We start from the raw sequence: 72,089 nt of genomic DNA on the forward strand, positions 1-72,089 counted from the left end.
AAAAGCCAAAGTGAATTACACTTATACATATGATGATGTGGTAAATGTTATCATTGTTAAAGATAATCCATCTTCAGATCCAATCAATGTTATTGTGAGAAGCAAAGCAAAGGTTACCTTTCTAGGTATAACAAAAGACCCAACATCCACTTCACAACAATACAATTTAGTAGAGCAATTACAAAGAATACCCGCTCAAATATCAATTCTGGAACTTCTCAAGGTTTCACCTATGCATAAGGAAATTTCAGAGAAAGCTTTAGTGGAAACAACAGTTTCAAAAGATTTGGATATAGATCAATTCCAAAACATGGTAGGACACCTTATAGCTCCTCATTGCTTATCATTTTCTGAAAATGATGACGCATCCTTACAACATCCTCACAATGCTCTCTTACATGTTGAAGTCACCATTAATAAAACTTGTGTCAAACACGTACTCATAGATGGTGGAGTCGGCTTAAACATTTGTGCATTAAGTTTGATAAAAGCTTTGGGATATCTAGAAAATGCAGTGGAACCAAAGAAGAGAATAACCATTAAGGCTTATGATGAAGCAGAATGTTCTTCTAAAGGAACTGTTGTGTTAATAATCAAAATAGGACCTGTGGAAAGGAATACATTGTGTCAGGTTTTAGATTTGAACCTCTCTTACAACATTCTTCTAGTAAGACCATGGATTCACAAAATGCAAGAAGTTCCTTCTACATATCATCAATATGTAAAATTTCCTCATGAAGGACAAGAGATCACTATAATTACATATTCTAGTCAATATTGCAATAATTTGAAGCCAACACAAGATACAAAAGTTCCACATAACAGAGAATCAATATATCCTACCAAATAAATTCAAGAAAAGTTATGGGAAACCTTTGAGGAAAAGCTCAAATTAAATGATGAAGGAATGGGAAAATATTCTTTGCATAATTTTCCACTTTCCCCTAAGTCATATGGAAAGCCTATAGATATTCAATCAAAGACATCAAAAAGATCAAAAGATATGTTTAAAGGAACATTTGTTAGAGCTGGAACTCTTGAAGAAGAAAATGAAGACAAAGACATTCTTGGTTGGTTGTACAAGGATGAAGATAAAACTATAGCAATAGCAACAAAAGTCAATATTCCCATAAAACAATATGGCAAAGGTTATGAAATCATGCAAAAAATGGGATATGAAGGAAAAGGACCAATTGGTAAGTGACATCAAGGTATTTCAGAACCTATTTGTCCCCACTCACAATCCAAAGAAGGTAAATCAAGGCTTGGATATCTAAAATCCAATCAAAAGAAACATAATCATCAACAACAAAAGTGGAGAAAGAAATCAGTCTCTAAAGAAGAACAATGGCAAGAAAAGCTACATCAAGCAGCAGAAATAGTAACCAATAAACAAAAGAAGAAAGAATAACATGAAAAGCCAGAAGAGGAGATTACCATCAAAGGTAAAGAAGAATCTTGTCAACAAGTTCTGGAAATACAAACAAATGCAAAATCTGAACAAGATATTCTAGAAGCAGTGAAAAATAGAGATGGTAGAAATCAGGGAACTTTCGGCACCATGCAACATTCTTGTATGGTATAGTGGAGGAGTCCTAGATCATGGTTCAGAGACATATTCAAATGAGTATGAATGGGGTCCAGATCTCTTATCTAGAATGTCAAGTAAGGAAAACAATGAAGACCAAACAACTATTACAGAGGAAGACTTATTTAATACAAAACAAAAGATGGAGTTAGAAAGAAGATGAGAAGAACTCAGAATTACGAGAAAAGAGGCGTATGCAAAACAACAAAGGAAAGGGAATGACAAAGACAAAGAAGTAACACCACAAGAAGTACAAATAGGGATAGATCAAGCATCTGGAAATGTAAGATTTTCATCAAAAGAGGAACAAGATGTATCAAGATGTGGCAGAACCATAGAAAAATTAAGAGATAGTCAAGTAGGATTGACTATTAGTCAAGAAGAAGATGAGTTTGAAAGGAGACAAAATATAGCAAAAGAATCCTCTTTATCATGTACACAAGTATGTCAACTCCAAAATTCAAATGAGGTCATTGAAAATAATCAAGAAGGGATTTGCAGTATTAAAGACGTATGTGTTGATATAATCCATTCGTTTAAGGGACAAATGTCAGTTGAAGAACCACTTGAGTGTGAACCACAACATACTAATACTGATTTTGTTAGAAATAATTGGGAGACGCTTGGGAGAGACAATTCTCAAAAACATTTAATCTATGACATTACCTACTCTATGCCAAATTATGATTATTATGTCATGAACTTTGAAGAACCTAATGATGACAGTGATTATGATTTACCCCTTCTTCATCCTGAACTCATTGATTGGGATAATTTAGAAAACCCTGAACTAAATGTCTTTTCCAATGATCATGACTTAGTCATGTACCTTAATACTATCAAACCCATCACACCTAAGATATCTTCCATTGCTGAATCAAGTAACATTTCTCGTAGTCAGGAGAATGTCAAACTTTCCAGTCACAAAATTGAAATAAAACAAGGAAAGAGACCTACTATTGAAAACCATTTCATGGTAACAATAGATCAATCAAAAGGGAAAATAAAGGACATATATGATGGTGAAAACCTCTTTGAGGTGCCAAAAGATGGAAAGTTTGACATTCTTCCTGCATATTTTCAGGAGAGATCTGCTATGCTGATAGAGCCAATAGAAGCAGTAAACATTGGTACATCAAAATATCCTAAAATACTTCATTATGTTGCCTCATTATCAGATGAAGAGAGGAAAGAATACATGGAATTATTTAAGCAAAGACAAATAAATTTTTCTTGGTCCTATGCAGACATGCTAGGACTTAATCTAGATCTTATCATGCATCATCTTAATGTGGATTTAAAAGCAAAACCAGTTAAGCAAAAGATAAGAAAGATGCATCCACACATTGCTCTTCTTGTAAAAACCAAGCTGAAGAAACTATTAGATGTGGGTTTTATAAGACCTATTGCTTATCCAGAATGGGTTTCAAGCATTGTACTAGTGTCAAAGCCCGATAAAAGCATAAGAGTTTGTATGAATTTCAGAGATCTGAATAAAGAATGTCCAAAAGATGATTTCTCGCTACCAAACATTGATATAATTATGGACTTATCAGCAGGGCATGAGATGTTTTCATTAATGGATGGCTTTTCGAAATATAATCAAATAAGAATTGCACCTGAAGATCAAGAAAAAATAGCTTTCACTATGCATGGGGAACTTATTGCTGGAATGTTATGCCATTTGGGCTTAAGAATGCAGGAGCAACTTATCAAAGGGCTATGACAATAATTTTCCATGATATGATGCATACATTTATGGAAGATTATGTAGATGATATACTTGCAAAATATCATACAAGACAAGAACATTTGAACATCTTAAGCAAGATTTTTGATAGGCTAGAAAGATATCAATTGAGATTAAATCCAAAGAAATGTGCATTTGGGGTAACCTCTAGAAAACTTCTTGGGTACATTATATCAGCTCGTGGAATTGAAGTAGATCCTAAAAAGGTCAAAGCCATCATGGAGATGGAGTCACCTAGGAACATAAGTCAATTGCGATCTTTACAAGAAAGATTGCAATCAATCAAGAGGTTTGTCTCTTAGTTAGCAGATAGATGTCTTCCACTCGCCCATCTTCTACATAAGAATATTCCATTCAAATGGGATCTAAAATGTGAAGAGGTTTTTTTGCAAATAAAAGAATTTCTTATGAGTCCTCCAATACTGGTATCACCAACCAAAGTGATAGGGAGGTAGGACAAGGGTGTTGCCGAATAGGCTTGTATGTTTGCTAAGTGATAGGTCCTTGCTGGTTTCAAGGTGTAGTCACCAAAATCAGAGTGCAAGAGGTTTATAAACAACCTAGCAACTCTCCTTGAACCACCTCCCTAAATCCAACTCTTCTTGTTTGCTCAAGGGCTTCAACACCATAGCTTTAGGCTTTGTGGTCTGACACCTTACTCACTCATTTGGGATTCATTTCCTCTATCCCTGACCTTTTCTCTGACTGCACAAGGTTTCCTTTTGTTGGTTTACAAGTTTGTGTCAAGTTTTGCTCCCAATGGGTGACTTTAGTCTTCTACGTTTTGGGGTGTAGAAGTCCTTCACAGGTGCTACAACCTAATTTTTGGAGTCTACCACACCAAAAGTGTTAAATGCATGTAAGGCCAACTTGTCTCAACTGGATTTGATGGGTTTTAGGCTTTAAATCCTCCATTTATGTACCCGATTTGACAAAAAACTAATTTTGAGGCCTAAAACGGGCTACAAAGAAATTAGCCCTCCTTTTGGGGTTTTGTGCTTACCCTGCTCCAACGATGGACTTCCAGACTGAAATAATCTCATATAAGGATACCCTTTTGGGATTTCTTGAATATTTTTCGAGTTTTAAGGTCCATTAAGCCTTCTCCATGACTGTCCCAAAAATGGGTGCAAAAAGGAGGGTTTGTAAGGGTTTTGGTGGCAAATATTGACTAACAAATTGGAGACCTTCAATATGAACCATAAAGACTTGGTTCTACCCTATTACATGCTAATTAGGCCATGAAAAGATAGTTTTTACACCTTCCAAGGGTTAGGAAACAAGATTTACAAAAGCTGCTCATAAGGAGCATGCAACATTGACAACTTTTCCATTATTGTTGTCTACAAACACTTCTTTAGTATGAAAACCAATTACATTCTAAAACATTGGAAAATTTCTATCATTAGAGACATAAAAGTATCACACTAGCGCTGCACAAAAGGCATTAGGCAATTACAAACAAAGAGTTGTTCACTGTCAAGGAGAATATGACTGCATTTTTGCCTTCTCACTGTTTTTCACTTTAGACCTACACTTTACACTGTCAAGATTCTTATTGAAGGTTTGATTAGTGCTTTTTAGCAATACTCTATCTTTGGATGCTTGATGTCCTTTATACCTGCCACTTGGAAGAGGAAGATTACAAAAACCAATCAACCAAGAATACAAAAATCAATCATAAATGACTGTGACAGCCAGCTGGGCATTACAACCTTGCCTAAAGGATCATTAATTGATCTTTGGAAACCTCAAGACCCATGAGAAGGGTCAAAAACCATTCCCTGATCTTGTTTGCAAACAAATAGAGAGAGGTGCAATGCTTTACAAACTCCAATGCATGGTGGAGAGTAAGCAAGTGAAAGGAAATTAACTCCAAAACAGTGACTCACTGTCTTTTACATTATTTTCACAAACTAAAAATGAAATCATCCTCATTATGGCTTAGAAAGCCTCTTTGCCTTGACATACAACCTTAAACATCAAAGAAATTCTATCCATCTGATAAATGCATTTGCTATAGAAGAGCAAAACATCAAATTCCTTCAAAGACCCTAGCCAAATGGCACACCTGCCTAGGGCTCCATGGCCACAAAACTCCTTACACCTGCACTTTTGAAACCAAAACAAGTATGTACATATCTTACAAGTTGACCAACTATTTCTTGGGAAGCCATGAACATTTAGGGCTTCAAGAAGCCAAGTTGGTCGAGCATCCTTGCCAATTTCCTAGACAAGGCAGTGAAACTGTCAAAACTAAATAATTTTGCACAAAACTCAAAAATTAATGAAATTAAATGCCACCAAAGGGAAAAGCTTCAGGAAACATAAGAGAACTGGAAAATACAAAAATAGTACGACCACTTATAGCAGGTGTATGGACTGCTGCTCACATGGAGTCAAAACATAGGGAAAACAAGGTAAAAAGTAGTGCAAACTTGCAAAATGTTTGATAAATCCGAATGATCAACCCTTACAATGGTTCAAACAAGAGAATAAATACCTCTCCAAGTCATTTATCCTCCTGTATGGACAGGTACATGTCCAAGAGCACACAAATTTGACATTTTCATGTCTAAAATGACAACTATTGATGCCTAGATGATGTAAGGTTGATCTCAAAAACCACCAATCATCTTAGAACATTAATCACACCTAAAAACCAAACACAAAACATGCCTAAACACTTTTCAAAACAAAAACACATTAAAAACTCACTTTTGACAACAATTTGCCAGGCAACTCCCAAACTGGCAACTTTGAGCAAAAAGAAGAAAACAGGAAACCAAGACCACACAATGAGTTCAAAACTCATCCAAACAACCTACAACAACTTAAAAAACATCTGAGACCACTTTCCAACTTAAAACTAATAAAAACCAAAACTACTATCAAACCTGTGATGAAAATGAGGCTAGGTGCTCCTGCACCACAAAGGGAAACCATTGTTGCTCTATATCTCAACAACAAATGTATCATTAGGAGCTCTCCTAGCTCAACATGATGAAGAAGGAAAAGAAATAGAATTGTATTATATTAGTAGAATTCTTGTTGGATATGAATTAATTTATTCCTTAATAGAGAAGACATGTCTAGTAGTCGTATTTGCAACTCAAAAGGTGTGACATTATATGTTGATTCATTCTGTGAAACTAATAGCAAAGATAGATCCACTCAAATATTTGTTGAGAAAGTCAACCTTGATAGGAAGACTAGCCAAATGGGTTATGATATTGAGTGAATTTGATATAGAGTATGTTGACCGAAAAGCTATCAAGGGACAGGTCATCGCTGATCAATTAGTTGAAGCACCTTTACAACACGACATGCCTTTGCATTGAATTTCCTGATGCAGATATTTTGATAGTAAGTACAAACTTTTGGGAATTGTACTTTGATGGTTCCTATACACAATATGGATTAGGCGCAAGAATATTTTTCATCACACCTCAGGGATGCACAATTCCAAAATCATATAGACTATGGTTTCCATGCACCAACAATACTGTAAAATATGAAGCATTGGCTATTGGGCTCAAAATGGCCATTGAATGGAATATCAAAGAACTACATGTCTATGGTGATTCACAGCTTATCATCAAACAAATAAATGATGATAAGCTCATGCCATATAAATAGCTAGTAGAGGAGTTTAAAGAACACTTTAAAGAAATATCATTCACCCATATTCCAAGAAATGAGAATAAAGCGGCATATGCAATGGCTACAATAGCATCTCTCTTGCAAAATAAGGAGAATCAACATCATTACAAATTTCTTGTGGAAGATATCTTAACCCCTACCATTCAATCCCAGCATATCTACCAAATTGCCATATATCAGGAACCGATCAATCCTTATACAATCAAACTTATCAATAAGAGAATATCCTTCCTCTTGACCTATCTCGCAATCAGAGAAGGAATTTTATCCGTCAGTCCTCTCACTATACTATTATTGTAGATATCCTATATAGGCATGGTCTAGATGGTACTTTGTTGAGATTTCTTGAACAAGAAGAATCTGAGAAAGTTCTTAACGAAGTTCATGTAGGTATTTGTGACACACACTCAAGTGGTTTAACATTGGCTAATAAACTTCTTCGTATGGGTTACTATTGGCCTACTATGGAGAGAGATTCATTCACATATGCTAGGAAATGCAAACAATGTCAAATCCATGGGAATCTCATTCATGCACCAGCACAAGAGTTATATCCTATTGCAGGATCATGGCCATTTTCTCAATGGGGCCTTGATTTGGTAGGAAAGATAAATCCCTCATCTTCTAATGGACATAAGTTTATTCTGACTGCTATTGAATCTTTCCCTAAATGGATTGAAGTAGTGCCTTTAACAACAGTGATAGGAAAACAAATATCATCATTCATTTTAAATTATATAATCTGTCGCTATGGAGTTCCTATGACCATTATCACTGATAATGGAAGACCATTCAAAAGAGTTCCTATGACCATTATCATTGATAATGGAAGACCATTCAAAAATCAAGATGTGAAGGATCTATGTGAACAATTTCATATCCAACATAGGTTTTCTACTCCATATTATCCACAGGGAAATGGTCAAGCTGAGGCATCAAACAAAACTATCTTGAAAATTTTAAAGAAAACAATCAATGAAGCTGAAAAAGATTGGCACATTCAGCTAAATCCTGCTGTTTGGGAATACCGAACCAGCATCCACACTCCAACAGGGGAAACTCCATATTGTTTGGTCTATGGATCAGAAACCATATTACCTATAGAAGTAGAGATACCTTCTCTACGAGTATCCTTGAAAGGTCTTATACCAGAAGAAGAACAATGAGTCTCTCGACTCCAAGAACTTGAACTGGTTCAAGAACGTCGCTAAAATGCAACAGATCATTTGAAAGTATATCAACAAAGAATGGCAAGAAGTTATGACCATAGAGTCAAGCCGCACATTTTTTAGATTGGAGATATAGTTCTAAGGGAGAATCCAAGAAATCAGCAAGACCGAGAAAAGAAGGGAAAATTTGAACCAAATTGACTAGGACCTTTTGTCATAGTAGCAACATATGGATCAGGAGCATACAAGTTATCTACCCCTGAAGGTGATTGGTTTGATGAACCTGTCAATTCTATTCATCTCAAGAAATTATATGCTTGAGATATAAAGTCCTGGAAAAAATCATTAAAAAGCATATAAAGTCTTAAAGAAATCAGTAAAAATCAGAAAAGCAAAAAATCCCTTAAAAAAAGAGCATAAAACAGTTAAAAGAAATTAAAAAAGAAAAAGAGAGAGAAAAATGCAATAAATTTAGATGGTGAAAACTTGGTAAACAGGTGCTATCTAAAAAGTAAGTTCCTCCATCTATGAGATTGCTTTGCGCGCCTATTCATTCCATCCTATCTGCTTCTACCACATCTATACACTCCATCATATCTTAGCTTATCCATTCCATCTTTTGCATCCATTGCTTTGAACCATTTAGCAGAAAATATGCAGCTTACTAACAATTATCAATCTTTGACATACTTGTCATAGTCACTATCTTAGATTTTATCATAATCGATCAATCTACATTTGTATCCCACCATGGTTTGGATCTTGATCAATTCATATATCCATAATAAAGTTTTGTTTCCGTTGGGGGCAAAATCCTAATTCCTTTTGCTAAGGTGATCTTTTGAATCTTTGAAAATCCAAAACATTCGGAAAACTTGGAAAAACCAAAAACACCCAGGATTTTGAAACAGATAACACACAACAAAGCGACGAAGATCAAGACGTCTTATGACAACTGAATCATTGAAACTCAGAAAATGAAGAATCGACTAGCAAGTAATAAAGGATTATCAAAGATCATTCATCAAAATGATTATATCAATTAATGACCATAAGAACATGTGAATGACATACAAGATTTAGTATTTATATCTTGATTTTATTGCTAATCATGTACTCTATGCGACTCAAGGATGTTCATGACTAGAGAAGCTATGATGGGGCATGATTATTTTCTTTGATTGCTATCTGTGGTTTATCTCTTACTTAAGTATGTACTTGTCTCGGGATATGATCGATAAAAGATCAAGGAGGACATTCCAAGTCATGCATGAAAGGAGATAATCCTTGTATGTTCTACAAACAATACTTAGGTCAACTTGATTCATTATATTGAGTTGCTTGTATTAACTTGCTATATCAAAATCCATGTAAGAAATACTCAGGTCATCATGAATCTTTATGTCAAGTTTCTTGTATTCTTTTACAACATTTTAAAGCTCAATGATGAAATCAAGCACTGTTACAAGATAACATATGAACAATGGCAGTATCGTTTTTAGTTAGATCATTTTAGATTAGCTCATTATTCATCTGCATTATAAGCATTCAATGTCAATTGCATTATAAGCATATCATTTCATTCACAGATCAACACTCATAAATAAAGATTGAGTAATGCTTGGACAAACAAAAACAATTTGCATTTGATCATTGTAGGTGCATTCATCTTTGGAATCATTTCACATCATTTAGTTGCATTTCAAAAATTGCATTCCTTTACATCAAATTAAGTGCATTTCATTAAACATGTAGTGTATCATCATTATTATTTTGCATTATCATTAAACATCCATTAAAGATCATTTAGTTGCATTTTTTGCACTTAGATTCATAATCATTATAAGAATTGCATATAAACCATCAAAAACATTTGAATAACATATTACATAATCATTCATTCCCATAATAGATCATTGCATTTATATCATTTAAGTTAGTAATCATTTTCATTTGCATCCAAGGTCATCAAAATAAAAAATCACAAGCATTTATCATTGCATCATCATATAGATCATCATCCATATAATCAATGCATATAGATCATCATCATATAGAATAACATGCATAATAAAAATCATCATCATATAGAATAATCCATGTCTGCATATAAAACAATAAAAGTCCAAGCATACAATGATATCAGATAAATAATACAAGTGCCTCAAAATCAAGTCACGATTGTCCTGTACCACTACCACCCAACTCTGTCCATCTCTATGGCTGTGGACAAGAATATCCTTCAGATGCATGTCTCCCATGATCACTACTCCTCTAAGGAGGTCCCATGATTCCACCACTGCTAGTATCCATCAACACAGTGGTATGATAGCTACCTGCTCTCTGGCTTTCTGCGACTACCTCCTCATATAGTCATTGCTAATGGGAAGTCTCCTTCCTAGCCTGAACTAGTCCTCTAATAGTGTCAGCTGAGAGAGTGCCTGATCCAACTTGTTGAATATGATCAAGGAGACCCTGAGTATCTTGTTGTCTCCTGACAGCTCTATACCTCTCAGCCATGAAAGTCTGTACCTATGCTCAAAGCTACTCAATCTATGCTCTAAGACTATCAATGGTATCCTACTCTGGCACATCATGCTCTGGTGCCCCAATCCCCTCCTCACTACCTCCATGTCCACATGTTGGAATCTCAGCCCGAGTAGCTCTCAGAACCCGTCGTCTAATAAGTGGAACATGATCCTTAGGATCCTCATCATCTCCACCATGAGCTGCAATAACCTTAGGGTCTAGCTAAATTTGACCAAAATCAATGCCTCTCCCGCAACCCCCATCCAGTCCACTCATCCTACCTCCTCCTGTCAATGGAAACCCTCTCGGTGATCTCATCTCTGCCAACTGGTCCAAATGGTCCTCCACGAACTCTCAATCAACCTCCTCTCTATCTCGGTCTCCTACCACCCCCACCTCCATCCCCATCTTCATCTCCATCTCCCCTAGCCTCCTAAGCAACTCTAAGCTCTCATCTCTGTCTCTATCTCCTGACACCTGGATCATTTGAATCATCATCCTCATCTCCTGAGCTGGGAGGAGGATCTGTTGGATCAGTAATACAAGGACATGGATGTGCTAGTATATACTGAGCATACTCTACAGTAACATTAGGATCAAGAATGTGCAATCTCATATCATAAGCCACTCTCAAAGTAGCAAGAAAATCTGCACGAGCAATCTTAAATGACAAAGAAGGTCCCCAATCTCACCTATCTCTGTACCGCCTAGCATATATCGTGACACCAATAGGCATAGGCTGAATGATATCGAAGTATCTAAGAATGCGACTAATCAATTGTCGCTCAATAATGTAAGGAGTCCGACCAATGAGATATCTACTCTACATAATAAATGGTAATGTTCGTGCATCATCCATCCATGGTTCATAATCAATATATGGTCTCCAAGTAATACTATCCAATGAATCAAGCACCCAAAGCCAATACTCCATCTTACCCAGCTTATGCTGAGTAAGGATACCTGCATATAGATACACATATGGCTGCCTCTCTCCATGAACTCTGTGATGGATAGGCCGAGTAATAGCAATGTGCTCCCAGCACCAGATCTGCAAAAGTGTGCATCCTGTAGACAAACTAGCACTCTCATCATACACCACCTGATGAAGATAATGATATAAATGTGCAAGCATACAAACACCCCAAGCATATCGAGTCAAATGCTGCATCATACTCCGAAGAATCTCACCCCATCCAACAACAAAACCTCGTGATCGCCTATCAGGACAAATGAATCCTCCAATCAAACCAACAAGAATCACAGGGAGAGTCTCGTAATACATAACCATATCCTCCCATCGGATCTCTCCTCTATAGATGCTCTCATCAGCAAAAATGGCTCTGCAAGCCTTTGTCCCAACATGATCATGAACATCATACTGCACTAACTCGCCGATCACTGGGATGTGTAGAATCCTATAGACATCCTCAAGCGTCACACTAATCTCACCCATGGGCTGGTGGAAAGTTTTATGCTCACTGTGCCATCTCTCGGCTAACGTCGTCAACAATCCTCTATTATGGTTAATCTCAGGCATATATAACAGATGGCGTAAACCACATCCATCTATATGTCTCACCTCTGCATGTGTCAGCTCTGGCACTAAATGTCGTACCATCGGGAATTTCTCCCGACACTAGAGAACATCAAGTTTCTCCAATTTACCAAGAGAATTAGATCAATCATCACTTATCTAATCTATCAAATCAAAGCGATCGCTAATCTATCAAATCAAACTGAAGCAACTTAAGCTATCAAATCATTTTAAAACCTATCAATCATGGGTTTCTATCAATCACTGAGTTAAATCAAAACTTTGCTAAGCTCTTACATCAAAAACTAAATCGGTTTCTTAGAGCTAATCTATCAAAACAAATCAAATCGATCTATCAAATGACATCAATCAATCAATCAATCAAGTTCCTATTCATCATACATACGCATCAAACACGTCAAATTCAATCAACACAATGATTTTTTTGGCTTTTGCATATATCAAAAACATTCATTTAAAGCATATGCGCTATCCTATTGAACATAAGCACTAAACAAAGCATATGCGCTAACCTTTTCAACAAATGCACGAAACTTGCAAAAATGCTAACACACAATGCGTATGTGCTAACAAACGAAACATAAGCGCTAACCAATGCATATGCGCTAGCATCCTTAGCATATGCGCTAAAAAAATGAGCATAAGCACTATCATGAGCAAAAGAGCTAAACCTAATTGCATATGCACTAAATCTAAATGCAAAAGCGCTAACTTAATACCAAAAATCGCAAAAAAAATCAAAAATCAAAAAATGTGCCAAAAAAACATGAAAAGTTGTACGACAAGTTGAAAACAAAGCTCGGGATAAGATACATACCGGATCCCCATACTCAGGAGGTCGCTGATATTGTTGAACATGCTCAAATCGATGGTTCTCCACAGGAATCACCATTTCGCCACCTCACCAAGACAATTTTCTTCACAAGCTGACAAGGATAACAATGAAATTAAAATTAACCTTGGTTAATTTTATATATATATTTTTTTGATAGGTAATTGGTCAAAACCTGAATAGCTTTTTACTGGAGCTATGAACCGGTGGGGACACACTTAGGGGGGCCATCCCATTACATATCTTTGAATTATTATTATTATTATTATGTTTGATTAGATTGACCCCAAGACCTTCCCCATCCTATGGAAGGCCAAGAGTCACAGCTTAGAATTCCACTTTAGATGTCCCTATTGGGAATTGAACTTGGATCTCCACAATGAGAACCTGGCGTTTTAACCAGTTAAGCTCAACCCCTTGGACTTGGTTAATTTTATATTTACTATTTGAAAGAGTAATTAATGTTTTTCAATGGGGCAATTTAATTTGTTTTTTACAAATGAATTTAATTGGCGAAACTTTTTCATGAGATCAATCGTTCAAACCAATTCAACAATTTCACGATCAATCTCCCGAGGGGGCACACAATTAGGATTTTTATCTCCATCAGGTGCACTATCGAGACTTGATTTAATCTTTGAAACAATGTTGTCTCGACATCATTTCAAAGAGGGGCAAAATGTATACACATAAAAATGGCTATGAGTGATTAAATAAATATTTTATATTTATTTAATAATTATTCTTCTATTAGATAGTTAGTTTGAAAAGATTAATTTATTTAATTCATTTCGTGTCTTTCTATTAATTAATGAAATATTTTATTAATTAATTCATTTATCCTATTCCTCTAAATAATTAAATATCTAATATTTAATTATCCTTCTAATCAAGTTAATTAAATATCTAATATTTAATTCTCTTTCAATCAATTAAATGTCTAAATATTTAATGGTTATTCTCCTATCCTATAGTCTCAAATATTAAATGATTTCCTAAATTATTTAATTTCATTTCCAACTCACCTTCTATCTCCACTTCATCTTCCCTTTGCCAACTCATCTATCGTGTGGCTAAGGAATTTAATATTTCTTAAATATTAATTCATCATTTATCTCCAACCTCCAAACTTAATGAAATATTGTGTGCGTAGACATATTTCATAACCTCCTTCTATATTCTCTCCAACACCCCCTACATCTTAGGAAGGACTTGAGTCTACTTGTCCTCTCATGCCTAAATTTTCTCCAACCATCCCTAGATTGCCTCAGTTAGCAACCCAGTCAAGGTGAGATGAGTGACACTTGTCTTCTCCTTCCCCCTTTCTCTCAACCTTCACCTTTGCTCAAAGCCATCCAAATCTGCAGATCTGATCATGATTGTTGATCTAAGCCACATCATCTTATCCTCTCAAGGTCTATAAAATCAAGAGCTTCAGTTGAGAGAGAAAAAAACTTCAAGTGAATTTGAAAGCTAATCATTTGTGAAAACTTATGCATCCGTGAGTTTTAATCTTGAAGCACTTTAGCATAATCATTTAGCATAGTCATTTTAGCATTGCATATCATAGCATTTGTGAACTATCAGTTATCAGTGCTTGTCTAAGAGCACACCATCTGCAACTAGGAACTGTGGAGTTAGGACACAATGAGACATAAATCATGAAGGTAATAATAGTGTTTTTATTTTATATCAATTTCATGTAGTTTCATTGGTTGAATTTGGATTTCCTGTAGCATTTCCTTTGTATTTTGTGAAACTAACTTGTTGCAGGTAGCATTTTGAGGATGAAATTCAAGTCGACACAATGATAATAACACGTGTAAGTGTTAAAATTATTTCCCAAATGATAATTTGTAAGTTAAAACATGTATTATAGGGTAAGTTATATATAAGGTGGTTTAGAACTATTTTACAATTGCATCCATGGAAAGAGATTACGTCCTCCAAGCCACACATTATATCACACATTTGTAAAATGGTAAAATGTCTCATATATCCCTTAATTATTTGTATACTTCTTCAAATGTCTCTTGTTGACTTTTCTTAAAATGTGGAAATATGTGGAGGAACATCCCCAGGTTTAAGTCTATTTTGTTATAGATTATATTTTCTAAATGTTTTAATAAAATGATGTTTTATGGGGTTTTTTTACCAGAAAGGGTTTTCCCCATGTACATCTTGTGTAATGTGTTACTTTATGGTTGTATAATTACTAATATATTTTTTATATCTCGTTTATAATGATTAGTATCCTAAGATCCTAATTTCTAACACCTTCACTTCTTTAATGATGCTTGTTTCTTGCTCAATTGGTATGCTTGACGTAGAGTAAATTCTTTGATGAGAGATGGTTCAAATGAGGGGGATAAGACTTTCTTTTATACCTATCCTCATGAAAGATGTTGAAAATTATGATGAAGGTCGACAATGGATATCATAATTTCCCGCTCAACTTTTTTTGATCTTTGTATGATTTAAATTTGGGGCCTTTTGGCTTGGACTATGGTGCCTAGCACCCTAGTCTAGTCCTTATGGACTAGGAAAAGGTCAATAAGCAAGAGGAGAAGGTAGAGATCACAAATCTGGCACTAGTTTAAGTATAATTATGCATATAAGGCAAAAACACTATAGTGAGGCCCATATTGAGCATGACATTGTATGAGGATATAATTTATGACACTACAGGAGGTGAATTAAATTCATAATAGCTGACTCCTTAGTGGTTCTGTGAGCATATGAAAGAAGTGTCAATAAAAGTGATAAAAGAAAGACTAAATAAATGAGGTGACCCTCTTAGAGAATGAAGAATTAAAAATACAATTAAATAAGTTTATGTTGGGCTGACCTCTTTGGAGTGTCACCTCTTTTGGTGAGACATATTAAGTGATATAAAACGGTGATGCAAGGAGGTTAAACAAGTATGGATACAATGCAATATCATTCAATATTTAAGAATAAATTAAAATGAAGAATGCAATAGATTTATATTAGATATAAGGCAAATATGAGAGTAGGTATAAAGCAAAATTGTGAGCATATATGAAGGTATAGACTTTATGAGCAAAATAATGTGAAGATTTAAAATAGATTAAAGTGCAAATGTATGAGGTTTATATGTGCAGATCTATGAAGCTTATATGATCAGATTTGTGAAAGCATTGGAGCAGACTGACAAAGGATATTAGAATGGATCTAAGAAATAATTTGAGTAGACTTCAAAAGCAATTTATTGAAGATGTTATATCAACCTTTATGACTAGTTTGTTGAATATGTTATAGAAAACTTTATGTATAAAGTTGTGAGAACTTTATGAATAAATTCATGTAGTCTTTAAGAATAGTTTTGAGCAGATTTGTTAAAGCAATTTTTGAAGGAAAACTATTAAAAATACAAAGATTTTGTTGTAGTTGGAGTTGGTACCTCATATTGGAGAGGTTGGTGCCTCATATTAAAGAGATTGGTGTCTCTTGTTGAGTACATGCATAGTTGTGAGGATCGGTGCCTCCAGTACGTTAGTGCTTACAAGATTTGTAAAAGAGTTTATAAGCAATATCTTCGTTATACTTTTTTCCTTAAAAAGGTTTCTACGTAAAATCTTGTGTTCTTACATTGCATAATTGGTAGATCTTATGCGAATGACATTGTGCAATTGTTGTTATTGTGATTGTTATGTTTAAAAAGTAAAAGAGTGTATTGTACTTATTTACAAACCACCCACCACCCCTATATACTTGTGTGCTTATCACCACATATGTGATCTAGTCTAGGGAGACATAAACCCTAGATAATAGACTAGTCATGTTCTAAAAAGATACACTTAGCATATTAGGGTGATGGCTCAAGATTAGGCCTAGTTGATGTGCTAAAGACTCAAACTAAGTTCTAAATCATATGCATTAACAACATCCATGTAAAGTGATAAAAAAATGGAGGGATAAGAGCTTGAGGTATATATATTTATTGGTTACAATAAATAATTTATAAATAACGACACTTTAATCTCTTTAAAGCATCTTTAGCATTCAAAATATTTAAGTTAGTTGGATATAAATTGGCTATGTTGCAAAATAATGCAAGATAACATGATATTGGTCAAAGAGTATCACTATTCTAATTCATTTATCCTTAGTTTAACTTCCAATCGTCAATGCAAAGCATAAACAACCATGTTAATCTTTATTTATATTTTTGCAATTAACCTAAGAAGAGAAGAAGAGGTTGTTTATCTAAAGTAAATGCAAGTGCGAGAGAAAAAATATAAAGAGTGACAAAAGTGTGTTTGTTTTGATGCTTGATAAAGGTTTTTGCAAATGATGGAGCTTAAGAGGAGGACATAGATTTTTGACTTCTACTTTGCCTTTTTATCCTTAGGTAATGTGTCAAATAGATGCCATTAGACATGCTCTCATCCTCTTTGGTGTGGTCCCCCTCATTAGTTGTGGAAGTGTCTTGTACATTTGTGATCTTTTTCTCTATAAACTTGCAACCTAGAACTTACAACACACCTTTGCTATTTGAACTAGGTGGTGCCTTGTCACTTTTGATGACTTGATATCTTAAGATGTAAAAGTGAATAACTTATCTCTTGTTCCTCCTCATGTTCTATAAATATATTTGAAAAATTGAAGGTTAAAACTTGAAAGAAATGTTAAATATTATATTTGGGTGAATGTTTACAATTAAGAAGGTGTGTGTGTGAAAAGTAGAATAAGTATCTGCAAGCTATAAGACACAACACTTCAATTAAGTCATTACATATATGGTTAGACAGATATAAGCATGAATAATGAAACCATCACAAATCGACCAATTGCCTTCTAAAAGATGAGTATGGACTTGCTCTCAGATTTTTATAAGCAATACCAGTGACTAGAGTATACCAAGATGAAGGATTTAATCTATATGAGCATGATATTAAGCTAAATGGATGGAAGATTATGCTAGATGGATGAATAGTAAGCTATATGAATTCAAGCAATCATAATTGAACTAAATATGCAAAAAGATAAACTAAGATGCAATAATCTCAAAAAGCAAGCACAATATCTTCAATGACTCCAGAGAAAAAACTGTATAATAACAATAAATCTCCAGGGTGTTTTGAATGAGAGATGAAGGCTGAATTTACAGAAAATCACAAGAGAGACCAATGATCAAGATCAATTAGCAACAAGCGATTGAAATTATTCAAGAAAACACACAATTTAGGATAATTGAAATAATTGAGAGATTAGATTCAGTTAACCTTGAGATAGATTCCAATTATAGTTTGATTGAAATGCATTCAGATTATAATTTTGAGTTTGCATTGGAGATAAAATTCAATTAATTCCATGCACTTGAGATAAAATTAGGTGATTCCATGCATTCTCTTTGATTTATTCAAGAAAAGAGTTTTTTCAATGCAACTGAATTTCTTTTCTTAAAAGCTTTGAGTTCCAATTTTAGAGAATGATTAATAATTCATTTTAATTGTTTTTCTGATTTCAAGTTATCTCAATTTAGAAGAAGAAATAATATCTCAAGTTTGATTTCTCTCTCAATTCAATTCTTCTATTTTATTTTCAATTTAACTCTTGCTTTGAATATTGATTCCTCTTTTGTAATAAATTAATTCCTTTTTTATGATTTGTTGGCATTTTTGTGGTTTATGTTGTGATTGTCATTGATGGACACACACTTGTATTGAGATCCCCTTTATATGTATGAGCTTATGCTCAACCGGTATTTGTTCCAACCGGTATGTTGTATACTAGTCTCTAGACTAGTGGCGATTTTGCAGAATGTGTTTCCCGGTCTAAAGTGGCATGTCGACCCCAAGCGGTTCGCAGATCACAAGTGGTACGAGGGAGCAAAGCGGCACAACACATTCTTACCGGTCTTCATTTTTGTCAAACCGAAAACTGGTATTTTGTATGAACCGGTAATACTCTGTGATGAGTTACCAACCGACATTTTGTGATGAGTTACCAATCCACCGATTGTTTAATGGTGCCGACACATTGACGGTGATTCCTGTGTTGTGTTACTAAGTATGTCTAGGTTCATTGAACCTAGGAAATTGTAAAGAAATCCTATTGGACCGACATGAAATCAGATTCCTTTAAAAGGACATCATGTCTAGGGTTTTAGGTGGTTGCGAAAAGGGTTAATGTTGAGCTAGGGTTTAAGGTGGATGTTGAGTTGTTGTAAGAGCGATCTTATATGAGAAGATCAAGTTGTAACTGAGAGAGAGATAGAGAAGACTGAAGTAATGCTGGAATGCATTAGCTGTGAGCAATACTGGATCTAACCAAGCAGTTTGTGCTATTAGATAGATCAAACACTTGTTGATTACTCACATCTTTAACAAGTCAGTAGCCCCTAACCGGGTAGGCCTCAAAGCCTTTGTAAAATCCTCTAACAAGGTGGTTCACACATGTGAATCTAAAATCCTCTAACAAGGTAGTCTTTAATCAGACTTATCTCCTAACAGAGATTGAGATTCCTAACAGGATCTGTTCTGGTGAAGAACATTGTAAGACCTTAACCGGTCTAACCTTAACCGGTCTGGTTTCTATTTTGCAGATAGTGACTTGTGAGTTCCATCTCACCGTGGTTTTTCCCAGTTGGGTTTCCATGTCAAATATCTTGTGTTATGGTTGTATTACTTTTGTGGGTGAATGTTTTATTCGCATTTTGGTTTGCATGTGTGGTAACCGGTTTGACTATCAGACTACTTTACCGGTTTATCTTTAGACTGTGTAAGTGTTTTAGTGCAAAGATTTTTGGCATACTAATTCACCCCCCCCTCTTAGTATTCATCATGATTAATGGCAAATTTATTAATTAATTAAATATGCTAGGATATTTAATAAATTAAATAGGATAATTGATCAAAATGATTTACTTGGAATGATTTAATTAATTAAATAAATATTTAATTAATATAGAATAATTCACTTGCCATGTGACATTCAATGATTGAACAATTAATTAATTGTGTGCTCAAAATTGATTTAATTACCTTTGGTTAGGACCTTGGTGATGTTGTCGAGATTAGGGGCCCATGGTTTAGGTGACCATTTTTAGGGTATTACATTTGTCCCTCTTTGAATTAATGTGCGAGCAGCGTGTTGGTTCAAAGAATAGTTGATGTCTAGGAGATACCAATTCTGAACTTGATTGATCATGAACCAGATGAAGAGTGAGGTGTTTAGCTTATTTTGAAGCGATGAAACTGAACAGAGTTGATTAAAGTGATACCGATCTCAAACTTGATTGAACTAGGACCAATGAAGAGCAAAGATACCGAACTTGAACTTGATTGATCAAGAAGCGGATCTTACAGATCTAGAACTTGATTGAACTAGACATAGTGAGCGAAGATAAAATCGATCTTGAACTTGATGGATCAAGACACGATAAGCGAAGATAAACTGTCCAACTTGATTTGATGTGATGAAACTAAACACCTGCTTAGATTGAGTGTGTGATCAAAGATACTCTTTAAACTTTTGATTAAGTTTAAACGAATAATCAACTTGATGAAAAGTGATGAAACTGATTAACATTAAGAGACTGATTCAGATGAAGGCAATATCAGCTTGAATTGAAGCGATGAAACTGATATGCCCCTAGCGATAAGATTTGTTTGATTTTCTTTAGTTGAAAAGATTTTTTCTCAACTTTTGATGAAGATTTGAAAATTTTCTCGACATTGAAGATGTGAAGTCATGAGGTCATGAGTATGCCCCCTCGAGAGCGAAATTGAAAGATAGCAAGGGTACATGATTTTAGGCAATTGTTGGCGATGATAATGACTTGAGCACAAAGATTGAGTCAAAGGATCATTTGAAGATTTAGTGATGATTGATGTGAAATTAAACGCAAATTGAAGAAAGAATGAGAATGTTGAAAGTGCTAAGTGGTCTCAGTTGTGCAAAATTGACTAGAAGAATGATCTTGGATTTCGATTTCAATCCCGAAAATGGAATCAAGATGGGAAAATTAGCTAAGGGTACAATTTTCATTTCCATCGGAGCAAGTTGAAAAATTAGGGTTTTGGCTATATAAGGGGTCCAAGTGTCATTTTCAATTCATTTTAACCTCTCCAAGTTTCAAATTTGAAAAGCCTTCTGCGAAGAAAAATGGTCATTCTGATCCAGGAGCATCGATTCGAGCACCAAAGATGACATAATTGACCGTATAACTACGAGCCAACGGTAAGTAATCAATGTTATGCCTTCACATTTCATCAATTTTGAATTTTGGTTGAATTTTTTGCTTTTTAATGTCATCCAAAACCGTTCAATATCATTTTGTTGTGCGAGACGATATTGTGTAGCTCCTAGACAAGTGCAACAACGAAGGGATGAGTAGCTCCTAGACAGGTGCGAGAGTGGAGGGATGAGTAGGGTGGAGAGGGAGGCAGAGATGGAGGCGAAGAGCTTGTGAGGGAGCAGGGGGTAGCTGATCCAGTACAGTCCATGAGAGAGAGATTAGCAGGTTTGCAGTCACAGTTGATAGTGGCTCAGACACAGCTTGCAGAGTGGGACTGACAACTAGTGGAGGTCAGAGCTGAGCGCGATCATCAGCTTGTTGAGATGAGGGCAGAGCGAGATACTCTTCAGCAAGAGGTGTTGCATGACAGGTGACTGACTCAGTAGTATGTTGCCTGAATCATCTGATACGCAACAGGTTGTCCCATATTCTCAGTATATGGCACGATCTGAGGGAGCTCGGGCACCTAGGCAAGATGTTGGTCAGCAGGCTCCACCTCCTTCACCACCTAATGATAAGGGAGAGGCAAAGAGATAGATTTTTATAGCTCTTAGATTTTGTTATATACTCGATTTTTTTGTAGCCCATACGATTCTTACTCCGATGGGAGATTGTAGATAACAGTTGATATTATTTGTACCCTGAAACTTTTATTTGTACTTTGAGATATTTTTGATGATATATACAAGATCTTGATTTGATTTCATCGTACTTGTGTTGATTGATTATGAGATGTTTTTCTATATGCTTTATTCTATATGTATGCATATTTCTTCAGTATGAATGTATGTAATGCAGATGAATATGGATGTTTATTTTTCTTTTTGTTTCTTTTCATATGCAAATAAATGGTGAAAAAGAGTAACTAGTAATGCATTTTTAAAAAAATTTCTATGCAATGATATGAATGCAAATGAATGTGTATAATGAAATGTATGGATCTATATAAGATGCTTATTTATGTAGCTAACATCTCAATACACAAGTACTCGATTAGAGAAATGATGAAAAAGAGACCACTTAGCTGAGAAATAATGATACTTCAAACTCTCATTCAAAAGATAAAGAGATCATTGTTATCATGCAAAAATCACTCGAAATGCATAATATGCAGAATGAATGCAAACTAAACCTAGTCACTGGATTTGAAATGCCTAATTTTCATCACTGAGTGTTTACAAACATAGTAGGCAGAATAGAGTTCCTTCCTTTTCACATGCAATATTAATTATCTTGTCCGCAATGACCCTTTTTTCGTTCATATCCTTGGACGAATTACGCATGCATCTGAATTGCACATTTAAAGAAATTCTCTCAAAACAGACAAAGAAATGACGCCAACCTCCCTGTAGCATACAAATAAGCGGAGTCAAGGTATGTGTGGTGATTTCACCTTGATGTGAAGGCACTTATCACAAACACCCAACTGATTAGATGTTTCCAGATCATTGGAATCATTCCTACAAGCAGAAAACAAAGAAAATATTATGCCCCCAATCCTTGCTCCTATTAGTCAAGATAGACTTCCTCGAGTTACTCAGAGGGAATAATAATTGAAAACCAATATAAAAGACATCACACAAAGAAAATTTCAATCATATCTCAAACTTTTTAGTAATTGTTTGCAATAATGTTGTTTTGCTTGTTTACTCAGTGATAAAACTCTCCAGTAGTTAGGAGATAGGTGAGTGACTCAAACTAGACAACTAGATATCACTGACAAAAAGATGACTTGGTTGATACTACTTAGGACACATAAATTGCTCAGTCGATTACCCTAAGACTAGGACATTGATCAATTTCAAGCCATAAGGGTTCTAAAAGAACTAGGATGTCACAAAAAGTGACTAAAAGATATGTACAAGTGAAAGCGTAGATGCAACACTTGAGTATAGAAGATAAGACGAACCTGGATAAAATCTAGTAGCCATACTGATCGATGTCATTGTTTTGATTTGGTGACCATTGATAGGAATGTCTGGTTTCAAAGAGTAAGTACCCCGTATAAGACCGATTTGTCTGGTTTTGAGTGTATCAAACTCTATCAAACATCGACTTGTCTTATACAAGGAAGGCCTTGTTAGGGTTTCAAGCAGATCTAAAGTAAATATGAACTAACAATTATATGCATATTTAAATACAAAAGATAAAAAAATAAAACAAGACACAAATAACACAGAGATTTAATGCGGTTCACCCAGAATGGGTTACGTCCACCATACACAGTCGTCCAATCTTTCTTATTATCTAGCAAAAATAGTACATCAACCTTACAATGCCTTAAGCATCCCAACCGCTTATAACATGCATTTTTAGGGCAACAAACAAAGTCGGCCTTTTTAGGGTTTTATTACAATGTCGGTTTTCATCAACAAAAAAATGACAAAAAAATTGCAAACTTTATGGACCCCAGCGAGAATATGTGCTGAGTGTACAGTACTTTGCTGATCAGTTGCCACATATCAACAGGCCTTGTATAAGACATGCTGATGTTTGATAGAGTTTGATAGATTGATTAACAAGACATGTGATAAGTTTGATTGCAGACTTTGAGAGTTTGTTTGTGGTTGATTTGGTTTGAAGGATGGTCTATGCTTTCTTGCTTTGATTTTTCAGGTTTTTTTTTAATTTTGTGAGTTTTTTATTTATTTATTTATTTTTAGGACATTTTAGGATTTTTAGGATTTTTTATTTTTTAGGATTTTCTTAGCATAGCCCCCAGTCTGCAGACCTATATGACCTATGTTAATGCAATATGCATGATGGAGATGTATTTCCTATTTGAACAAGGATGACCGTGTTTGTTTAGCGCTTTGTAATACACCAATTGAATTGGAGGTACAAAACATTTTATAGATAAGAGGTCAATCGATCCTTAAAGTCCCTTGGAACATCCAAATTAACACACTTAGTGACTAGGATTTACAAATGGAGACATAGAAAACTTCCCCATTGGTTCTTGAAACTTTGATCTTCTTTTGCCCATGTGAGTGCAAATGAGTTAATTCCTGCTCTTGTGTTCACTAAAGATCCTTAGCATCCTATATGACTAGCTATGTGGATTATTCTAACTTCAAAAGTATCCCGAATAGAGCCTCACTACCAGCAAGCTTTTAGAGCTTCGACGAGGTTATAGACTGTAATTTCTCAAATATTGCTCCATTGCCAGTATGCATCCATAGCCCTGATGGAGTTACTCGCATGTTCCCATAGTCAAGATTTTTGTCGCACTTGTATGCGTGATATTTCAATTATATATAATTGCTCTTTTGCCTTGAGATGAATATTTGGCATAGCACTTTTTCTCTTTTTTCTTTCTTTTTTTCTTGCCTTGACTTTTAAGTAATGAAACCTACTTGGGTGTGAGAATTACAACGACGCTAAAGTATAATTTTAGATTTTTCACTAGTCATATGATCAACTAGGTGTCTAGAATGAATTAGAGATTTTATTAATGTGTTTGAGATATAGCAATTGACAGATTTTGGGTTAACAAGTCTCAAATAGTGAAATCACTACCCAACCATAAGTAAAGCGTCGTCACAGGGTAATGTTGAAAATGAATGACCTTATGACCTCAAGGACTTCATGTCTGAATATATTAGAGAGGAGATGACCCTTGTTTGTCTTGAATGTAAACAAACGATAAACCTGGACAATTGCCTTGTTTTATTGATGCTGCTATATGCAAATGCAAAAACTTTATGACTAAGATGCATTTGAAAAACAAACTATATGTGATGCAGTGCTTTGAATAAAATGATATGTAATGCAAAAAGCAAAACCTGAACTAACCCAACCCTTAGATAAAATATTGTTAAAGGTGCATGTTGTTCATAGGGTCAGGGAATTTTGTGTAGGTAGTTCACTGGTCCAACATTAAGATGACTTTCCAAGAAGGACTCAGCTAAGTGTACATTTCTAGCATCTCCAATGTTGATTTCCTTAGTTTTTTGGATTTTGTGATGAAACTAGGGTAAAGTCTTATGCAAAGGATTGGATAAGGGGTATGGAAGGATGAAAAGGAGGCATTGGATAATGGACTAGATATTGAAAGTTTGGTGCATAAGCAAGTGGAAACATTTGTGGGATCACCATTGGCACACATCTTGAGGGATGGTGGATTGATGGAGGAAAAGTGGATCTCAGATATTGAGATTTGGATGGAGGAACAACTAGGGATTTTGGGGCATAAAGATCCAAAATAGAGGAAGGAGGTGATGGAGAAATAGATTTGGAAGGTTTGGATGGAGGAACAACAATCTTGGCTGTTGATTTGGATTTTTCTTTAGACTGTTGTGCTTCAAGGAGATGCTTAGGGATCCACATGGTTTTTGATTTTTCATGCTTTTGTAGTTTCTTGGAACGCATTACTTCTACCAATGCCTTAGGAACCCATATAGCTTTTGATTTTTCTTTCTTTTGCTCAGTGAACCTTTGTGTCCTTCTAGATGGATAGAAGGTATGCGAAAATGTACGCCTTTGTTGATCTTGCACAAGGGATGGACGAATATAGGGTCCTAAAATGGATGGAAGAGGTGAAGGGGAAGGTGTGTACCTAGATTTTAGTTTAGTAGGGATACCACCATCTTGAGGAATGTCATTGAGGATATGACCCTTAATAGTTTCTTTAACATGGATGTGTTCTTGCTTGTGAAGGTCTACCCCTTTACGTTTATAAATATTTTGACTTGTAGGATCATGAGAGGGCTTTGTAGGCATGATGGATCCTTGAGGTTAACGTGGAAGATTATGACAAGGAGATGAAGGTATATTTTTATCTTGACATGGAAGAGGACCATTGGATAGAATAGGAAGGGTGTTTGACTCCTCATTTTGAATATGATCATTTGAAAAGGTGGAAGAGGCATCATGATCTTGTTTAGGAAGTATGATTTTCTCTTGAGATGGAAGGGGATCATCTTGGAAGAAATGGAAAGGTATAATGGGATCCTCATGGGATTCTAGGGAGGTAGGATCTTTTTCAACCATTGGATGGGATGACCCTTGAGATAGCCCTTGAGGGTCAACATGAAATTTTTTATCATTAGGTTCATTATTTGAGGGATATGATATGAATTGTTGTTGAGAAGCCTTAGGAGATAAAGGCATCATGGAAGAAATGGAGGTTATATGTGGGCCATTGCTAGACACAGGTTCATCATTTTGATCATGCTTAGTAATGACATATGGTTTCTCTTTAGGTGAATTATTAGGATCTTCGATTTCAATAACACCATCATCAAGGAGGTCTTGAATCTTATGTTTCAATTCCATACACATTGAAGTCTTATGTTTGTTATGCCTATGGTATGCACAGTATTTACTCAAAACTTCACATCCCCATGTGGTCTTTTTAGGTAATATGATAAGATTGTTATTAAGAAGCTCTTCCAAAGATGACTCAATAGATTGCCCCAAAGGTGTAAACTGTCTATCTAGGGAATAGATGTTTTTTTGTCTTGGTGAAGGTGTCTTGTGATCTTGTATGAGATTTAACTTTTGATTTTCAATTACTTTATGTTCCATCTTATGTAATTGTTTTAGCATTTCTTGAAGTCTAGTGTTCTTAATATCATGAATTTTTATCTCAAGGGGGGTCATTGAATCTTTTTGTTGTGCTTGAATGTCATATATTTCTTTCTTGAGATCTTGAATTTGTTGAGCCAAGGTAGCCATGGGCTTCTTACTCTTGTCAAAATTTTTAGAAGAGCTTCTAGTTTGAATAGACATTTATATTGACTGATGTGACCTAGAGTTGTTTGTGATGCAGAAGTCAAGATCAAATTTGGAGCTAGTTGTTCGTTTAACGTATTGATTGAGAGAAGCAACTAAGATTTAGTCTGGTTTCAGGAAAGATCTATCCTGTGTAAGACGTGATCTAAGTTACCTAGTTTGATTTGAGAGAAGTGACTAAGACTTAGTCTGGTTTCAGGAACGATCTATCCTGTGTAAGATGTTATCTAAGTAACTTAAGTTTGATAAATGGTTGATTGAACTAGCTGAAAGATGATTGCCAAAGTTGTGCAACACCACGACAAAATTACACTGTTTAGATTTGTTTATGCTTAGGATGATGATAACCAGTTTTATGCTCGTTGTAGATTGTTTTTAGGCAATTTTGACTGTTCTAGACTGACAAAATCAGAGAGTCGTACAACGGGGTTTACAAGACCAGATGACAATTTGATAGCTTTAGGACGATGAAAATAGTATTTCATACGAGTTGCTGCTTAGGTTCGTACGATAGGTGGGTATACCTCAGACGACAAACTGATGAATATGATGTTTTCTCGTACGACATAGGACAAGGGCTCAGACGATACTTCCCTAAGCAAGACGACAGTTTATTAGATCTCATACGACAACTAATGCAGGGTCAGACGACAAACTGTAAGGTTTGATGAAATTTCATACGAAAACATGTATTTAGCAAGACGATAAATCAGAAGACTCGTATGACAGTTTACTAGACAGAGACAAAATTCTGATAGACAGAGTTTTCAATGACTGACGACGACCAGTTTTGAGATGGACTAAGTTTTTGACGACTGAGATAGACTAGTTTTTGATATCGAAAGATTTTTGACGACTAAGATAGACTAGTTTGTGATACAGATAAAGTTTTGACCACTGAGGTGTTTATTGTTTTCTCCAGTTTTGGTATTTCAGTTTTAGTTTCAGGGATGAAAACACAGTAAACACGCAATATGTATAATGACTTCAATCACAACACACTAACCCTATGGAAATTGGTGAGAGAAGAAAACCTTTGCTTGCAGACTCAGGTAAACACCCAATAGCTAATCAAAATACGACTGCTGAGTCTCATGCAATGGATTCTCAATGCCGTATTAGCCGACTCCAAACGCTAATGGGGGCACGAAATGGCAAGTATCTTGGGAGAGTTACTATCTATCTTGCAAAAAGATTATCCCCCCTTTCGGAGGTGAACCGGGTAGCCTCTATCTTATAGTTCCTAGTCAGGAATTTCATTCGAAATTACCCCTTGAAGTCATGCAAGCATGATTGAGGCCTATAGCCCGACAAGGTACCGAAACAAGCTGTAGTCATGTAAACGTGATTGAGACCGTGAGGCCCTACAAAATGCTCGATATGAGAGATCTCAAAGGGAAAACTCAAATAATCCCGTCCTTTGAGATTTTAATCAACTAGAGGCCTATTTATTATAGTGAGTTAGAATGCCCAGGTCCGACTATACTCACTTGGGTCGTTCTCACAAGGTGATTACTTTTTCCCACTATGACAGGCCCGCTAAAGATACACAAATCTCAAACTTAGAAAAAACCTCAAGGGTTTGGATTTCTGATTATCTGTGTAGACAAGAGCATACTCTCCTACCTCTAGAATTTTCTTAAAACACAAAAGACAGATTTGTTCATTAACCAGATAGCAATTTAGGTGCCTAAAAATAAATTTAAAGAATACAAGATATTTACTTGAATCTCCTCAGGCAACCTACAAAGACAACGAATCAATAGTCATATTGTCTTTGTGTGACAAGCATATTCTTCGACATGCGTTCTGCAAAAAATGATTAGGCTATGAAAATTCCTTAGACAAACGAACAACAAGCCAGGGTCAATGTTAGTATGATCAAAATTGAATAAAGACCCTGAAGAATGAAGTCTTCTTTTAACCCAAAAATATAGAATACCGTACGATGATTCTCACCAAGCCATATGATAATTCATACAAGATCGTACGATACTTATAGTTTGTCGTTCGGGACTGTGGGAAAACTCATACGATATTTCATAGTAACTATACGAACCAAAATCCGAAAAAATAGAAATCTGAAAAATAAAAATAAAAGTAGTCTTGGAGGCCAAAAGCTGTAGTCTCGAGCCCCACGATGGGTGCCATAAATGTGTGTGTGAAAAGTGGAATAAGTATTTGCAAGCTATAAGACACAACACTTCAATTAAGTCATTACATGTATGGTTAGACAGATATAAGCACGAATAATAAAACCATCACAAATCGACCAATTGCCTTCTAAAAGATGCGAGTATAGACTCGCTCTCAGATTTGTATAAGCAATACCAGTGACTAGACTACACCAAGATGAAGGATTTAATCTATATGAGTATGATATTAAGCTAAATGGATGCAAGATTATGCTAGATGGATGAATAGTAAGCTATATAAATTCAAACAATCATAATTGAACTAAATATGTAAAAAGTTAAACTAAGATGCAATAATCTCAAAAATCAAGCACAATATCTTCAATGACTCTAGAGAAAAAATTGTATAATAACAATAAATCTCCAAGGTGTTTTGAATGAGAGATGAAGGCTGAATTTATACAAAATCACAAGAGAGACCAATGGTCAAGATCAATTAGCAATGAGCGGTTGAGATTATTCAAGAAAAAACACAGTTTAGGATAATTGAAATAATTGAGAGATCAGATTCAGTTAACCTTGAGATAGATTCCAATTATAGTTTGATTGAAATGCATTCAGATTATAAGTTTGAGTTTGCATTGGAGATAAAATTCAATTAATTCCATGCACTTGAGATAAAAATAGGCGATTCCATGCATATTCTTTGATTTATTCAAGAAAAGAGTTTTTTCAATGCAAATGAATTTCTTTTCTCAAAAAATTTGAGTTCCAATTTTAGAGAATGCTTAATAATTCATTTTAATTGTTTTTCCGATTTCAAGTTATCTCAATTTAGAAGAAGAAATAATATCTCAAGTTTGATTTCTCTCTCAATTCAATTCAATGCTTTTATTGTATTTTCAATTTAACTCTTGCTTTGCATATTGATTTCTCTTTTGTAATAAATTAATTATTTTTTTATGATTAATGACAATTTTATTAATTAATTAAATATGTTAGGATATTTAATAAATTAAATAGGATAATTGATCAAAATGATTTACTTGGAATGATTTAATTAATTAAATAAATATTTAATTAATATAGAATAATTCACTTGCCATGTGACATTTAATGATTGAAGAAATAATTAATTGTGTGCTCACAATTGATTTAATTGCCTTTGATTAGAACCTTGATGATGTTGTCGAAATTAAGAACCCATGATTTAGGTGACCAATTTTTAAGATATTACATAAGATACAACTGTGAAATTTATGGATATTAAGTGTATGTGTTTGTGTTTTTCCTTGTAGATGTTGAAGCTAGATATAAATTTTCTCTATCTTTTCTTGTAATCATCCCTTAATTTCTTACGTATTGAATATATCTATAAAAGAAAAGTGAAGAGAATTACTAACACCCTCGACTTAAAAATCCCCGCAAATGGATTTGCACAAGATAGTAAATAGCTCGACGTTAAAGAGCTTAAGATGAGTATATTCGCTAGAAAGAAGAAAGTTCCTAATGCCATCAGAATCGAATAAAGTAAATGAAGTCTCAGGGCTTAAGAAGACGCACAGGGTTTTAGCCAAAGCGAGGGTTTTGCTGGTGGAAATCACTGAACTCCATTTTCAGAACCCATGAGAGATTGAATTACGACCGACAGAATGAAGAATTTGAAGGTTTTTAAGGAGTTTATAGCTAATGTGAAGCTGCAAGACCAGAACGAAGAGCTCTTGATTTCAGCTCTAGATGTTGAGAACAATCGACTTTTCTTTGCTTCTTCGGCGAACATTATCTATGGAATAAACCTTTCTGCAGCGCATGTAAGATTTTTAGTACTTTCAAGTCCACAAGATAGTTTATCTAGTTCTTTAAGAGGAGTGAAAAAACCGCGTCTTTTTGGAATGTTAGGGTTTCCGCAAGCCGTTTAAATTTTATGTGTCTGTGAAACAAAGTAAATTATGCGAGCAGAAATTTACAAGAAATCTAAAAGGTTAATGTTATTCATCATTGGCATGTCAGAGTTGCAGATATTATGAATTTATTTTTAGAGTGCTGAGCACAGTATTTCTTCAACTTCTAGCTAGTATTCTTTTTAAGAATATTTGTTTTGTACTTTAAAAGCAAAAAAATGTTAATCAAACTACACATAAAAAAGATGTATTGTAGGAATTAATAGAGTTACTAGAGTTTAATACTGGTTTTTGGGGTGCATCATATTGTCAAGATTTGAACCCGAGTCTTGTTGTAGTAAGAAATATTTATTTACGACTCAACCTTAGGCCTGCTAACAGTTGAAAGTTCTTGTTCAGGTTTTATTTTTCTGAAATATTGTGAGCTCCTTTTTTATTCATTTTTGTTGACGGCTGATTTTCTGGAATATTTTGAGCTCTTTTTTAAATTCATTTTTTTATTCAGAAACGTAGAAAGCACTTTTTTTAATCTGTGGGATTAGTTAGCTGAATGACATTTCCAAGGAAAGAAGCATACCTGGGTCACTCATAGGACCCAAAAACCCGTTTACTGTCACCAGTATGACATGGACGTGAATCTTTGAAGCCAATAAGACAATCTTCGAAGCCAATGAGACAATCTCACAAGGCACTTGCAAATATTTATTAATACAATTATTTTTCATAAATGAAAAAAAACTTGAATGGGATGTCACTTTTCTGCGTTCCTATTTCGATTTTAATTTGATTGGGCAATTGACCTGTAACTAGGGTGGATACTCCACGCCTTTTTTCACTAACGTGAATCTAATTTTTTCATTATGTTGCTATTCACTAGTTCTAATCCAAAATAGATGAAACATGGAAGACTAAAAACAAGATAGATATAGACATTACTGTTATCCAAAACCATCATGTTTTAGTTGTTAGAAACTAGTAGCTTCCTGGCTTGAACAAGGTATTTGAGAAACAACTCACAAGCACAAGACAACTCAAGAGAAACCCATTGTGGGGAAAATAACTCTAGCAACAAGAATCCACTATAAGAATAAGTTTGTAGAAGCTCACTTCCTTCAAGGACCTTCCAAGAATGCCAGTCTTCCAGCATTCTCACTTTCACCTAGTTCCGTAAATTCCAATGATTAAATACAATCTACTCTGTCAAGAAACATGTCAATAGGCCTATAGCTCTTAAGACTTAGCATGATGAAATGCAACTCTCACAAGAGAATCCTACCTTTCACATTCCTTCCTTGCCTCTTAAAGGAAGAACGTTTTAATGGGTTTCATGCAGTCACACTCTCTCAAGGAACATGGCAGCTGACTTATATCTTAATTGCCAATAACCTTTTGACTTAGCATGATTGAAATTCAGTTCTCAATATGAAATTTCTGCCTCCTACTTTCTTCTTTTCTTTCCAAAGAAGAAAGATGTTTCTAGAAGGAAGAAGTTACCAGTACATACCCCACCCAGTAGGTATATTTGGACTCGAAGATTAGTACATGATTTGACTAAGAAGGAAAGTAATGCCTTTTATGATTTGGGGAGCAAAGAGAACTATTTCAAGTACCCAAGTGACCTTCTAGTTCTGCTGTTTTTTCCTGCATGGGATGATTTGAATTCATACTATCAGAGACAAATTCAGCCATGTCTAAACCTGTCACCATTAATTGGTTCTGCAAGCTACATAGGTCATACCTTCTGCATATAGACTCAAAGTGAGGTGCCATTTTGTAAAAAATTGTATAACTTTTTGAGAGCAATCCAAATATGTAATATGACACTCAAGATATCTCCTTTATGCTGTTTTTGACCCCTGCAATAAAACTACATTTTCATGCGTTTCAACTTTCACAGTCCAGTTGTAATTGAGTAAATATCTGAAAGTTTTCAAATCACACCTTCCCAATTAGAAGGCTTGTGATCCTACAGAAGACTATATCTTGATGATTGTTTCTAAATTCGAAGTTCTGCTAGCAATTTGTTTTTTCACTCTACCTCCAGTGGGGCATAAATACTGGATATTTCCCTTCAAATGTTCATTGATTAGATCAATAAAGTTACTAGATCATACTGTACAGAACAGTGACAATCTTCCTGTTTTCAAAGCTGCATTCAGGATAGCATTGAAATCTCCTCTTAACATCTGAAAAATTGACTTGAAGATCGTTTCTAGGCTCCAAGTTCTGCCAGCATTGGTTTTGTTACTCTACCTCCAGTGAGGCATAAAGATTAGAAATTTCCCTTTTAATGCTTATGATTAGATAATAAAGTTACTAGATCAAGAGACTAGCATATTCTTTGAAGATTCGAGGGTTCCACATCACAATTAATCATCTTCTGTGCCTATTGCATCTACTATCTCCCACTTCTTTTCCTAATAGAATTTGTGATAACTTGGAAATTTTAAATCTCGATTTCTAGTCTCTTGAAGTAGTAGTTTCTGAGCCTTCTGAAGAGTTGGGAATTGTTAGAGGTGGCAAGAATCTGACATTCTGTCTGAGGGTTTTATTGATTCCTCAGTGGAAGGCTTAGAACTCCTTCATGCTAGAACCCTTTCACCAATATCATATTTTAACCCACTTCTGCTACCTAGTCTCCAAGTCTGCTTGTGTTTTAACTGAGTTTTGGCTTAGTTGATCTTCCTTCTTCTTATTCCTGGTATTTCTTGTCTGGTAAGTATTTAATTACTGGACTTTTTTTTATCGTGATTATAGTTCTTTGGCTTCTTCTAAGTGTAATGGCTGTTTTTGATTATGTGTGGAACCCTCATCTCCACTTCTAATCAAACAAGAATATTTTATTAGATCATCTACTTTTGCTGGTTTACTAATATTTTTTCAAACCTTTGTTTTCCTTAACCATACTGGACAGAATATTTTTCAAGATCATCTACTTTTGTTGGTTTACTTCTAATATTTCTTCAGACCTTTGTTTTCCTTAACCATACTGGACAGAATATTTTTCAAGATCATCTACTTTTGTTGGTTTACTTCTAATATTTCTTCAGACCTTTGTTTTCCTTAACCATATCGGACAGGACTTCCACACAATCATCCTATCCTTCTGTCATCTCATGCCTTTGACTCTTACCTAATAAAACTGCTTTATTTTCTGTCCTTATTCCTAAGGTGGGGGATCTTCTACTTCCCCGATTCTGATTCCACATCATCTTCATTGAATCTATCATGATTGCACCACTTGAGGTAGGCCTGCTGTTCCTTTATTATGAATTTTGTGCATCCATGTTTGGATTTTTTTGGAGCCTACTTTTCCTCTTGATTTTATTTTACCATGTTTTCTGATGTAGTGGTTTTAGTGGCCTCCAGAATCTGGGTAGTTTTTCTTTTCAGGCACTATTTTGCAACACCAAAGTGAAACTCAGACTTGTTTTTCCTGCTTCTGTGTTCCTCCTGATGACATAATGTAGAATGGATTCCTGGATAAGTTTTGAGAGTTCTATGCATTTGGACAGTTGCTTGATAAGAACTGTTTCAAAATTCAGACTGTGCCTACATATTTTGTTCCACAAACACTTGAGAATTTCTTCCACACAAAATTCTGGTGGAATCTCATAAACCTTGACCCTTACTGGGACCTTAAGTATCGATTATTGTTCTAGATTAAAGTGGGATGCCCATGATCACATGTAGATACCAGTAAACTTATAAATCATAAAACCATCCCCACCCTTGAAAGATCAGATTTGTATCATTGGCATTGTGAAAAATGATCAAGAAAAAGCCCTTATCCAGGAATCTAGTTTCTATCCTTAAAACATTTTCTCCACTTGGTTTCCAATTTCCATCCATATCTTTGAATCCTCTATACCAGGCTATGTTCCTGCGAATTTGCAATTTAACCTCTTTTAGAAGATTGTACCGCAGTTTCCAAATTGACTTCCATTACTACAACTACATGTTCCTTTGCACCATGTGATATCTGTAATCTGAATATCTTTTTGCTGATTCTTCTACTGTTGTGAGCCAATCTTTTCCAAAGAGTTGAGCAACTGTTCCTGTTTTCTCTCCCATTGATTCTCATCTCAATTTGTGCTTCCTTCAGATCTACATTCTGCCTGATTCTTCTTTCTTTCACATGCATTTCCTGTTTCATATATTGAATTTGATACCCTAATCTCTCTTCTGTTGTTGCCATCACTACTTCTTCCAAAGAACAGTTTTATAATGTACTCCCCCAAAAACTTTGGTGCTCACCCACCTGCGTATCCATCCCATATATTGATGTGGTGATGAAGAAATGGAGGGTTTCAAGGCGGCGATCATTTGCCACGCCAATGTACTGGCATGTGCATGCCCATGCATTGTTGTGTTGCATCAGTTTATTTTCCAAATATTAGGTGATCTAAAATTTCATTAACTCATCTTTTTTAATTCTTTTATAATTTTTAACATTTGCGCATTACCAGGAAACACAGTGGACAATAGACTTATGCTTACCATCACAAGGGGCTCTGGGATTGGAAATAGAAGACCAGATCACTGGAATGGATTATCGAATAGAGCAAGAGGCATTGATATTGGGGACTTCAGCTGGAGATCTTTTGTTGGTCAATCCTACTTCCAGGACTGTGGAGGTGGTTGGCAGGATAGAGGGTGGAGTAGAGACCATAGCTTCCAGCCCAGATGGAGCACTTCTTGCTGTGGCAACTGGTTTTGGGCAGCTATTATTAATGACTCAGGATTGGGAAGTACTGTATGAAGTAACACATGATCTGGACCATAATTCGGAGGTATGCAATAATGTCATGGAATTGCTTCAATATACTAAAAATTGTTTCTCTTTGATTTGAAAATCCTTTTCTGAGATCTAGAAAAATAATTTTCTCTCAAAATTCGCTGAATAGAGTAGAGGAAATATCAAGAAACATAGATTTTTATGCATCTGAAGTAGTAGAATTTTGGAAAGCATCTTAATTTTTGGAACTTGTACTGCTAATGTTTTGTGTCAGACTGTGATGTCAGAGATCGCAGAAGATGGATTCACTGGTTCCTCCAGATGCTTAAATAAAGTGAGAATTTCTTGGCGAGGTGATGGTAAATACTTTGCCACTTTGGGAGGACCAAGAATCTCGGAAGGTTTGCAAAGACTCAGAGTCTGGGAAAGGGAGTCTGGGACATTGCATTCCTGTTCGGAACCTAAGATTTTCATGGATGCAGCTATGGATTGGATGCCCAGTGGAGCAAAAGTAGCAGCTGCATGTAACAGAAGCAAAGATGAAAAAATTCCTTCTGTAGTTTTCTTTGAGAAAAATGGACTGGAGAGAAGCTCATTTGATTTATATGGGCTAACAGAAGCCAAAATTGAGATGTTGGCGTGGAATTGCAACTCAGAACTGCTGGCTACATTGGTGAGATATGAAGAGTGGTCTAGCATTCAAGTTTGGAGTTTCAGCAATTATCACTGGTATCTGAAACAAGAGTGGAGGTACATGGGCAAGAACAAGTTGAAGTTCATCTGGGATCCTGAAAGACCCATGCAGTTTATTTATTGGACTTCCTGTGGGTCAGTCCACCATTTACATCTCTGCTGGGACAGTGCTGTCTGTGACGACTCTACAGCCTTGGTCATTGATGGCATGAATTTGCTTGTTACACCTCTATCTTTGTCTGTTGTGCCTCCTCCCATGTCTCTCTTCAAGCTCAAGTTTCAGTCTGCTGTTCAGAGTGTTACTTTTACTTCTAGAGGTTCCAAGTCTCACTTAGCTGTGGGACTCTCAGATGGCAATTTGAGTGTCGTGAAATTTCCAGAAATGAGTATTTGGCATGAATTGGAAGATGTTGTATACAATAGTCCAATTGTTGATAAGAACAGTCTTCAAATAGAGTTTGGCAACCTTAGACATATGACATGGATAGATTCTAATGTTCTTCTAGGTGTATTGCATTCTAACCGTGATCAGGTTTGTCTATATTCAAATTTTACATCTGATAACTGGAGACAGTCTCCTTCAATGAATGATATAAATAACGAAGTGAGTATACTTGTGGAAATTGAACTTGTTTGTGACAAGGTGGAGGATGCAGGGTTCAAGTATATATCATCCAGTGGTTGGGTTGTCAAATCATATATGCATACAGTTATGCAGAGTCCAATAGTAGCCATTGCTGCAAATCATATGAATAAATCTACAGCATTTGTTCAACTTAGAAATGGTTCTGTCGTTTTATACACATCAAAAGAGGGAATAAATATGCCATCGACAGAGTTGTACAAAGAGAGACCAATTAGCTTAAAGGGATTTTTGTCTTTTTGCCCATGGATGCATGCTGTTTCTGTTTATGATCGAGGGAATGTGAAGGTTTTGTTATTTGGACTTGATGAAGACGGAAAATTACAGTTGAATGATCGTATAATTTGTAGTGACTGCACTAGTTTTGCATTTTATGCAAGTGCTGCAGGCATTGCACGCCAAGTGGTTACTCATCTTGTCTATGTGACAAGAAAGGATCTGCTCTTTGTTGTAAGTGTTGATGAAATATTACATGGAGATGGATCCCATGAATCCATTGTAACTGTAGAGTCACAAAGAGCTTCTCAAAACAGACTTCAAGGTGGGATGAACAATATCAAGGAAGAAATCTCCAATGGGATCAAGGTATGGGAAAGAGGTGCAAAGTTGATTGGTATCATAAATGGAGATGAAGCTGCAGTAATCTTACAAACAGTTCGTGGAAATTTGGAAAGCATTTATCCCCGAAAATTGGTTCTAAGAGCCATTGCTGGTGCACTGGTGGAAAGGCGTTTCAAAGATGCTGTTTCTTTGGTCAGGCAACATAGGATAAATTACAATGTAATAGTTGATTACTGTGGCTGGAAAACTTTTGTTGAAGCTGCTTCTGAATTCGTTCGGCAAGTGGACAATTTAAGTCATATCACAGACTTTGTGTGTGCTTTAAAGGATGAAAACATTATGAAGACACTGTACAAAAATGTTTTATTGCCATTTTCCCCAGATGGCAAGATAGGTCTTGGCACACCAATTCTCATAACAAATACGAATCCATCTTTTGAATGTAATAATCAAATTATAAAGAGAGTTGCACTATTAGATGAAAATATGGAGGCAATGAATAAGGTACCAGCTGTTCTGGAGGCTGTAAGAAAAGCCCTTGAAGAACAGGTTCTGAAAAGCCCTGCAAGGGAATTGTGCATATTGACTACATTGGCTTGCAATAAGCCTCCACAACTAGAAGAAGCATTAAGAAGAATTAAAAAGTTGCGAGAAGTTGAAATTGCAACTAAAATGAATGATGGAGGTGGTGCATCTGATAAATCAAATCCAAGTTCAGAAGAAGCTTTAAAGCATCTTCTTTGGTTGTCAGATCCTGAATCTGTATTTGAAGTGGCATTGGGACTGTATGATTTGCATCTTGCTGCCATTGTTGCCCTGAACTCACAGCGTGATCCTAAGGAGTTTCTTCCTTTCTTACAGGAACTTGAACAGATGTCACCTTTGATTATGTGTTATACTATAGATTGCAAGCTGCATAGATATGAGAGTGCCTTGAAGAATATTGCTGCAGCAGGAGATGAATATTTTGGTGAGTGCTTACAGCTAATTAAGAGCAATCCAAAAATTTTTCGTCTTGGAGTTAATATGTTTAAAGATAGTGGAAAGAAATCAGTTATTCTGGAAGCTTGGGGGGACCATTTAGTCAGTGAAAAAAAATTTGAAGAAGCTGCTATGGCATACTGCAGCTCTTGTTCTTTTCACAAAGCTTTAGGGGCATTGCGCACAGGTGGTCTGTGGAAAGAAGCACTAACAATGGGAGGTATGTTAAGGCTTACAGCTGACGAGATGTCAAATTTAGCCAATGACCTTTGTGAAGAGCTTCAAGCTCTAGGAAAGCCAGCAGATGCTGCAAAAATTGCATTAGATTACTGCAAAGACATTCAAAGTGCTATTAATTTGCTTCTAACTGCTCGAGAATGGACAGAGGCTTTAAGGATTGGTTTTTTACATGGCACAGGAGAATTGGTAGAATCTAAGGTAAAAAGTGCAGCTATTGAGTGCGCAAATGCACTCATATTAGAATATGAAGAAGGTTTAGAGAAGGTAGGAAAATATTTAGCCCGTTATTTGGCTGTCCGCCAGCGACGTTTGCTTCTTGCAGCCAAGCTGCAGATGGAGGACACGACAAAGGAAGATTTAGATGATGATACAGCTTCAGAAACCAGCAGTAACTTAAGTGGAATGAGTGCTTACACCTTTGGGTATGATGTTTGTGCATTGCATTACCTGTCATAGTTAGGCTTTATAATTATTAGTTGCTGCAAATTTAAATATAAGTTCTACACAATTGAAAGCAGTATTAAAGGTAAAAGGTAAAGGTAAAGGTTGTTTTTAAGGTCATGGCCATGCCAGATGCCATTTGGGCAGATGAGGATTGCCTCATGGAAGCTCACATGGCATTATCTTTCAGTTTACCTTATTCAAATTAAGTACTCCTTTGGTTCAATCAGGCTTGGGAGTAAAATGAACCTCACCAATCCACCTGCTGTATCTCTTTTCTATTTCTTGACATCTTTGGTTCTTGCTGTTAGAATTTCCAACCAAATAACAGCTTTCATAGTTTGTCCACAGTTTCCTCCCCTGCATAATTCTTCCATGTTTTGAAGATACATAATTTCGTTAAGGCGAGGAAACTTCCGACTCCACCTTATATGTATACCGTGTCAAACATCTGATACAACACAAACTTTTTCTCCAAAAAATAAAGTCACTGCTTCCAATTGTTTTTTGTAGAGTTTTTATTTATTTGGAAGATTCTGCAATCTGAAGTTATAATTGGACTTAACCAATATTTATTCCCATTGATAAAGAGCCATAAATTTGTGGCAGACATGCTATAATGGGATCACAAGTTAGAATAAAATCTCACATTCAATTCAGCATTGATTTGCAAAAGAGTAGAATGCTTGAAGCAATATATACATGTCATAGTGTGGAAATATCTGAGAAATAATAACTAGAATAGTTCCGTTTTAAACCTGGATATGACATGGCAACAGGTACGCAAAAGACTTGAATTGGAAATCCCACTACCAGATAGGTGCTAAAAATTCATCCTGAAAAGTACTCAGAATAATCAGATGAAGAAACTGAGCAAACCTTAAAACCAGTGATTGATACACCAGAAACAAATTTACAAGAAAAAGAGGTCAAGGAAGAATATGTAGAGCAATAATCCAAAAGTAGAAAGGTTAAAACCCGAGCTAGCAAAAAGTAAAAAGGAACAGAAGCAATCGATCATACAAATTGGAGATGAAAATAATCTTTAAGGTAGCAGTATGGAGGAGCATAAAACTGTGGAAGATGTAGAATTTGGCTCCACTAATCTTCATGCCACAGATTTAGGTCACAAGGATTGCTGTATCACTTCAATTGCTTCTGAATGAAAAAATGTAGAAAAGAGGGAAGCTCACCTTATTTCAAGCAAGCATAGAAGATATAATATGAAACCTGGAATTATGTGAGGAATGGCCAGAAAGGGCAAAAGAAGCTAAGTTGATATCCACTCGAGCAAAACATCTTTAGGAATCTAAGGAAAAGTTTGCTCACATGGATGATAAAAAGCAAAAGTTTAGGCAGCAGTTAGGTCTACTCTTTCATCCTACATGGGAAGCTTAGAAGTTGATAACAAAGCAGTTAGTTTTGGGGTTGCAAGTTAGAGTGATTAATCCCATTATCCACCAAGGACCAGGAACGGTTAGTCTGCTTAACATCAAGGATGAAAAAGGTAAGCATTCCAATCATTTCTACGATTACAATGTAAAATATGTAGATGATATAACATATTTACTTTACAGTGTGTCCTGTCGACTTTTTTGTCATAATGGAAAGACTCCTGCTTCATGTAATGGAAGGAAGGCATTTCTGCTTCATTTTATAGGGACTCAATTTATGCCTCTTTTAGTTACTCTGAATATTATTCATTGTGTGTAGTATGGCAGCAGAATTGCTGACCAGGTCAAATATCTCATTCAGAAGACAGGGATCATCTAGAATTGTAGGGGTTGCAGGTTTAATTTTTTGGGGATGTTGACTTAGAATTCTGTGATTCAAAATTTGTAACACAGAGAATAGCATACATCCTTTTCTACCGGCCTGCCTGTGTTGTTTTGCAGCAAGAGCACTGAAATCCTGGGTTTAAGGGTTAGAGTTCACCAAACAACTTTTTAATTTATTTTATAATTGTATCTTTATGTGCAGATTTGCCTTGTGTTTGGTCAGATTCCTCTCGAAATGTTACATGTTTGCCTGGATTCATCTTGGATGAATCCACATCCAAATGAAGTGCCCTGGCAGAATTCCCTCGCAAATTGGTGACTGGATTTGAACCAAACCAGGATGTGGGCAATGCAAGGGACAAACAGGAAACAAGCTTTTTAGATGGATTTGAAAACTGGGAGATAACGGTGTTGAAATACTGAAAACAGATCCAATAATGCCCACAAATAATACTTGGAAGTGAGAATTATTGGATGGTTGAAAATACATCTAAAAAGTGTGTGGAAGAGAACTTTATTGAGAGGCCAATATAGATGTTGACTTCTGAATCCACGACAGAACCTGGGACAATATGGATGCTGCCTTGGTCAAACTTATCAGGACAGAACTACTTTTTAACCATTGCATGACAAGATAGATGTCAAGATAGTATGTGTGCTGTCTTGTCTAAAACACAACCTTGCACTAGGAACTTCTTTCTCAAAAACATAGCCTACCGTACTAAATGATCTTGTTGCAATGACTTCCCTTCTGAGAACTTTTCATTTTGTGCACATCAGATAAATTTATTTCACATTTTTGAATCCTCACCATATGTATGTGAGGTAAGCGATAGAAAGTTAAACTTTGTTTCCTTAGCAAAACAGAAAGTGCATTGTAACTTTAAAACATTTTACCAACCAAAATAAAGGTTTATAACAAAAAGAATGAACAGTTCTTAAAGAATCCCAAACACAAGGTACATTAATTTTCGATATGATAACAACATCCACTGAGTGTCATATCTGTAAATCTATTTGTGCTCCATTAATGAAGTGTATAAACATAAAATGACATCTCTCTCCTCTCATATGTTCCCTTCTTTTTCTGCTGTCGTAATTCTGCAGGAATCTATCAGTTACCAAGTTTAATGAGAAATTAAGATGCAAGATTATTATATTGCTAATTTTATTTCCAAACATTTGTTTGTAGTTGCCAATAGGTATCGGTTAACTGTGGGATATTACATAAAACTTTTTTGCGTAGGAAAGAAATATATTGTATTATTTTGAAAAGGGAAACTTCTCAGTATTCCCCAGCAAGCTTTGTAAGTATGTGAGAGCCAAGCCCGATGATGGTAATGGCTTATATTAGCAGATAGCATATATCATCTTTTCAGAAATTAACTAGCCATTGCACCACAGCTTGACACAAAATTGTGAATAACTAATACAAGAGGGCAATCCTTTGGGAAAATAGGAGGCACTAGGAAAGTGCCCTTTTGCACCATCTTTATCATAATAGTGGTCTATATTTCTCCTCCCTTCTTGGAGTCAAATTCCTGGCTTTTTGCCAGCATATACTTTTTGGGTTGACAATGGCAATGTCAATCTGCAACCAACTTCACAGAGACCTAAATTTTACATAATTACGTAAGCCTTTTCTTTTTTATTGCGAGCCTGTAAGCTTGCAAAATATACATGGTGTATTTGATGTGTAGAGCTCCTAGTATAGTTTTTTAAAACAGTTTTGCACAGTTACAAGAAGTCTCTTCAGAAGGCAATACATTTTCATCTTTAATTTTGGAAATGTAGCAGATAGTTCCAAAGGATGACAACCTGTAAATGATTTGCTTGCAAGTAAGCAGGTTGAATCATGCTATTTTTTTATTCTTCTGTATGAATTTTGTAAAATAAGAAAGCGGGTAACATTCACTGAAATTTGATGAGTATGGAGATAGCGACTTTTGCACCTCTAATTGAGATTGAATGATAAGGCTAGGGAGGTGGAGATTGTGGAATATGCTTAAATTGGTTAATTTGTTAGATCTTGACTAAACTATATTTAATGTTTCCAAAATATTGGCAGTCCTTGTATTCAATTCATGAATAACAATCTCAAATCTAACCAATTGTAAATGTATACATTTTAAAGTTGTTTATTCAGCCACTCGATCTTTTGACTGAAGAAGCTGTTTCCAATTGATTTCCATATAAATTTGTCAATTGCAAAATGTTTCTCAGTATTAATGTATTGGTTGTTTCTCATAATAGGGATGGTGAGGGATCAAACGCATCTACTTCCCCAAGCATGCTGAGCAGAGGAGGCCGTGTAAGGACAAGAATACGAACACGTCGTAAAGCTCATGGAGCAAAAATTCGTGCTGGCAGGTTGGAACTGTTCTCAATGTTTCTTAAATGTTGTGAGAAGGATTTTTATAGGTTACTATGTTAATCTGACATTTTTTTATGATCATGTCATGTCAGTCCCGGAGAGGAGTTTGCTCTTGTGGAACACTTGCAAAGCATGGCCCTAAACAGTCGTGCTCAAGAGGAACTGAAGATGCTCTTGCAAGTGTTGTTATTTCTCGGAGAGGAAAAACTTGCTAGAAAGTTGGAAAGCATCGGAGTGCGATTCCAATCTTGTCAGCAAGCTGCTGTTGAAGAAGCTGAAAATAAATTAGCTGAAGATGAAGCAGGAAATACTGCGTCACTCCAGATGGATAATCTAAGTATTTCAAAAAAGAAGCAGGGATTAATGGACAGGCAATGTTGGCAATGGGAAGTGCTACTGCCTCCTTAATCTGAAACTTGCCAATCACTCTCCCCTCACAGGGTCATATGATTTCTGATATTCTTTGTAAGTAGACATGAATAATATTTTTGGAATTTCTCAATTAAATTGCAGAAAATTCCCATGACTAGTTGACAAATGAATGTTTTTGATTCATACATTCTGTTGGCAGCGTACCATACTTTCGCTCAAGAATACATCTTTCTTATGATACATCTAGAGAATACGGTAGAGATGAAATGTGAATCAGGAGGATCTGGGACACACAAGTGCATAACTTCATCAGTGTGAAGACTTGCCTTTTGTAGATCCATTAGCAATTTTGTTGTGTAGCATCCCTCCAGCTACTACATAAAAGCCAAGCAAAAACTAGGCTGATTTTTTTTCTTTTTGAAAATGTCTTTGCAATTTTATCTCCAATACCAAGCAGACCTGACTATTTTCACGAATGTAGTGGCTAATCGTTAGTGGGTTTGAAATGCACCATGGGTTTGAAAATTGGTGCAAATCAAGGTATGGATCTGACATAGACTATGCTTTGGCTTCATCATGTATATTAAACCCAAATCCTAAATTGGGTTCCAAACTTGGGTTGATATGGGTGCAGAGGCAATCTCACTATATAATTTAATTTACTTTGTTTCGACTTCCATCCCAATGCAAGACTTGAATCTGGTTCAACTCGAGTTATCTTGATTGTGGTTGACTAAACCTTGATTGGACACTTGTCAACAAGGGATTAAATGTGAATTAAATGAAAGTAAATAAGATTTGGGTTGTGGAACATCTGGACCCAATTATTCATTTAATTCATTTGGGGCTTAATGCTTAGAGTTAAGGCCTTACTCTAGTTTAATTGGTAATTGGAAGTCTATCAACATGAAACGATTACTCAATTTACAATAGCTTCGATAGAGCAACAAGGCTAATATCTCAACATGTGTTGAAGTCTCGGTTGCTTGGTGCGCTATGGATTGTGAGATTGTAACACCTATCAATATCACACATTTTGTGAAGCTTACAATGGAGAAAAGGACTTAGTAACAATCTAATTCTTGGGTGAAGTTATATTGTCAAAAATCATGACGCTTGGTTAAGTTTTTACATGATCAACTCATTTCAACCAAAAGAAAGAAGATTCTAATTTGATATCTTTGGTTGAGCAATGGTGTAGAGATAGTGGTAACCATCACAATTTTGTACACTTGGGCATTGCATATTGTAGGATTTTATACCATGACAAGATGATACAATTTGATGGGTTTCAATGTGGTTTTATCTAGGAATTACAATTGTGCTACAGATCAATGCTTTAGATTGTGTTGTAAATATGGACATTTTTTAAATGTTCTTGAAGATTTAATACATCAATATTGATTTGTTGAGTGTTTCAAAAAAAATTGGAGTGATGAAGAGTTTGTGTTGCTACTTGGTCGTACGATCGCCTGTACATGTCATACCTTTTATGTGGTTGTTCTTATTGATATAATTTTTTTGAGTTATGTATGATAAACTTGTTTGAATTTGGATGCCATCATATTAACCTTGTAGGCTATAAACTTGAAGGAATGAAAAGAGCTTAAGAGAGGCTAGCCATACTATTATCCTCTTGGTTGTACCACCTTGGTTGGGTGTGAGAACCCTAGAAGAGATCGCTTGATTTTTGGTACCCATTTCTTCTTGTTTGGTGTTGCCATATCTATATTTGAAGGTTCCATACTTATTTGGGGCAGAGAAATGTTCATGTGACGAGTTTTGGTGACATTCATGCTTCTCGACCTTGCTAAACTAGCAACTAACTTTCATCTTAAACATACAATTTATTTTTATATTGGCACTTATATCAGTAGTTATTCAATGTTAATTTTGCATATGGACTAATCTTGTAAGGGTTTGGATGGTTATACCAGCGAAGAGTTTCCATTTTTTATGCATTATTATAAAAATTGGATGATAGTACCGTCAGTAGGCTTAATCCTACTTATTGTTGATGTAACTTACCCCAATGAATAAGTGGTTATTTTGTAATAAGCCTTGCCACTTAATAAGTGAAAGTGCCCTTTGTTTCTCATTGGATTAAGTAGAGGATATTTATTCTCTCACCACTGAATAAGTGGAATAAGCTTGTTTTTCATTTTCAATATTGCATACACACTCCATTGAATAAGTTGTATTGGATGGCTTACTTCTTAATGCTTTACTTTTAATCACTATAATTCAAGTTGATATGTATATCCTTTAACCATATGCTCTCACCTTGCCCATCTTGAAAACTGGGTGATATTAAAGTGGAATGGATATTGCATTGTAATCTCACTTTTAGTTGATATATTTCTAAAAATAAATCTAGGGTGGTTATTACCGTGGTATCAAAGCTCGTGATCTTGCTAGTTTTTAGGGAAGCTAACCCTTGTTAATATTTTTTTGGCAATTGCATGTTTGTGGTCAGCACTTACATGTCATTTGGGAGCTGACAATTGATGTAGAATTACATTTTATTTGCATCCAAGTTAAAACTTTTGCATTTGTTGAATTTTAGTGGTCATTCATCAGTGTCAATAGTTGTTTGACTGTACTTAGTGACTACAAATCATTTTCAATAGTAGCATATCAGAGCTTTGTTCCACTTTCCTATGAGAAATGGCTTTAGAGTTGGGAGGGAAGCTTTTTAATTCAGAAAAGCGATTTGAACACCTGCCTTTATCAAAGGATGAATTACTAAGCATTCTGAATATAGTGAACTGTTTATTGATGATAGATCAGCTGATTCTATGGAGATGAAAATTGTTATGGTTCCACTTGTAAATTTGTTGGTTAATCCTAAGTTTATGAGACTCAAATAGAGAAGTAAGTTGCAAGCACTTTTTGCGTTAGTGAACTTGCACAAACGACAACTCTTGTTGTCCCATATAATGATGACATAATGAAGTATTTTAGTTGATTTTAGAGTGATTCCGTTGTTTAAATGATACTAGACATCCTTTTTTTTTGTCAAGATTAAGAATTCTAGAAATTGTTGCTAATATTAGAGCTTGTGTAGTGATGCTTGATCTTGATTGTGATAATCTAATGCTTTTATTGTTCAACTATTTCTTTGTTGTTGTCAAAAAGTTATCATGTTGAGAATATTGCAACAATGTTGACAATTATGTCTTTAACGGTCAACGAGAGTGATGGCATACCTCATCCACTCGTCAATTTTTATTAGCTAATAAGAGGAATAATGACCAATATTTTTTGATTAGTTGCCAATGTATTATCTGAAATTGTTAACCAATGTGGAAAAAAATTGAAACCATATTTGACATTGGAGCATGAGAAAAGTACGTGAAGTTCATAGTAGATATTTCAAAAGTAGAGCCTAAATGTGGTCAAGATGAACATTCAAAACTCTCGTGTAATAGAAAATGTCACATTTCAAGAGGCATGTGACGTGGTATGAAGCCCCAAAAGGAATCTATTGAAGGTTTTTTGCTATTGATGATGAAGTTGAGCTACCTAAAAGATTCAAAACAACTAGTGATGAGAACATACATAATTTTGGTGATGATAATTCAAAATTTGAGTGGGAATTTTCAATGTAGAAAGTATTAAATATTGATTTTCAAATAAAATCTATTGAGAGGGAGCTCTAAGAAGATCCAAAAGAAAGTGAATCCAATTTAGAAATTGAAGAACAAATACATGAACCCCTATTGTGTAATGAGCAAAGTTATTTTGCTGATTTAGATCAAAGGCCTAGAGAATTGCAAGAATTGAAAGTCAATTTTTGGTCATAGAAGAGAAAGTCATTCAAGTTTTGACAAGAGTTGATAGCACACAAATCTATTGAAAACCCCATTTGGAAGGTCCAAGTTGAGAAGAGACAAAAATGCATTGAAGAGGGATCGACTCTTGCAAATTTGCAAATAGTTACAAATACTTTGCAAACAATGAAGCTAAATTACGTACAATTATTTTTAATACCCTCAAGTTTGCGAAAGAGGCCCTTGATGTATTGAAAGGAAAAGAAAAATAAGTTGATGGGCTCACCTTTGATCTTAAATTAACAAAGCATTCGTTAGAAAGTACCCAAATGACACTTCTAGAAGCAAAAAACTAGCTTAATGTTGTAAAATAATTTAGGGAGCAAGAAAATGAGGAAAGGGATAAAGAAATCAAATAGGTGATCGATGAGTTTGATAGGATCTGTTGATGTGTTTTTTATGCACTTCATACACAATAAAATACCATTATCCTCTCTTGAAGAAAGACCTCTTAGATGCTAAACTATGTGATCAAACGAGATGACTCCAAGGTTCCAATAGTCAGGTCTGATGCGTGGATAACTCAATGGTTTGATGTGATATTGTTGGAATCACAAGGGGGGCTTACGTTTTGTGTGAATGTTGCAAGAACTTGATATCTAATTGACTTGAAAAAAGATAAAAAGGATTGAAGGTTTCGAGAATTCTAATCTACTCCTAAGATCAATGATAGCATTGGATCATGCTTGGATAGACACATTCCTCTAATCGAGATTTGCTTCGCCATCTTGTCAACAAATACACAAACCAATGCAATCTTCCAAAGGAAATGAAAGGTTTTCATATCATAAACATTCATCCAAATACTCAATACACTGGCGCAACTTGAATAAACATATCCACAATTGAACTTAGCACATTTTAAGGTTTAGGCTAACTATGCACTATAATTAAAAATCATCCAGCCACAAATAGTATGAACCAAAGTGATTTGATTGTGCTATTCAAACATGAGGTGGTGCCATGTGTTTTGCTTAAGGGACCACCAAGGATTGTTGATGTCATGCAAATGAAGAGAGATTTTTCCTATGATCAATTTCTTGATTCACATGAAGTTGTGAAAATGAATACTAGAGATTTAATCTAGTGATGTGCAAAATCATATGACCACGCACAATAAAATTCTCATTATTAATCCCCTTGAAAGACCATTTGATAAAGAAGAAAGAATTAATGAGGTAGAATAACTTGTTGCATGGAATATTATGATACATAAAGAGTACACCTTTTGGAAGACATCTCATTTAGTTGATTTATGGTATGAAGTGTGTTAAAACTAGCAAAGTGTATTTCCATAATGGGGCATGTTCTATATTATATCAATCTTGCATGGTATTTAGACTTATAAGTTTGAGTTTGTCAAGAAGTAGGAAGCACCATTATGAAATGCAAAGTTGTTTCGAGACTTTAACTATCTTTGAAGAAATCTTCATGAATAACAGTTTGAGGAGGCAAAAACATGATTTTGTTGCCTTAAAATTCAATTTTAATGCAAGAGAATATCAAATTAAGGCGTTAGAGATTGGTAGTGGTAGAGAGGTGACTGCATATAGATTTACAAGTCTAAATCACTTCTGTTATGCTACCATTTTGATATAGACCAACCACCAAGAATTTGAATTTGAGTAGTTACAAGTGTTATGATAGTCACTTATGGATTATGATGATTACAATGGTTTTTTAGTTATAGTAAAGGAAATTTTCATTATTTTGTTGCTTCCATTATCCATGCAAATGATTATAATTCATCTTTTCAACTACTATCCTATTTAAAGATTGTTGCTTTTAGAAAAATCAAATAGTTACGGTTTTCAATTTTGACAATTGTAATTTTGTTCAATTTGTTATCACAAATTCAAGAGAAAATGTTGGTGAGTTATTATTGTTGAAGGGGATGATTATATTAGCTAATATTGATGACATTTGGGAAGTAATGCAAATGAATCATAACTATCATTGGTTGTGCTTAAAATGTGTTCAAGCTAGTATATGCTTCTTTATGAAGAGGACAATTGTAACTTCAGTTATGCATTTTATTTTGAAAAGGTATTTTTCAGCTAATGGAGTGTTTAAATTTTTTATTTTTGCTAAAAGATTTCAATTTTGTAGTAGTTTTGCTATTTAGGAGCACTGATTTGAGAAAATCAGATTATTCGTTGATTTGAAACTTGAATAGTTGCAAAAGTGAGCATTTTGAGACCGGTTAGTTATTGGAGATAGGTAGTTAATGGTTTCAATTGAAAAAGATGAGCATTTCAACCAACCAAGTGTTGTATTGGGTGGAAATTCAAGACCAAAGCGTTCTCTTGTTTCTAGCTTGCATTTTTGGTTTGTACAATAGACCATCACACAATTCTGACTATCATATGGGAGTTCCAAAAGTTAAACTTGAGAAGGTTAGCATTAACAATCTAGGATTTATTAGAATGTTCCAACAAAAACATGGTAAAGGGAAGAAAATTTTCAAGGAGCTTGTTAAATTCTTGCAAAATATTGTCATTCTTTTAGAAAGAAGAGTGAAGGAGGTTTTGATTGCAAATGTGTTGTAGCATAGTACTTTAAAAGAAGAGCTCACAATCCTCCTAGATTTATTTGGGATCTCCACATTCATTATTGAAGAATGATCAGTTGGTTGAGGCTTGCGTTTGCTTGAGGGAAAGCAATTCTACGGAGGGAGGATTGTGGTGTCCCCATTTTGAAAAAAATGATATGAACAACCCAATTTTTGAGTTTTCATGTAAGCTACTTAGCAAGTTGGGAAGAACTCCAATTTTCTTGGAGTTTTCAAGATGTGTCTTGCAAATATGATGTTGTTGGCAATGAACTCAATTGGTCTTGGTGAGCCTTATGCCGGTTTTAAAATTGTTTTTGGTTTTTTGGGAGCTCTCCAAACTTCTTGGAGAAGCATGCTATTTTAGTAAGTCACTCAATTGCCTCTAGTTGTCATCCTAAGTAATATTTAATATAATGATTGTATGATCAAATTCAACTTCTACGTCATTTTAGTACTTTTTGCAACTAAAGTAAATTATTGCGTAATTAATTAATTATTCACTTTAGTCTAATCTTGGAATATTAATAAGGACATGTTAATGTAATAGCTCATTGAATAGGTGTTAATTTGCATCTCAGGTTGGATGCCTAAGGAAAGGTGTCTTTTGCACATGATAAATATTATCATTTTCAAAAAGATCATTTTGGAGGATAACAAAATTATTATTTTTAAATAACTGTTATTTCTCTCTCAAATTTTGTTTTTGATTAAGGATCAAACAATTTTTTAAGGGACCCGAGACCCTATTTACAAAAGGCTGCCAAAGAGATAAAAACCAGTAAACTGGCAACTAACCATCAACAAAATATCAAGCAAAAAACAGAGAACAACAAAAAACCAGAATAGCCTAATTCAAATTTTTTTATAGCCTCAACGACTTCAACTTCGAATTGAAACATACCGAGGTTAATTTTCTTCAGGTCTTGGATGTCTTGGGATTGTTCTGAAAATCTCTTCATATTAGCTCTCATACACTTGCATGGTCCTTTATCCTCCTCCCACCACTTCGTCTTATCCAAGGCTTCAACATCCACCACAATCCCTTTCTGCTGATTTTTTTTCTAGTTTCTCAATCAAGGTGTTGAAGTTGTCGACAGAGTTCTTAACCACTATGTGACTTAAGGTTACAAGAGATATGAGATTATCATTAATGTTTTTGAACTTACTCTCCAAATTTTGAATTCTCCCTTCATAATCATTTTTCAGAACTTCTACATTCTTCATGGTCTTTTGCAAAGAGTCAACAATAGTTTTCCTTCCATCCTCACTCCACAACCCCTCACTACTTCTATCCTGCTTGTTTCTAACCAAATGAAGCTTAAGGTTGATGCCCTTAATTTCATGAAAGATCCACTTGTTCATTATGAAGTTGTCAACCTGAAGCAGTCACCAATGAGGAGGGACCTTAAAGAGATCAATCTAGACCGGTCAACAAGAGTAAACACAACAGAAACACAAATATATGATGGAGGAAATGCAAAATAGATTATTTTATTGCATGAAATTCGATTACATCCAACCAGTAACAACCGAGTTACAACATACTGGCTCACAGGCCTGGTAGAATAGGTCACAACTGGGACCTTGAATCTTATGATCTATCTTCTATGCACAGTCTAGCTACTTGATTATCTCCTTGATTCTGATTGATTACATTCTAATGCGTAATTACAATTATATATATCCATCCAAAGGATCCAGTCAGCCCAAAAGGGATCAAAACCCGAAGAACAAGACCTAACATGTAAAATAACAAGGTTGACCTCCACCAAGAGATTCCTCCGAAAAATCCAAAGGATGAAACGTAGATCATGGGAAAAGGTCGGCCACATACCAAGGAACATTGAAATCAATGTCCAAGGCTCCACAAGCTTCAGAAGGGGTTCCGATAGATCACCATAATAGGTCCAGGGAACCGGTAACAAAGGAACAACTGGTAACAGGAAACTGTCATGGAAACAGGTAGCGATATCTTGCTGGAAAATTATCCAAAAGCGATGCAGTTTGGAAGCAAGAAAGATGATCAAGTATTCAAGTAGAATCCAACTCCACATATTCGGTGAGCCAAAATTGGGACACACAGAAATGAAAACTGAAACTATAACAAAAAGGAAAATGTTTCTGGTTGATGCAAGATTGCAATGAACTAGAGATGCTCCTGCATCAGACATCTGGGGTTATTGAAAAAGTGAGCCTCTCACTTTGCCAGGGTCAGAGGGAAACCAAGGCAGTCTACCTCTGCCTGAGAAATCCAAGATGAATCTTCAACTGGTCTGTCCTTCCACTTCACAAGATATTCCTTATATTGACTGCTTCGGGTACTACGCCCAATCCTACTATCCAAAATCTCTTCAATCTGATCTGGTTCTTTCCGGGGCAATTATTTCTCCAAGTCTGCAACACTGTCCTCACTGAATTTTGGTTCATGGTACTCATGAAGATCTGCAATGTTGAATACTAGTGAAATACTTAGACTATCTGATAACTCCACTTCATTTGCCTTTCCATAACTGAACTTCCTCAAAATCCTGCAAGGTCCAAACTTCTTCATCTGCAATTTGTTATAAGTTCTAACCGGGAATCTCTCTCTTCTCAGATATACCATCACTTCATTGCCAACTTCAAATTCCTTATGTCTCCTCTTCTCATTTGCCTTCTCCTTATACTTGTTGTTCATGTCTTCCAAATGATGCTTAACTTGAATTTGCAATGTTACCATTTGATCTGAAAAGTCTTCTGCTTTTGAACTCCTCCGGTCTTCATTGCCAATGTCTCTCAATTTTGATATACCTCTAGGATGCACTCCGGTAACAATCTAAAAAGCTATTTTTTTGGTACTTCTATTCATTCAATTGTTGTAGGCAAACTTTGCTTGTGCAAGAATCAAATCCCAACTTCCGATTTTATCTCCCACTAAACATCTCAACAAATTTATCAAACTTCGGTTAACAACTTCTGTCTGTCCATTAGTCTGTGGATGAAAAGTAGAACTAAACTTCAAATCTGTCTTCATCTTCTTCCAAAGTGTTCTAAAAAAATAGCCAATTCACCACTTCCTTGAAAAATAGGTCTGCTACATGCAATGCATCTGATGTCTTCTTACAAGGTATGAAATGAGCCATCTTCGAGAATATATCCACTACCACAAATATAGAATCATTCCCTCTCGGTGTCTTAGACAATCCAAGTATAAAATCCATGCTTATATCCTCCCAAGGTCTTACCGGTACTGTCAAAGGTTTATACAATCCCACATTCTGACTACTACCTTTTGCAACTTGGGAAACTCTACAACTCTGCACATATCTCTTAACATCCTTATGAATCTGGAGCCAAAAGTACCGCTCACTCACCAATGCTACTATTTTGTCAATGCCAAAATGTCCAGCTAATCCTCCACTGTGTTTCTCCTTTATCAAATTTTCTCTCATAGAACTCTTAGGAATACACAACTGAACTCCTCTGAATAACATCCCATCCTGAATGAAGTAATCCAACCATTTTCTCTTGTCTACCATAACCGATTCTCTACATGCTTTCCAAGGTTCTACAAAATTCAGGTCATCATCATACAAGGTCTTCAAATCTTCAAATCCTAATACTATCACTCTCATCTCTGTCAGCAAATTCCTTCTCCTACTCAATGGATCAACAACTTTGTTAGATTTCTCACTTCTATGCTTTAACACAAAGGTGTAACTTTGCAAGAATTCTACCCATCTCATATGTCTCCGATTCAACTTACTCTAACTATTCAAATACTGCAAAGCTTGATGATCTGTATACAACATAATCTCCTTAGGCAACAAGTAATATCTCCACTTCTTCAAGGCTTGAACTATGACATAAAACTCTTGATCATACACTGAATATATCCTCCGGGTATCATTCAATTTCTCACCGAAATAAGCTACTACTCTTCCTTCTTGACTCAAGATTGCTCCTATTGTTGTTCCACTTGCATCACAATCCACTTGAAATAATTTATTGAAATACGACAAAGCTAACATAGGCTGCTCAGTCACTTTCTGCTTCAACAGTTCAAAAATTTTGTTTGCTCCGGTGGTCCACTTGAATTCCTTCTGATCTACTCTCATGGTCTCAGTCATAGGGTTACAAGCTGAATTGAAATTTCTGATAAACTTCCAGTAAAAACTAGCCAATCCATGAAATGATCTTACCTTGTCATGCCCAAACTTTTGGGCAAGAACACAAACAACATTTTTTTTTTGAACACTTAATTATATGCATCCTATGCTTAATTAGTTGTGACAACTTAACAAGTTGTTCCAACAGAACCTTAATTGATATTAAAATGGGTTTCTAAAGTGAGCGACGAAATAAAATTTAACTAGAAGCCTTAGGTTTCGATATAACTCCTAGACGATAGGATAAGATTATTACTTACGTAACAATTACGATAACTCCTATTATTAAGCGGAACAAATTAATTTTAAGGACAATAATAAATTCACTCAAATGTCCCTTTTATTTCAGTTGCATATAATAATATTTAATTAGATCAACTTCTACTAAATAGACATTAATATAATTACTTGATTCTATATCAATTATTTAACTAATATCAAGTTTCCTCCATCATTGTTATTAGATTCTTCCTTTATAACTTAATTAAATCTTGCATCTATTAATTTAAGTATTAATACGATATTAATGTAATAATATTAATTAATTGAGCAAATAAAATTGGAGTGCCAAACCTTACTATGTTAATTGATTTATTTAACATACGGTTCCATCTGGGTCAAATAAGTTCGCAAGATCAAATTCATTGACTTATTTTAGAAATATATAATTCCACCACAATATCCTCTTTCAAATAAACATTTAATAACCTATATTAAATCCTTCCGTTTAATTATAATTATCATAAAAAAAAATCTCTAAAAGTATTTATATAACTTAAATCATATTGCAATATATTAATCCTCCAAACATTAGGTATTAAATATTTAATACTCAACATTTAAAATACCTCTAGATTTTTAAATTTAACCATTAAATTTTACGAAAACCCATCAATAAACTTCTTTAATAAATTTACTCAAAGAGAAGTAAATTATTTCTCTAAAAATAATTAATAAACCTTTCACTATATTTACCTATAATATGGAATAATATGATTATAAATAATTAAAGACCAACCCAAATAAATAAATAGAAATAATCTAAACAAATGGGATTAACCCATTTCAAATTTTAAAAGAGAACTCCCATTCACCCCCCTTTTCCTTTTTTTTTTTTTTTTATTATTTAAAATAATACCTTTTTATAACCCTAACTAGGGTTTGCTTTCTTTTACTTATATCTTAACCCTTATTCTTATTCCTTTCAAAAACCAACCCTAACTTGCCCCTAACCCTAGGTCGGATTAGGGTTCCACCATGAAGTAATTTTCATGCTGGATATTTTTTTTGTGTGTTGCAGGCTGGGTTGATACCCGTAGGTAGGGTTTGCGTTCGAAAGAGAGAGAGCGGAGGAATGGGGGGCGGTGCCAAAGGGTGTGGGCGGCACGCAAAGGATGCATCAGTGCCAAAGGGAGCAGGCGATGCGCAGGGTTCAGGTGACGCCGAAGGAAGCAAGTGGCTCTGAAGGCAGGGGTTGCGGGTGGTGCCGAAGGAAGCAACCACACATAGGGGTTGCCGGGGGGGGGTGGTTCACTGAGGCAGCCACACCCACAGACGTAGGGTTGCCCCTGTGGCTGTGGGGATGGCCTCCCCATAGACCATGAGGCCTTGGCCCCATGACTGTGGGGCGGCCTCCCCACAGTCGCAAGGGTAAGCCTGCAGCTGTCCCACAACTCGCCAACAGGGGCAGACCCCAAACCCTTTTTTTTTATAAATTTATTATTTTATTATTTTGCTTTCATTTTTTTTTTAAAGAAAACTAGTTAAGAGTAAAATTATATATATATAATATTCAATACATTTGTTTAATCTGACTTAAAGGTAAATTTATTTACCCTGATTAAATAAGATTTCAAATACATGCACAAACTTAATGAATTAATTTTTTAGAAGAAAACAACAACTTAGTATTTCATTTGAAACACTATGCCTTTACTTAAATAAAACATATATTCATAAATCTTTATATGGTTAAAATTGCATTTCCATAGCTTAGAGCATGCTAATCTCAAATAAACAGAATGGAAATATGCTATACATGTATTTCAGTCGCAACTTATTTTTCTTTAGATATCATTAAATCAACAACATCAAGATAAATGCAAGATTAAAACTATCTCTTAGAATGACTATTAATTTGTGAGCATAAACTAAGGATATAGAGGGATATTTCATTTCTCTTTAGTAATGACTACACTATTTAACATTGATTTATTTCTTTTCTTTCACATAACTATACTACTAACATTTAACCATTTCATTCCCTTTTCATTAGCTTGATAAGACATAAATAAAATTACTTTTCTATTATATTTTCACAAGTAAATATACATGAAGACTATCTCAAAAATCTATAAGGAAATAACTATTTTTATTCCTTTCTTGTAAGAATATGCTTAAGTATTTTACATCTTTATTTCATGATAAAACTTAGACAAATAGTTATATTTAATATATCATGGTAACTTTTACAATAGGTAGATTTCAAACTTAGCCTCTCATTTCTAATAAATGAGGGCTTCCCAAATATATACATTTTGCAACTATAAACCAATAAAATTAGGATAAACTCATAGCCTTCTTCTTTCCTTCTCTTCCAAGCAAACCTGCAATACAAACTTTTAGGTCGTGACCATGGAGGCTCACCTCCCAACCTAGGCTTACTAAAAGCCACCCCCGAGCTTGGAGAACCAAGTCCTAGACGGGTTACACTCAAGCAATACACAAACAAGTATGAAAAACTTACAACAAACACATTCCCATCCCAAGGCTAAATATCATCACCAAATGTGATTTTTACATGGGTGGAAGTGGACTAAGTACCTTGAGGAGAAACTGCAAAATAGTAGATCACAAGCCATCTCATGGCAACCAAGAACACATCACAAGTCCAACTTGACCCAACATCCTTATGACCCCCAAGGCACACATGCCATAATATCTCCCCTTATGACCCACAAATGCATAAACAAAACTATGCAACAAGGGTCACATAAACAAACCCTTGAGATCACTCTCTTAAAGAGAGCCTCTCACTCTAAGGCTGTCAAACAACCTTCCACCCCCAAGACCACTCTACCCTCCCAAAGGTAAGATGGCCTTGTATACTCCCAAAACACAAGCAAATGCATAACCAAAAACAAATGAAAGATCATATATATATCTTCACAAATAAAACACAAGGGAAGAAAACAACTACATTCAAGCAATCTTTCAAAACAAAGTTTCAACATACAAGTAAGAGATTGAACCAACCTTGAATCTGCCAAGGGTTTACAAGGGATAGTTTGGAGAAGAGCAGCCCAAATCCACACTTCTTTTCTTCCACCCTTAGCCAAAAAACTTCTATCCTAAACTTGTTTCAAAACTACAAGATCTAGTCTCCAAAGATGGAGAGTGGGTGATTAACTTCCTAAGTCTCAATCCCTTGCCTAAGAAGGCCTCTCTCACTCTTTCCAACCTCTTGGATAGAGTGAGAGCTCTCATTGGTTGGTCTTCCCAAAGCCTTACACACTCCCTAACCAAGGCACCTCAAAAAGGGAAATGGAGTGGGGAAAAGGAATGACACATACCAAGAAGGTTATCTAACCAAGGAAGAATCCTCCAAGTTGGATTTTCGCCCATCTTGGGAAAACCAATTTTTGAAGGGTCAAATCAATCACATGGGAGTGGTTACATGCTTAAAAATACCCCTAACCCATAGGTATACCCTATGGACCTTTGGAAAAGCCCCTAAACTAACCCTAGGAGTCCATTTGACCCCTCAGAAACCCAATTGAAGTTAACCAACGGGTCAAACCTGAGTTGACCACCCCAAAGATTCTTTACCCAAGACAAATTTGGGACCACACTCAAATATTTGAAAAAGGCTCTGGTTGAGACAATTTCCCTCCAAGAGACATGTCAAATCAAAACACTATTCAACACGTGTCAAGTGACACAATAAAATACATTACTTAATTTACACATGGAAATTGTCTCTTGTTGGTTTTAAACAATTTAATAAATACAATTTAACACACATGCAAACATTTACGTTTACAAATAAAATACGATACATATAGGGTGTTGTCTCTCTAAATAGACAACCCTTGGTTTTACGAATGTACAAAGGTCTAGGCTTGATTCTCCATAATGTTTCCATGGTCACATGGATAATTTTCCTGCGCATCTCAAATACACATAAGTAATTCCCAAATAGCCTCATATAATATTAAACACATAAATAAGAATACAAATCAATCACTTTGCATACAATTGACATCATACAAATCATTTTACCATAAAACAATGCAATCCATATAAAGTAATTATCATAATCCTCATAAATTCCAACCATTCATAAGGCATGCATCATAATTTCTAACATCATAATAAAGTCCTGCAAATTCAGATATAGTTGACATACGTCAGATCAAGATTATTTAATCGGTGGATTATATAGGATTTCAAATCTATAACACATCAAAATCTACACCGCAAGGTGAAAAGATTCTGTAACTTGGTTCAATTACTTTTCTCACCAATCTATCCATCTGACATAGCCCATCCTATTGAATTATAACTTTTATAAATAAGGTCAACCATGGTCAACTAAGTTAACTAGAGCTCAATCGGAGAGGGCTCTACATACCTCTTCAATGCTTTCCAGTGTAGGCCATTCAACTATTGCTTTTACTTTCTCAGGGTCCATCTTCAAACCATCTTCAGATATCACAAATCCCAAGTAGACTAACTCATCCTTCATGAAAGTACACTTCTTGATATTTATCAGCAACTTCTCTTCTCTCAATCTCTGCAAAACTTGTCTTAACTGCAACAAATGCTCCTCTTTTGTCTTACTGCAAATTAGAATGTCATCCACATACACAATAACAAACTTACCCAAGAATTTCTTCAATACTTCATTCATCAGCCTCATGAAAGTACTCGATGCATTAGTCAATCCAAAAGACATCACCGACCATTCATATAGTCCTTCATTTGTCTTAAATGTTGTCTTCCACTCATCACCTTGTCTGATCCTGATATGGTGATATCCACTCTTCAAATCTATCTTTGTAAAGTATTTTGCTTCACTCAAATAGTCCATTATGTCATCCATCCTAGGCAAAGGAAACCGGTATTTCACTGTGATCTTGTTTATTGCTCTTGATCGGTACACATTATCCACTCTCCATTCTTCTTAGGTGCTAATACTGTTGGTACTGCACAAGGGCTCAGACTTTCCCTGATCAAATCTTTCTTCAGCAACTCTTGCACTTGTCTATTCAATTCTTAATTTTCTGCTAGTGTCAACCAGTGTGTAGCTTTGTTAGGCAAACTAGCTCCGAGAACCAAGTCCATGCAATGACTAATACTTCTCATAGGTGGCAATCCATCATGTACTTTATCTAAAATGATGTCCTCATTTTCTGTCTGCAAATCTCTTATCTCTTACGGGTATTCTCCTTTTGGTTCTGGTCTCTCAGTCTTCTTAGGAATTAAGGAAAAGAACACATTCTCATGTCACAGTCCATCTAGTAATTTCCTTCCATCTACTAAATATATTCTAGCATTCGTACAAACTTCATTCTTCAAAGGTTCCTCCAAAGGCAACAAGGTTTGTATCATCCTATTGGCCACAATAGTGTATGTATTCTTTCTACCACCATGTACTGTCTATCTATCAAACCGCCAAGGTCTACCCAACAAAAGATGACAAATATCCATAGGCATAATTTCACACAAGACTTCATCATGATAATTCCCAATTTTCAATTTCACAAAACATTGTTCACTTACTAACAACTTATGTTCACCTTGAATCCATGCTATTTGATAAGGCTTAGGGTGTTTCAATCTCTCCAATTTCAACTTATTCACCATCTCTTCTGAAACAAGATTATCTGAACTACCACTATCAATAAAAACTTTACAACACTTACCATATACCTTACATCTGGTCTTGAACAGATTCTTCCTTTTCAAAGGCTCTTCATCTCCTCTAGTATGACACAAAGCTCTCCTCATCATCAACAGTTCTCCATCTTCCAGTTTATTGTCTGATCTGGTGGGGTTTTCTTCCACCACTCTACTCTTCCGGTAGTTTCTATCTTCTTACATTTGAATGCACGATGTCCTTCTCCTCCACACTTAAAGCAGGTTCCTCTGAATGTCCTCTTGTCTTGTCTTCCAAATTTCTCATTCCGGTAACCATATGGTTCTCTCCTCCGATAGAAATTTCTATCATCTTTCCGATATGAATTAACTTCTTTTCTCACTTCCTTGTCCTTGCTTTGATCTATATTGGTTCCTCTTCTTCCGGTATATCCTCTTCCTCCTTGAAATCTTCCTCCGGTAAACCTTCCACCTCTACCTCTCTATCTCTTCTCATCTCTTTTGTTTAACTTTTCATCTGCCTTTAGGGCATACTGGTAAGCCTCTTCAACACTCTCCAATTTGATCATACTCAATTCATCTTGTATAGACATCCACAATCCATTCAAATATCTTGCAACTTTTTCAACTTCATCATCAACATGTCTGGATGTGATATTTAACTTGTAAAATGTTTTAGTGTACTCCTTCACACTAGATTCCTTCTATCTCAAATTCTGCAACTTCCGGAACAAATCCACTTGATAATTCACCGGCACAAACTTTGGCTTCAACTTAGCAATCATCTGATCCCATGTCTTAATCTTCTCTTTACCTCTTATCTGTCTATCAACTTGCAAATGCTCCTACTGAAGAGATGCATGAGATTTCAACCGGGTACAGGCATATTTCAACTTCCTCTCTTCTATAGTGTTTTCAAAATCGAAATACTTCTCCATCTCTGAGATCCAATCCATCAATTCATCCGAATCTAACTTCCCATCGTATTCCGGTGGGGTAAAATGAGGTTTAGTATTCGCCCTACTCAAAACTCTCAAGAACCTTTCCTCATCCAGATCAACTGCCGGTACGTTTGCTTGTTTTGTCGAGGCTTCTTCTTCTTCATCTTCACTTACATCTTGAATATGTTAGCCTCTTCTTTGGGCTATCTCCACGACTTCAAACTGGGCTGCTATTCCTTGCAACATCTCCATCACAACAGGGTTTGCATTCCAACGTGCTCCACCTTTCCTAGCTCCTCTTCGTGCCATTGTTCACACTAGTCCTTTGCAGGTGCAGGTCGGATCCGCAATCCACCACCCTACAACAAAATTTTAGGACACGCAACCTTCAGAATGAAACTTCACTCCTATACCACTTGAAACAGTCACCAGTGAGGAGGGACCTAAAAGAGATCAATCCAGACCAGTCAACAAGAGTAAACACAATGGAAACACAAAGATATGATGGAGGCAATGCAAAATAGATTATTTTGTTGCATGAAATTCAATTACATCCAACTGGTAACAACCAAGTTACAACATACCGACTCACAGGCTTGGTAGAATAGGTCACAACCGGGACCTTGAATCTTATGATCTATCTTCTACGCACAATCTAGCTACTTGATTCTCTCCTTAATTTTGATTGATTACATTATAATGTGTAAATACAAATATATATATCCATCCAAAGGATCCAGTCGGCCCAAAAGGGATCAAAACCTGAAGAACAAGACCTAACGTGTAAAATAACAAGGTCGGCCTCCGCCAAGAGATTCCTCTGGAAAATCCAAAGGATGAAATGTAGATCGCGGGAAAAGGTTGGCCACACGCCAAGGAACATCAAACTCAACGCCCAAGGCTCCGCAAGCTTCAGAAGGGGTTCCGGTAGATCACCAGAATAGGTCCAGACAACCGGTAACAAAGGTGTCAATCCTATGAGGATCCAGTTAATACTGAGAGGGGGGGTGAATTAGTATTAAGACGAATTGAAACTTTTAAACCCAGAATCAAACTTATATCATATCTGAAACAAAATGTATCAACTTCTTTAATCAGATCTAATAACCTCTTTATCATATTTGCTTAGCTTTAATCAAATCATTTACCACAACTATCAATACTTTCACCACCAAAGCAATCATATAAACTTGACCATTTACCAACTCATTAACCTTATCAATCAGATCAAATTTTTTTTCAAACAACTCCTTATCGGTACCGGTAACCTCTGATAAACTTCTGATAAAACATCATAACCTGTTAGTACTGATACTTAATGTAAAGTACAAATGCCAATATCTAACAAGAAGAGAGGGGGGGTGAATCATACAAATTTAAACTTCCATAAAATCAACAGATTCAACCTCGGTAACTTATACTTCAGCAACTTAACCAAAAACTGTTAAACATGCAAACTTAAGAACACATAATCATAACAACACTCATAACACTAGATTTAATGTGGAAACCCAAATAGGGAAAAACCACTATGGGATTTCGGACCCACTAAGAAATATAATCTTCTAGAGTATGCTCGGTTAAAAGCAAATCCCGTTAAAGATTACAAACACATTGCTAGATGTGACCCAGTTAACGGATTTCCCTCAGATTTGTTAGGATCTTCACTTTGTTAGAAGTGACCTTGTTAAAGGATTTCAAACACTCACTTAGAATGTTACCTTTCTAGAGGGTTTATATATAAGACTGTTAAGTCCACTCGGTTAAGAGATTTTCTGTCACTTACAAAATAACAGTAATTAAATCTATCTGCAACTTCACATCTAAAATGCTAAAGTAGATTCTTATTTGCTCTAAACAATCTAGTCATAGGACTTATCTTGTCCCTCTGCTAGGCTCTCTACTTTGTTATTCAAACAGGTCTTCAAGCTTCTGTGCTCGGTAATCACTATGTAGCATCCCTATGCATACACTTGCCCACATACATTGTTCATCAACAATTCCTTATTTATAAACAATTGCTAACTGCTAAATCTCCTTGATCACATTTCCCATGATCAATCTTAGCCATTAGATCTTCAAACTTGACTAGGTTCAATGTATCCTTTCGATCTGAAAACATTTTACCTTACCTCGGGACTTGCATTCCCATCTTGGAACTTGCATAAGGTTATTGCAGTTCAATCTGCATTGTAGATCTTCCTGCCAATTTTCCTTTGCCATAGATCCTTAACAAACTTCATAGACGACATACCAATCATTTATACATCTCCAGCTAATCATTGTCCTTCATTAAATAATGCTTTTATCCATCCCATGCGCACTGTCATAACTCGGTTGCAACTTGGTAACTACTAAACTTTACTCGGTAGACATTTCACCTTCATTAACCGATATCGATAACCTTAGGGTTTACCGACTAGGTTCCTTGCTCGATTGCATAGTATAGTTTTAACCTTACAATCAACAACATATGTAGGATATCAAAACAATCTAAACATCATGATCTCATCATTGTCTAACTCGATAATAGTTGCCCATTGAATAACTTATTCCTCCCTTTATTCATCACATTCTTTCTGTGTCTTTTACCGACATCTTAATTCTCTTCTAATCAATCTTCTCAAGATATGGCAACATCATACTGAATCAGATAATCAATTTCCTAACATCAATGACAAAATAATGTTATAAAGATAGTTATCATCCTTCTTCAGTTATATCAATAATCTTCAAGAACCTTCTCAATATCCTTATTGAATATCAACAATCTTTCTTACTATAATGCCAACAATCTCCCCCTTTGGCATTGATGGCAAAACCAATAGTTAAATGGTAATACCAACAAGATATTCAAATTGATTCGGATTCAGATTGCTATTAGACTTCTCTTATTATCCTTGATCTGTTGTCTTCTGAAGTCTTCTCCATTTTCAATAGGCTTCTGAGCTGTTGAATTGCATTTAGTCTTCTCCATTTTGCAATCTACTCCCCCTGTCATTAGTCTTCTGTTATTTCCATCATTCAGGGCTTTATCATGCAGTCAACCATTTAGTCTTGCAACCATTTAGTCTTCTCCCCCTTTGACAACAATGCCAAGAAGTAAAAGAACTAAATCATGATTCCTTCCTCTGTGGAGTGATTTCCCTTGCCGTGTAATATCTCAGTCTCGGTCAAATCAACTATTCTCTATTCATTTTTTTTTTGCACACCTTTAGGTGACCTCCTAAAGTGTGTAAATCAGCATCAATCCACACATAATATTCTGTAGATTCATTGAATTGATGCTTTCACCGAACTCGGTCAGTGCGTAGAAGATAGGGGTAGGACCCCTAACTTGCTTTTGAGATACTCAAAAGTGTCCCTTAGTAGTGGCTTTGTGAAGATGTTTTCTAATTGCTCCTTTGAACTGATATATTCCAGCACAACTTTCTTCTCTTGAACTTCTTCTTTGAGATAGTGATACTTTATAGATATATGCTTTGTCTTAGAATGCATCACTGGATTCTTTGAAATGTTAATGGCACTAGTTTTATGGTGCAGGAGCACCCTTCAAAGGGCTCCCACCATTTTCTTTTGATTGTGTTCATGCTTCTTTAAGAAGCCATTGTACATACAATAAGAGCCATGTGCTCATTAGTCCTAGTTAGAGTCCTAGTTGAGGTCCTAGGGTCATAAGTCAAAGTTGAGTTTTTCTTGAAAATAGAGGGTATGTGTCCCCTTGTGGTGTTTAGGGTCCTTATTAGCATGGTGGTTTCCTTAGGAGAGCCCAATGTGGGCCTAGGAGTCAAGAAAAGCAACATTGAGAAAATTGCTCAAAAGTTGCAAAAGTTGCATGACAACTTTTCAAAGTTGTCAAGCAACTTTTCCACCTAGTGGTCAAAATATTTAGTTTAGCATGGACAACCCTAACATGGGCACATAGACCAAGGAAAGGGTAGTATAAGTAGTTGCAAACCCTAAGAGAAGGGGTTGGATGTTAGTTGTTGTACGACCCAAGAAAAGTGACTTGACTGTGACTGCAATTTTGTTGCCAGTCGGCACAAATGGAGTAAGACAAGATCATTAATGGATTGATTTTCGAGTAAAACTATGTTGAGTGTCTTGTATGGTGTATTTAATTTCATTGTGAGCATTTAGATTAGGTTTTGTTTTGCAGGTTGTGTGTGTTTGTAAATATTTTGAAAACTTGCTACTCACTGTCCAGTTTTGGACTGTTTTGAGAGAATGGGTTCATAACTCCATTCCCCATTGTGGAATGACCATGAAACCATGGGGAATGAGAGTGCAGACCCTATACAATACTTCAAAGAAAGAAGGGCCCTTGAAGATGCTGGGAGGCCATCTAAAGACCCACTCCTAGGCGAGACTGGACAGTGCCCGACTAGGAAGGGTTAATTTGCAGAGGTCTTGGAGAGCAAGGAAGGATAGAGGAGGAGGCACCCTTTGGAGGAGTTGTAGAGGGGTGAGTGGAGTACCATTGGTGTGAAGGAGGAGCTACCACTAATCCAGACAAGGTGGCAAGAACATCAAACCTACACTGTGACCTTGGCAGGCCTAAAAACCCTCTTTAAAACCCTTAAAAACCTTAAAATCCACCAAGGGTAGTGTACGGACACTTGGAGGCCCAAAACCAGAAAAATCCTTGAGCCCTTACCAAATGAATAGTAGGTCTTTTGGGAATTTTCACAAGCATATGCATCATTTGCAAGAGGGAGCCCTAAAAGTCCGGATAGGAGGCCTAATTGGTCACAATCCTTGTAGCCCTATTTTGTAGGCAAAAGACAAAATAGTGAAATCGGTAAGGGGTTGGAAGCTTGAAACCTCTTGGGGGCACATGAATGGATGGAAAACCATCTCTAAGACCTGTCCTAACCTTGCTAGGATGTAGGAAGGTGTGGAACAAGCCAAACCCTTATTAGCCTAAGTAAGGGTTCTTTGGATCTCATGAGTAGGCGAGACCTTAGGAGGAGTATTCCAAGTTGTTGGTGGGTGGATTGGGCAAGGTTAGGGGATTAAACAAGTAGGGGGAGTCCTGGAGACCCTAGGGTGTGGTTAGAACACCTGGTGATCCAAGGAAAGGATCCAAGAGCATAGGCTAGGCTAGTCTATCCCAAACCCCATCCCGTCATTTTATCATAGAATATAGTTACTGGCTCAGTAAATTTCTCATTTATACCTTCCAACAGTTGTTTGATCCATGCTATATTGGTAAAATTCAATGCTGCAGCAACATATTCAGCTTCTGCTGTAGATTGAGAAATACATCCTTGTTTCTTGCTAAGCCAACTTACTAGTCTTTCTCCCAAAAAGAAAGCTCCACCACTTGCGCTTTTCCTATCATCTATGTTGCTTGCCCAATCAGCATCAGTATAAACTTTTAAATCAAAATTATTTCTCTTTCCATATACTAAGCCATAATCTTCAGTGCCTCTCAGGTATTTGAAAATTCTCTTGATTGCTGTCATATGAGTTTCCTTGGGATATGCAGAGAATCTTGCTACAATACCTACTGCATGTGCTATATCTGGTCTACTATGCACAACATATTGCAATTTTCCAATCATAGATTGGTAAAGTGTCTCATCAACATATGCAGATTCATCATTCTTTGATAATTTACAGTTAGTAGTCATAGGATTACTTACTGGTTTAGAATCCTCCATTCCAAATTTCTTCAAGATTTCCTTTATGTACTTGGATTGAGTAATGAAAATCTCATCTTTCATTTGCAATATCTGTAAACCTATAAAGTACTTTATCTCATCGATTAGTGACATCTCAAATTCTTTGCACATTTCATTTCCAAAGTTCTTGCATAAGGAGTCATTTCCACAAAATATAATGTCATCAACAAATATGGCTGAGATCAATATTCCATTGTCCTCATCTTTCTTCATGTACATATTGCTGTTTTCACTTGTCCTTATAAAACCAATCTTGATTAAATAAGAGTGCAATCTTTCATACCATGCTCTAGGTGCTTGTTTTAGACCATATAAAGCTTTGTTCAGTTTGCATACCTGATCTTTACTCTTGTCTTCAACAAATCCTTCATGTTGTTCAATGAAAACTTCTTCTTCTAGTATACCATTCAAAAATGCAGATTTAACATCCATTTGATATACCTTGAAATTTTTGAAAGCAGCATATGCCAACAATGTTCTTACTCCCTCAAGTCTAGCCACAGGTGCAAAAGTTTCACCATTATCTATTCCTTCTTCTTGAGCATAACCTTTACAAACCAGTCTTGCTTTGTTGCGAATGACCTCACCTTTTTCATTTAGCTTGTTTATGAAAATCCAATTGGTACCGATTACATTTTTGTCCTTTGGTCTTGGGATTAGTGTCCATGTGTCATTCTTCTTGATTTGATCAATTTCTTCTGTCATAGCATTTACCCAATCTTCACTGTTAAATGCCTCTTTCACTATTCTCGGTTCAAATTCAGAAATCAGACATGTGTTCAGTCTCAGTTTGTTTCTTGTCATCACTGGATCATCTTTATCTCCTATAATTTGACTTGATGCATGATGTCTTTTGACATATTTGGCTAATATAGGCTCGGTAGGTTTTGTATGATCTTCTTCATCACTCGGTAATTGGACATTATCTTCATTTTCTTTAGTAGCTTTCTCAGTAGGACTTCTCGGTTGAACATAAACAAATTCTTCATAATCTTCAGGTTCTTTGGAATTTCCTTCATCATTTCTTTCTGCAAATTCATCAATTTTCACATTTGCACTTTCCACTATTTTGTTAGATGATTTGATCAGACATTTAAATGCTTTACTTCTAGAAGAATAACCAAGAAATGTTCCTTCTTCACTTTTCTGATCAAACTTTCCATTTCTGTCATCTTTGTGAACATAGCATCTACTTCCAAAGATTTTAAAGTAGCTTACATTAGGTTTCTTGTCATACCAGATCTCATATGGTGTCTTCATAGTTCCTTTCTTCAGTTGAACTCGGTTCAGGGTGTAAACTGCAATGCTTATTGCTTCTCTCCAAAATGTTTGAGGTACCCTCTTTTCTATCATCAAGGTTCTTGCACAATCCACAATTGATCTATTTCTTCTCTCAGCTATCCCATTTTGCTGAGGTGTTCTCGGTGTAGATACTTGCCTCTTTATACCATGATCATTGCAGTATAAGTTAAATTCATCATAAGTGAATTCTCCTCTTCTATCAGATCTAAGACATTTCGGTTGTCTTCCTGTTTTATTTTCAACTCTTGCCTTGTACCATTTGAACATTTGAAAAGCTTCTAATTTTTCTTTTAAAAACATAATTGACATCATCCTTGAGTAATCATCCACAAATAATATGAAATATTTATCACCATAATAACTTTGAACTTTCATAGGACCACAAAGATCAGTGTGTACTAGATCTAAAATTCCTTTAGAAGTGTAGGACTTACTTGTAAAGCTTGATCTTGTCATCTTACCCATCTGGCATCCTTGGCGCATAACATTCTCAGGTTTTTCAAGACTCGGTAGACCTCTTACTCGATGCTTCTTACTTATTTTGATCAAATTATCAAAATTTACATGAAAAAACCTTTTATGCCATAACCAGGTATCATCTATCTTTGCATAAAGACACTTGTTCCGAGTTGAGTCAAGATGAAATGTATTACCTTTTGTTTGTGTCCCGGTAGCAACTAACTTTCCATGTTTGTCATGAACTTTGACAATTCCTTTCTAAAATTCTATTCAGTATCCTGTATTGTTTAGCTGTGCTACACTCAACAAATTGTATTTCAATCCTTCAACCCAGTATACATCATTACATTTAGCATTGTCAAGAAGTGTTATAGATCCTTTACCTTTTACCGGACATGGTGCATCATTACCAAATCTTACATAGCCTCCATCATAGTCTTCTAATTTAACAAACTTGTGTTTATCACATGTCATATGATGTGAGCATCCACTATCTATGATCCAAGAATCATTATTATTTATGTGAGATATTAGGGCTTTTTCTTCATACCTTTCCTCACCAGATCCATCTTTAATAGCCACATAAATAACTTCCTCAGTATCAGTTTCATCAGATTTGTCATCGTTGGATTCCTCATCTACTACTAGACATGTCTTTCTATCTCTCCTTCTGAAGTCTCGGTGTCCTCTATATTGGTTATCTTTCTACCTGTTATCTCTGTATTCTCTCTTTTCACTAGATTCTTTGTCAAGGCAGTTAGAAGCCATATGTCCTATTTTATCACAATTGAAACATTTTAAAGGTAGCTTTCCTTTATACTTACCTTTTCCTCTCAGTAACGTTCTGGCTAATAATGCTTCAAATTCTTCTTGCTTCTTGATTTCCTCATACAGTCTGTGCACTTTTTCCATGTTCATGCAAAATCTTTCACTTGCTCCACTGTGATCTCCTTCAGAGTACTTACTCATTCTATCATTGTAACCATCAGATTCACCAATATGAAAAGAACTAAATGCACATTCTACTTTATTTACCGAAGACCCACTGTTATCAAAATTACATAATTCAAATGCATGTAGCTTACCAATAGTAGCATCGAAAGAAACTGACATGTTAGGTACAGATCTCAATTCATTGATTGCAGAGACTCAAATAGCATAAGCTGGTAGAAGGGTTCTCAACAACTTACTTGTTATATCCTTTTCTTCAATAGTTCCACCTGCTCCTTTAATTTGATTGACAATCTCCTTGAGTCTTGTACTATATTGGGTTATGTTCTCACCTTTATTCATCCTCATAGATTCAAGTTGTCCTCTTAGACTATCTACTTTTGCTCTTTGAACATGTTCATCACCTCCAGACACAGATGTGAGCTTAGTCCACATTGCTTTTGCATCATTGTATCCTTCTAGATCATTAAACTCTGAGTCAGTCAATGCTGATGTTATTTCAATCATAGCTTGAATATGTTCTTGCTTTTCTTTAATCTCTTCCAAGGTCATAGGGTTGGTGCTCGGTGCAATGTAATCATTCTCCAGATAATATTTTGCATATTCTCCAATTCCTGATAAATGTAGCTTCATCCTTTTCTGCCATGTGGAGAAACTTGACTTGTTCAACTTCGGTGCATCCCTTTTATACATCTTTAGATCTTTGCCTCAAGTACCTTTAAACTTTTTCTTCCGAAGTCCTTAGCTCTAATACCAATTGTTAGTACTGATACTTAATGTAAAGTATAGATGCCAATAGCTAACAAGATGAGAGGGGGGGGGGGTGAATCATACAAACTTAAGCTTCCATAAAATCAACAAATTCAACCTCGGTAACTTATACTTCAACAACTTAACCAAAAACTGTTAAATATGCAAACTTAAGAACACATAATCATAACAACACTCATAACACCAGATTTAACATGGAAACCCAAATAGGGAAAAACCACTGAGGGATTTCGGACCCACTAAGAAATATACTCTTCTAGAGTATGCTCGGTTAAAAGCAAATCCTGTTAAAGATTACAAACACATTGCTAGATGTGACCCGGTTAAGGGATTTCCCTCAGATCTGTTAGGATCTTCACTTTGTTAGAAGTGACCTTGTTAAAGGATTTCAAACACTCACTTAGAATGTTACCTTTCTAGAGGGTTTACATATAAGACTGTTAAGTCCACTCGGTTAAGAGATTTTCTGTCACTTACAAAATAACAGTAATAAAATCTATCTGCAACTTCACATCTAAAATGCTAAAGAAGATTCTAATTTGCTCTTGTAGCATCCTAAAATTGCGATACTTGCAATTTCGACTGCATTTTGGTCTTCATGATGGCGACGCAACACGCAACCTGAATGGAGACCCTGAAACTTGCTCACGACACTGAAAACTGCATTTTTCAAGCACCCTGGCCTGAACCTCCTTGCACCCTGCTGTCCCGGGAGGTGGGACCAGAGTACCCAGCACCCTGGTCCCTCAGGACCAGGGTGCCCAGCGCCCTGGTCCCCAGGACCATGGCGCCCAGCGCCCTGGTCCCTGGGTCCTATTTTGGGCCCGGTCTCCTAAGGGGCTCGGGTCTTTTTGTTTGCAATTTGGAAATTAACTTTCCTAGTCGGCCTAAGGTCGGGAAAATCAGTCTATCAGCCCTAAATGACAAGTATATAAACTACATTTTCCTCTTTCATTCGATATGAGGGGAAAGGCGTGAAAACTATACTCAAGCATTCAAACATTCAAGCATTCCTTCAAGCAATTGATCATTTCAAATCTCCATTCAAGGCTAAGTGTTGCATTCAAGACAAGGATTCAACCATTGAAGAGGAGATCACATACAACATATTACTACAACATACAACATACAACATCTAAACCTTCACACATAAGGATACCAACATCCTTAGAACAAGGTATTAGTACTTGTTTTACAGTCATTTACATTTACAACTCTTGCTCATTTCTTGGTTAATTCCAAAACCGGGGTTTGACCTAAAGGAAAACCCCTAATCCCTAACCCCCAATCGTCTTCGCTTTTCTGTGTGTAGGTTGCAGGTGCGCGGCTGAAATTGAAGATCTAGAATCCTTGTGCAGAGACGAACAGATCCCCCTTCGTTTCGCGGATTTTTCGGAGGACCGTGGCGCCGGGCGCCATCGTCCCGACAACTTTTGCTCAAATTTGCAGGACAGCGCCGTATCGACATTTTACTGCTAATTCCAGGTCCGCAGCTTCATCTTATAACCCGAACTCAGTTTATAAGCGAATCTTTATGATTTTCTATGCATTCCTAGCTTAATTTCCTTAACAACATTCTTACAAAAGAGGGTAGCCTTGCTTTCCTAACCCTTGA

General features: G+C 35.7%; 1 protein-coding gene across 2 annotated transcripts; it reads left to right on the forward strand.

Annotated features, from left to right (window-relative positions):
• The first annotated feature begins 30,636 nt into the window (after nt 1-30,636).
• LOC131069101 (elongator complex protein 1) lies at nt 30,637-44,424 on the forward strand. 2 transcript variants are annotated; one of them, XR_009112110.2, is made up of 6 exons: nt 30,637-31,037; nt 35,597-35,920; nt 36,140-39,405; nt 43,456-43,572; nt 43,669-44,041; nt 44,148-44,424. XR_009112110.2 is itself a non-coding variant. In XM_058004411.2 (5 exons), exons 1-5 carry the CDS (start codon nt 30,879-30,881, stop codon nt 43,982-43,984), a joined length of 4,182 nt encoding a protein of 1,393 aa, XP_057860394.2. In that variant the 5' UTR covers nt 30,637-30,878; the 3' UTR covers nt 43,985-44,424. The 2 variants fall into 2 exon arrangements, 1 of the variants encoding a protein (XP_057860394.2); XM_058004411.2 differs by having other exon boundaries at nt 43,669-44,424.
• The last annotated feature ends 27,665 nt before the right edge of the window (nt 44,425-72,089 follow it).

Source organism: Cryptomeria japonica, chromosome 1, assembly GCF_030272615.1.
Source record: "Cryptomeria japonica chromosome 1, Sugi_1.0, whole genome shotgun sequence".
Lineage (NCBI taxonomy): Eukaryota > Viridiplantae > Streptophyta > Pinopsida > Cupressales > Cupressaceae > Cryptomeria > Cryptomeria japonica.

Bases quoted from the DNA above. Each gene is read 5' to 3' on its own strand.
- LOC131069101 (XM_058004411.2), top strand. From the start codon at position 30,879: ATGAAGAATTTGAAGGTTTTTAAGGAGTTTATAGCTAATGTGAAGCTG. The intron at 35,921-36,139 runs GTATGCAATAAT...GTTTTGTGTCAG, and splicing joins ATCTGGACCATAATTCGGAG to ACTGTGATGTCAGAGATCGC. The intron at 43,573-43,668 runs GTTGGAACTGTT...ATGTCATGTCAG, and splicing joins GCAAAAATTCGTGCTGGCAG to TCCCGGAGAGGAGTTTGCTC.